Here is a 60,948-nt window from a genome sequence, read left to right on the forward strand (position 1 = left end):
CATAACCTCTTATCTTTCGTTGCTAATGAAATCCTTTCACCTACTTTAGCTCAGCTGTGAGGCCGTTTTTAGAAAGTTATGCTAGGCTATTTGTTGGGAGGCTTCTTAGCCTGTGATTTCAGTCACATCCTTCGTGACGTCACGTTTTGTTTTAAATAAAAGTTGAATGAAATGTTGCTACTTATTTATTTTCGCTTGGAACCCTTGTCAAAAAAATTGTTTAGCCATGCTAAAGACGTAGGCTGCAGATTTTGCAGGCAACACACACAAAAAACCCCAAAGTAACATTTGTACACAGTATTTATAAAGCTATTTACAAATGAAAACAAGTTAAAATTAAAATGCATTTTTATTTTTTTATTTCCAAGATGCAGTCGAACATTAATTTCTCTCAGTATTGTGCTGAGATTAGCCGCTGACAGATTGAAGAGTTCATTCATTTGAAATATTTAGTCTTAATCTGTTGTTGTATTTCTTAGATTTACTGCCTGCCAAGAATGGAGAGGAACCAACCCTACAGTTCCTATTGGAGGTGGTTGATATCCTCACTAACTATGTCAAGAAGACCTTTGACCGCTCCACCAAGGTGCTGGACTTCCACCACCCTCACCAGCTGCTGGAGGGGATGGAGGGCTTCAACCTGGAGCTGTCCGACCAGCCCGAGTCCCTGGAGCAGATCCTGGTGGACTGCAGGGACACACTCAAATATGGCGTCCGCACAGGTAGACCAGGACACCCCCCAGAAATATCAAAATATAAGAAAATAAATAATATCTGGGCTAAGAATTTTCATAACAGCTCCAATTATATTCAAAAATTAAAGATAAAATAATGTTTATTTTACTGTATCGTACGAGCATGACTGTGGACTGTCGTCCAAAATATGTCCATTTTATCTCTGTGAATGACTAGTGAGGTGAATGTGAATGAATCAAACATACCATTTAACAAGAAGCTGTTTGAGAGATAGCGAGCAGCCTATCGCCAGGACTCTCATTCATTGTCCCCTCGGTAATTCAGTTGACGTCCCCCGTCTCCCCCCCCTTGACTTATCATTAAAGGAAGTGTCGCCTGAGGGCACCCTAACACGGGCTGTTTCAAGCTGTTAAGACCGACAGTGCTCAAACTGTCCCTTGGGTTTTATATATCTCACTGTGGCAGCCGTGTCTACAACTCAACATTACTTATCATTCGGGGACATGTTTGTGCTTCCAAAAATGTGTGGAGAACTTGATGTGCTGCACGCAAACATGGAGGTGGAACGTCCTCCTTCTGTCAGCTTAACGTGACCACAATGACACCTCTATTTCTGCCCATTTGATCTTGTATTTTAGAAGCCAATGTGATTATTATTGTTATTATTATTCAACATCTACGTGTTGTTTTTATACATGACTGCATTTAGGCTCCAGGCCTATTGATGGCAACTGTGTGTGCAGGCACCTTCCAGTCTAAACGGCTGTCATCCGGCCTTGTTAGCGCTGCAGCTACGGCACAGCGAGCAGTGCTGCGTCAGATCCCCGAGGTTTGACCAGGGGATTTCAAGACGAAATGAATTTGAACGCTGACATGCCAACGTTAAATATGATCATTATTACTTGGCAGTTGTGGTGTGCCTTCATATTCACACGCTCAGAATGATTTTTAAAACACTTATAACATAAAGTCACAGAGTTCCATGAAATGTCACAAACTTAACACGCTGAAAACGGAAGAGGAGGAAAGAAAAAGACAAGGGGGCTTCTTATGGAGATGTGTGATCCTCTAGTTACCTGTCTGATGCACCTAAGAAGGGTTTGCATGGACCAGAAGTAGATTTCCAGTGAGGCTGAGGTCCTCCTACCAGCACCTCAGTGACATGTGGTGGCATCTCAGTGGCGTCTAGTGGCAAATAGCTGCATCTAGTGGCAGGAAGCCGAACTGGCTCCTGTTCAGACTTGTCAGTGTCTGTAAACCATGTTTTTGTAGTCAGTTGCGCATCAAGGATTTTAAAAATCAAATCTTTATCATAAACTGTCAGTACTATCAATCACGTACACACTCGTGTGACCAAACAAAATGACAAGCAGTAAACACCTGCCAACCATGTTTGACTTTTCTGTTTTTCCTTTGTACACAAATTCCACCTCAGAGGTCCCACTGAGGTGCCGGCAGACGTGCCGCTGAGGTGCCACTTGGAAGGTCCAGTCCTTCCGTCTCTTCTTTGCCTCCTATTAAAATGTGAATCACAGTCAAATGGGAAAAATAATTTAAAATCAAATCAGATTTTTGATCTTTAACACTGAATGGTGAGTTTTAAGACTCCTGCACTCCCTCCACTCGCTCTGCTTGTGTCCTCTCTCTCAGGCCACCCACGCTTCTTCAACCAGTTGTCCTCTGGTCTGGACATCATCGGTCTGGCCGGAGAGTGGCTCACCTCCACTGCTAACACCAACATGTAAGTCCCGCGCTGCCGTTGTGGCTCGCATGCTTGTTCATGACACAATTATCTACAAGCCATGACAGGACAATAGAGATTTCCTGTTTGTAGGCCACTGAATTGCCCCCAGTTGTGATCATGGAGCTGTTGGTGTCCCCTCAGCTCTCGGCTGTCCTGGTCTCAACAGCCTCTGAGGGCAGTTATATAAAGTGTTTGTTTGGTCCTGTAGACGCTGCATTGACTGGCGGGGGCTGCCGCTGTGGTGTACTGTATATTCCGGCCCGTCGAGCCTCAGGGGCGGTTAGATTGCATATTGATCTCAGGTCACAGTTACATGGCGGCCCAGTCTGATAGAGGGCATGAACCGCCGCAGCCTCACGTACAACCACAACACTCACTCACTCACCCGCACAAACTTGCTGTAAATGAGCTGTAACTCAGTGATAGTACCACTGGAACGTTATAATGATGTCACTGTGCAGTTTCATAGTAAAGAATGACTACACACATGCACACACACAGAGTTGCACATCATTGGGTGGAACCCAGCCCTCGTATTTACAGAGATGGAAGTGGCCTTTTAATAGAAATAAAAAAAAAACTGATTTTTTTTTCCTTTTCCTCGGTCGAAAACCAAGACAAAAGAATTGGAAAATTAAAAATAGGTTCATTTTTTTTGCTTGAAATATTTCCTTCAAGCAAGACTGATCAGCAGAATGGCTTCAGACTGTGTATTTCTCTTTTAAGAACTGGCTGATGACTGGCTGAAGCCGTTTAACTGTGAGAACAAGCAACTGCAGGACAAGGCCCTGAAATGCTGCCTTTTCACAGCAGCCATTTTGATTCGTCTCTGGTAAAAAGCAGGTGTTGTTAAAGTGGGTAATTATGGCCCAGTGCCATTCAGGTGGGCCAGGGCCTGGCATGCTGGCTCAGTTGAACAGCCGTGACACTAAAGAGAACAGGACCATAATTAATCTGATAATTACTCCTGTGTTCAGCCTGCGATGTGTCAAAATGGCTGCTGTGACGAGGGCCCGTGATGACGAGTGTTGACGTCTTTCTTTCGTTCTGCGAAGGCAGCAGGACCCGCACAAGAAAAAAGAAAAATACTGAGGAAGATAAACGATTGTCAAAGCACAAATTGAGCATTCAGCTTTCTTTGCATATTGTGGCTTGTATTTTCCTTTGCTGGCTCAGAAATAAAAGATCAATGTAAGGGTAATAAAGCCAGAGCTGAAGGGAAGTGGGGACTCTTAATGCATCCCATTTCTCAAAAGATTAGCTTATGAAACCATGACCTCTTTGGAAAAACTTTCCCGTCTCATCTCCTGGTTGGAAGAGTGCCCCGAGAGATGGGGCCATTGACTTTGCACACGCCTGTGCACACTTTCATAATGACACCAATAATGACACCACGCGCACGCGCGCACACACACACACACACACACACACACACACACACACACACACACACACACACACACACACACACACACACACACACACACACACTCACACCAGCTATGGCTGTCCCAGATACAGCAGCTAGGGTTTCCAGTCCATTGACTGCAAGCTCATTGTGAGCTGGTCTTAGCAGAGAGGCCAGCTGGGCCCCTCACTGACACACAATGTCCTCCGGCTGCACAGAAAAGCCTGTCACACAGAGGAAACTGGCTGCTGCAGCTCCCCACGGAGAGCTCATCCTGCCTCTATTGTCCCCGTGGAGACAGACATACTCAGTGGTGCTGTGAGGGGGCTGAGAGTTTGGGTCAGGGGGTTAGTCATACACACACACACACACACACACACACACACACACACACACACGTTCAAACACATGCAACATGGAGTGCCCTTGATGATGATAATAAGGGCATTTAGGGGCTGTCCCGGGAGACAGGCAGGTGACCGAGGGGTAATTTCCACCCTGAAAAGAGCAATGATTGGCTGTGATTGTGATAATGATCAGCATTATTGTCATTACAGTGTGAAATGACTCGTGGAGAGAAGGAGAATTTTAAAGAGGTGCACTGGTTTTGTCTGTGGTTGGAATAGATTTCCTGAGGAAAGAGAAAGTGAGACATCCAGGATATTTGATTTTCATGTGTCCCTTAATTCCAGTATATCAAAGAACCGAATATTTCTGGAAAGGGGCCAATCTGGAGCTGCAAGATTAGACTTTATTATAATTACATTCTTTGTTGTGCCTGATCATAACCCTGCTCTGGTTGAGGCCTGGCTGTCATAATCTGGTCTGCTGAATTAGCCACAAGCTAATGATTCAATCAAAGCCCTCGCCAGGGGTAATTACGCACAAAAATACTCCACCCCCCCACATCCTCCTGTTCATTTTCGATTTTTCCTCTATCTTTTTCCACTTCTCTTGGCCTGGACATCGCCCCCTCCTCTCTTTGTTGTCCTTGTCCTCGTCCCTCTGTATGTTTTGCACTGTCACCAGGACTGTTCTGCCATGCCGCCCAGCTAAAGCTACATCACCTCCATCTGTTGATGACACAGCCTCCTTGATCTGGTACTAGAATGTGCCTGTGCACCTGGATGCACCACAGCACCACCTAAAGCTGCTCTCCTCTCCCACATGTACCCACAGTGGGACTTGCACAAGCCTGTTTACAGTTGTACAGTCTATGTATACGTCTTATATGTATAAGTACATGTCCTCATGTCTTTGCAGTGTCTATGTACAGTTATGTCAGTATTAGTCCTACAGTAGGTGTAGTAGTGTAAATATGTGTCTATGTATATTTTTCTATTTATATGTGCACATCCTAAGGAGCAGCGTTGCATCTCATTGTACCTGGTATGATGACAAGAAAGGCATTCGATTCTATTCTATTCTATTCTCTTCTACTCTATTCTCCTCTATTCTCTTCTACTCTATTCTATTCTGTTCTCTTCTATTCTATTCTCTTCTACTCTATTCTATTCTATTATCTTCTCTTCTATTCCATTGTCGTAGAGCGTTGCTCCCCTCTTCCCAGCCTCTATCTGTCCTCCTCTCTGCCCAAACGACAAAAGGCTTCAGTCCTGGTTCTCATCCTGAGGAGTGCAGCAGCAGAATAAAGGAGATGTTTGTGATGGCGGTGGAGGAGTGCTGTTGTGTTGTTGTGTAACTGGCCTCATTAGACACAGCGTGTGTGTGTGTGTGTGTGTGTGTGTGTGTGTGTGTGTGTGTGGTGGCACCACGTCTATGTTTTTAAGCTTCTTTTGTTTCTTGTCTTTCCCTGATGTTTACTTCTCTTCATCTTTCATTTCTAAATGCTGGAACAAATCAGGGGTGCAGAAACTTTCTGACCTGGAGGGTCCAAACTCAGACTACGTGATGGGCCAGGAGCCAGTGGAGTTGTTCTAGAACCTTCTGTCTGTGTTCCACCATCTCTGGTGCCTATTGTTTTTTTAACTGATGTCCTGCCCAACTGTCACTCTGTTATGAAGGCATCATTGTGAGAGATCTTACATATTAGAAGAGCTTTTTTTTTAGAAAGACTTACATAATTCATGTCTGAGTTGTTTATTATGAGGCCCGTCTACAGCTGGCGTGCCCCTTTTGGCTCGACTTGGCGGGCCTGGATTAAATCCCCCAGGTTCTTCTTCCAGTTATCAATTTGTTGGTCAGTTTCGTCATGTGACGGCGACTCTTATCTTCCCCAAACACTCATTGAAGTTCCCTTAGCTGTCAACATCAGTGGCATTCAGACCTGCCTGGGAGACTGGCAGCCTTGACAGATAGCCATCACAGCTTTGTGTGCTTTAATTAAACCGCGCAGGGATTTTAGAAGCTATTTGAATATGAATGTTTGCTGCCTGACGCCTATCAGACACTTCTTTAATTAGCCCAGCCAGCACACGCTCCAGTTTGTGCTCCGTGGATAGAATCATAGTGGAGCTAATGAAAAACCAGTTGGTCTGTGTGTGTGTGTGTGTGTGTGTGTGTGTGTGTGTGTGTGTGTGTGTGTGTGTGTGTGTGTGTGTGAGAAACAAACTTGTTCTCTAAGCAACTCTTCATGGCGCAGCAAGGTTGACTGATGTTCCTGGCATGACTGACAGGTTCACCTACGAGATTGCGCCTGTGTTCGTGTTGATGGAGCAGCTGACTCTGAAGAAAATGAGGGAGATGATTGGCTGGCCGGGAGGCGAGGGAGACGGCCTCTTTTCACCAGGTCAGTCCAAAAACACGGTGTGCGCATGTGTGTTTGTAGTGTTTCATGTAACATATATACCCTGTATTAAAAGGGGTGGTGAATGTACAGTTGTTTGAACATCCCTGGGGTGCTGATGTGTGCGTGTGTGTTCTACAGGGGGCGCCATTTCCAACATGTACAGCGTGATGATCGCACGTTACAAGTATTTCCCTGAGGTCAAGACCAAGGGCATGTCTGCTGCTCCCCGTCTTGTCCTTTTCACATCTGAACACGTACGTGACGCACACACACATTCACACACACCACTTTAGATATGCTAATAAAGCAGGCGCTTCGCTTCATTGGCTGGATATTGAGGCTGCCGACTGACAGTGGTAATAATCTGTAGGTCCACTTGCATCAGGGCAAGGCAGTGACTTTTTTAATAGACTCCTTTAGCCTTTTTTTCTCCATCTACTTCAAGAGTTTGAGCGTTGACAGTGACAGCTATCACACCCCAAAGCGCCGTTCTGCTTTGATTCACTATATCTTAGACTAAGAGACCAACGCTGTGTCCCTGCAGAGCCACTACTCCATCAAGAAGGCTGGAGCCGCTCTGGGCTTTGGTACTGAGAACGTGATCCTGCTGAGCACGGATGAGAGGTACTGCAACTGTGTACCAGTCGTTGGCTAAGACATGTGAGTGGCGTAGTGCCCTGTAGCTCGTTGTGAGATGAGCATGTGCTGTGTGACTCCTGCAGGGGGAGGGTCATTCCTGCAGATCTGGAGGCCAAGATCATTGATGCTAAGCAGAAGGTAGCTGCTGTTCTCCCACCTTGATTATCTCTTTTTTCTTTCGTTGTGTTGTGACTGGTTCTAGTCAGAGCCTGGAAATCTGACGGTGTTGATTCTGCAGGGTTACGTGCCGCTGTTCGTCAACGCCACAGCCGGCTCAACAGTGTACGGAGCGTTCGACCCCATCAATGAGATCGCTGACGTCTGTGAGAAGTACAACTTGTGGCTCCATGTTGATGTGAGATTTTTGATGTGGTATTTTGGAAGTTCTAGTAGTAGAAATGTGAGCCTGCCTGACTTTGTAACGGTACCGTGTGGCCCCTCAGGGAGCGTGGGGTGGTGGACTGCTGATGTCCAGGAAGCACCGCCACAAGCTTAGTGGAGTTGAGAGGTAGGATGATTGAAACCGACGATTTCAAAAACGCTTGAATGGAACTTTTCCTGCTGTGTATTAAGATGTGGATTTACAGGAATATGAACACTTTGCAGGGCCAACTCTGTCACATGGAACCCCCACAAGATGATGGGCGTTCCTCTGCAGTGCTCCGCCATCCTGGTCAGAGAGAAGGTACAGTCAGCACAGCCGGTCTTCAGCCCCAGACCCCGCAGCCTGCGCACAGAGGACTATAGGAGTGTATTAACTCTGTGTGTGTGTGCGTGTGTGCGTGTGTGTGTGTGTGTGTGTGTGTGTGTGTGTGTGTGTGTGTGTGTGTGTGTGATTAGGGGATCCTGTCCGGCTGTAACTCCATGTGTGCCGGCTATCTGTTCCAACAAGACAAACAGTATGACGTCACCTATGACACGGGGGACAAAGCCATCCAGTGTGGCCGGCATGTGGACATCTTTAAGTTCTGGCTCATGTGGAAGGCCAAGGTAAGATAAGTACACATATATATTTATATATGTACAGTATAAATATAAGGAACCATGGGAAGCAACGTAGTACATATACTACAAATGCACCCAGATCAGAATATGATTTTTACTGTCACTGATTAAATTCTAACAAACAGAGTTAGATTTCACAACAGTTAAAGCCCAGACCAAAGCCAACAACAAATCATCTCAACAGCCGAATTTAATCATTGCTGAAATTCCAAAGAATTTTTGTGCTAACTGGAGAATGTAAGCCCCGCCCACTGCACGCTGCTGCTGGAGGAATGATGGAGCCTTGCTTGGGAAAAAAGTTCTATCAAGCCAGCAGCGTGTATATCAATCACAGCTTCAAACTGGGATGTGCGTACTACTGAGTACCACAACAGATGCGTGTACTACTGAGTACCACAACAGATGCGTGTACTACTGAGTACCACAACAGATGCGTGTACTACTGAGCATCACAACAGATGCGTGTACTACTGACTATCACAACAGATGCGTGTACTACTGAGTACCACAACAGATGCGTGTACTACTGAGTACCACAACAGATGCGTGTACTACTGAGTACCACAACAGATGCGTGTACTACTGAGTACCACAACAGATGCGTGTACTACTGAGCATCACAACAGATGTGTGTACTACTGACTATCACAACAGATGCGTGTACTACTGAGTACCACAACAGATGCGTGTACTACTGAGCATCACAACAGATGTGTGTACTACTGACTATCACAACAGATGTGTGTACTACTGACTATCACAACAGATGTGTGTACTACTGACTATCACAACAGATGTGTGTACTACTGAGTACCACAACAGATGTGTGTACTACTGACTATCACAACAGATGCGTGTACTACTGAGTACCACAACAGATGCGTGTACTACTGAGTACCACAACAGACGCGTGTACTACTGAGTACCACAACAGACGCGTGTACTACTGAGTACCACAACAGATGCGTGTACTACTGAGTACTACTGTTCAGTGTCCCACAGTGAATGTTTAACTTCATAAAAACAGTTTGTTTCGTATTAACAACATTAAATCATTTCTGGGCCACGCCCACCCTCAGTTTTCTGTCCACTAACAGATTGTGATGTCTCGTTACACCTCAACATCCACACAAGTACTTCGAAGTACAGGTTTTTAAGTATTTCTGCTGCTCTATACGTCCACTCGGCAACAGTTCAGAAACATTTGTTTTTTTATTCTGCTACACTGATCTGAAAGCTTTTGTTCAATTTATTTTTAAGATTTTAAGACAACTGAAACAGTGTTTTTGTGTTCAAAACCTCAGCAAACATAGATTTTTCCCTTTGCCTGGGCTTCATTTCTGTCAATGTTCCCAACTGCCTCTGTTAACAAGTTCCGTCTGGTGAGTTGCTGACAGGAGGAACAGCAGCTTTATGTACTCTTTGTTGAGCCGGTGCTGATTTGCTCCTGGCAGGGAACCATCGGCTTCGAGCAGCACATCGACAAGTGCTTGGATCTGTCGCAGTACCTGTACAACAAGATCAAGAACAGGGAGGGCTACGAGATGGTGTTCGACGGAGTGGTGAGTCCATGCTCCAATCACTGACCTCCATAAGATACTGAACATCTAGAGGCGTAGGACACTGCTGCAGCATCAGGGTCGGATTCATGAACCAGCACATGGAGGGTGACCCTGCATATTCAGGCTGGTAAAGTAAGGAACCATGAATAGACAATAAAGTCCCTTTGGCTCCATTTTAGATGGTCATTATATGTTAATGAGACAATAAAAGTGTTAAGAATACAATCACAACATATTTTCATTTGATTTCAGATTCATTTATATGTCGTTATTGAGTATTTATTAGCAGTTAACTCAGCTTTGTACAGCCAAACAAGAACAATGTCCTGATGTGTTTATTAATCCTTCATCATGCACTTCTTAGACAGGCTTCTAGTGGTCTTACTACCTATTAATTAACGCTTATTACAGGCACTTTCAGATAAATCATCCAAGTGAAACTTTATTAAAACATTAGAGGAAATGCTCATGCAGCACTACTGCATGGAGCTGTGTTTGATTGAGCTGTGGTGCCGGTGCCGGCTGGTGCTCAGGAACTGGACGTCAGGCTTGGCAGCAGGAGAGCCTCAGATGTCTGAGGGTGCTGACAAATGAGTCTTCAGTTACGTTGAGATGAAGTGGACATGTCCTTCGTACTTTCTCCACCTTTCTTCTGGCTCTCTTTTTTTGGTTGTAAAGTTTGTCAAGTGAATGTGTGTATTAACTGTGTGTGTGTGTGTGTGTGTGTGTGTGTGTGTGTGTGTGTGTGTGTGTCTGCAGCCCCAGCACACCAATGTTTGCTTCTGGTACGTCCCACCCAGCCTGAGAGGAATGCCAGACGGCGATGAGCGGCGGGAGAAACTCCACAGGGTAGGACACTGCTCCTCTATCAGCTCCACGTGCGTCCAGCGCTCTCCGTTACGATGAGTGACGCAGCAATCAGCTCTTAACCTCAGAATGAGTTTGCATCCTCAGCTCCCTCATGTCAAAGTCAGTGGGTTTTTGTGAAATGCCTTCGGTTCACACTCGCTTAAGATGTTTGAGGGTTTCTTCTGACGGAATAACAGAGGTTAGTGAAAACCACACAGGAGAGTAATGACATGTTTAGGTCTCTTAGAGAAGGCGGTTGCTACCGTGTGAACCTGAACCTCTGTTTGCCACGGGTCTATTTTTGGCAGTAATCCAGAGTAACAATCCCACTGGTTTGGGTTGAGATGCTGGCTTCCAAGTTGGCCTGTGAAAACACATCATTCCTCCAGCAGCCTTTGTCATCGTCATCATCATCATCATCATCATCATCATCATCATCATCACCTTCTCGTATGTTTACGTCACCAGGTGGCACCAAAGATCAAGGCCATGATGATGGAATCAGGGACCACCATGGTGGGCTACCAGCCTCAGGGTCAAAAAGTCAACTTCTTCCGTATGGTTGTCTCCAACCCAGCAGCCACCCAGTCTGACATCGACTTCCTCATCGATGAGATAGAGAGGCTGGGTCATGACCTGTAGACCCGTCAGCTGGCGCTGAGGTGAAACACTTGCGGTGCTGCAGACCGAGTCACGGAGGGACGCCGTCTCGGTCCAGCCGAGCTTCGCCTGCAGCATTCCGACTGTTTCCCCAAACCAGAGAGCCCAGAAGAGAGACTGGAAGATCCTTGTTCTGTCCCTGTCATTCCCCTCTAGACTCTCTAGATGTAGAAGTCCTCAAGTATCTGACAGCTGCAGGTACAACAAACATGCTCCAGTGTGTGTGCGCGCGTGTGGTGTGTGTGTGCCTGTGTGTGTGTGTGTGTGTGTGGTGTGTGTGCATGTGTGTGTGTGGTGTGTGAGTGTGCTGTGAAATTGTACAATGTTTGTGTTCAATCTCTTCTATTGTCTAGTTTTTCTTTCCATGTCTGTGTGCCTCTGCCTGAGTGTGTGTGTGTGTGTGTGTGTGTGTGTGTGCATGTGTGTGTGGTGTGTGTGTGTGTGTGTGTGTGTGTGGGTGTGCGTGGTCAAACACTGAAAGGGAGAAAAGCACAGATCAACAAGCATCGTGAGATGATTCGTCTGTATCATACATTTGTAACACTCAACTGAATCATCGGTGCTTTCAGCTGTACAGAGATTTAATCTCAGAGCACAGAAATATTTGTCCTGGACCCATGTCCAAGCTCCTGAGGGTGTGTGTGTGTGTGTGTGTGTGTGTGTGTGTGTGCAGGAGGCACACTGTGTGTACTGTCCTGTATTTTAGGGTAGTATTGTGTTAAAAATAAGCTTACTATGACTTAATGTGCACATCGTATGTACCACGTGTGTGAAGCTGAGAGGACATGATTGACCTCCAGCGACCGTCTGCAATATTTTCCCTCCTAGAAATGTAAAAAGAAGATTTAAAATGGCGTCCTGTGTCTGGGGCGCCTTCGGACTTGTAAAACGCTGGCTCGTTGTCTGTTTCATGCAATCACGTGATGTGTTTATAACATATTAACATTTGATGATATTTAAGAAAAAAATGTATCGCATTTCCAGTATATGCAGATTCAGGTATTTTATTGTACTGTCTTTATGTGTATTACATGGTAATACATTTGTATCAGAGGAACTTCAAGTTAATTTATAGTGATTTTGTCAGCCAAAGAAAGAGAAACCGCTGTCCTTCATACAGACCCTCTACTCGGTGATAGAAGTGTGACATGTCGCCCCCCCCTGACTGCCATGCAACTTCTCTGGTGTGTTTCTTCCTGTGACTGTGAGTCTCTGAATGTCTCAAGACGACTGGCCCTCAGCGAAGCCGCGCCGGTCTGTTATTTTAGCGAGAAGCACAAGGATGAGAGAATGTATCTGCTGTGGAGACGTGGAAGGAAGGATTGTCGCATCCATCTGAATTCTAATGCATTTATTGTAATATAGTATATTTATTGTAACACATATTACCTGTATTCTCAGTGTTGTGGGAGCTCAGTGAAATATCTGGTAGAAAGAGTTCCGTGTGTTTCACCCTCCTTCCCTCCATTGTAAATGGATGTGTACTGTGGCAGTATTAAATAAGAATTATGTTCTAGTATTCATGGTGACTAGGGACCATAGTGTTTTTGGCACAGTTGCAGCAAAGATACTGAAGGAGATGCGCTGACTGGTTGTGGCCAGGCTGATGGTGGTGAAACCGGCTGGAGGCGAATGTTTCCCAGGAGGCACTTTAACAGAATCATGCCATCAATGAAAAGATGTTTAATAAAGTCTATTGAAAGGAAAACCAGTTTCATGATATTTTCTGACGTAATCTAAGTAGCTGCACACGCACACACACACGCTCAAGATTGCCTCTGCCTAATCATCCCTGAGAGGGCTTTGTTTGGCCCCCAGCTGTGTGCGGGATTGGCTGTTCTCCATGCAGCGCGACACCTCCTCTTCCTCCTGTCGTCTTCCTCTCGATTCTCCTCTCATTCCCCTCGGACTGAACTCCGCTCTCTCCTTCTGACCCTCCACCTGCTTCTGTCTTCTTCTACCACGTCCTCTCTCGCTGCAGGTGCCAGCATGCATGTACATGAGCATCGCAGCATTCAGGCTCGTTGCCTGGGGAGGGGGGGGGGGGGGGGGGGCACGAGTTCCATCATGTTTCCACGGACCGACGCTGTGAGCGCAGGCGGCAGCAACCCTGTCACAGGGGGGCTTTGTTCCTCAGCGAGCGATGCTGGGGGCGCGGGACCAGCGCCCTCTGCTGGTGAGGCTCTGTCTGCGCAAGCCGCACAAGGATGATGCTGGTGTTGAAAACAACTCGTCGGACTGTGTAATGTTTGTTTGTTTGTTTTAAAAATAAAACAACAGTTATTTCCAAAAGACCAACTACACTGATGTCACATTTGCTCCTTGATTTTTTTAATCGAGTTCGATTTTTCTTTTTCTCCAAGAAATGTTTGGTGAAAGAAACGCAATGAAGAAAAGTCTCAAATTCCGTTTGTACGTTGTAGGAAGTCGTTCAGTTTCATGCGAGCCTCTGGGAGTATCAGGATATGTCATTTGAAATGTAAACATCTTTATTTTTCCTACATTTCAACAGCACTTAGAAGCGACAGCGACATACGAGAAGCTGAGCAATGACTAGTGAGGGGCTCGCTGCCTGCCTGCGGGTTAACTAAGTAATGGACGCGTACACAGAGAAAATAAAGTAAATGATGTGGGTAAGACTTAACCATCTCTGTTCCAGTGTTTATTTTGAATCCACATGTATCATTGACTCTTCCGGCTCTGGGTGCAACTAAATCTCACCTCCCTTTTATTATTTTATTCAAAACATGAAAACGACGACTCTGCTTTCGATTCCCAGCCAGGTTGTAAACTCTGTGTCTCTCTGAGTCACACATGTTTGCTCCGATTCACTGCAGCGACTCAGACCACGGCATCGTTGGTCCTGGGGGCCTGGGGGCCACACAGACTGGCAGCAGGTGGTCCAAAATGCCAGTCGCTCGAACAGAAGCTGCAGGAGGTTGTGCTGTAATGTGTGTTGTTTTTTTTAAACCCTCCAAATACAAAACAACCAATAAAATACGAAAGGTTTCATCGTTGCTCCTACACACTGGTGATCAGCGAGTATCTACCAGCAGACAGACGACAACAAGAACCTGGAAACTGACTGGAATCGAACTCCAACCTGGTTTTTGAGGAACTCCAAGCGCCATCCCTGAGCGGTGTCCCTCACGCTCGCGCACACTGGAAGCGCAGAGGGCGTTATTTCCTGCCACGTAACGGCGCATGCGCAACAGACAGCTAGTCATTTGACGACGTGTACCCGGTGTATACAAGCATTCAGGTATCACGTCGCCCCTCGGAAAACAACCCGCCATTAAAAAACCCTAAGCCTTAAAACAAGGAAACCATGGGAGGCTCGCAGAGTGTGGAGATACCGGGAGGAGGCTCCGAGGGGTACCACGTCCTCCGGGTGAGGTTTCAGCAAACGCAGCCTGCTGTTAGCTAGCTGTTAGCCTTTAGCTTAGCTTCGGTTGAGGGGCGCAGGACTCCTTAGCTCTGAGCACTGAGGAGAGGAAGGGATGGCAAGTCGGGCCTGTGCCTGACGATACCGGAACCCAGCTGCTGTGTTCCCCGAGTCGGTGGCGGTGTCACCGGGTGCCTCTGGTCGTAGCTTCGGGTCTAGCATGCTGGTGAAGAAGGGACATGGCTTCTGCAGAAGCATCAGAGTGGCTAGCTGAGCTGCGCAATGTTAACTGCCCTGACTGACACCTGCCGAGCTGGTTCCTCAAACATGATCAGTATCCAACATCTCTCGGTAACCTTTGGGTCGAAGTGACGCTGCCTGCCTGGCGACGTGAGGGCGGCTGAAGCTAACTATCCTCGACGAACGTTCGAAGTAGTAGCTGAATAGGAATATAGTGAAATACAGCGGGTTACCTCTACGTGACATATAAAGTAGTGGCTAGCAGGAGAGTAAATGGACGGTGGCGATCTACCAAGCAGGTTGAATGTACGTCAGATGATACTGTAATGTTGTGGAATTCACGTCACAAATGGTAGTTTGGTATTGGAAGGAGGCTGAAGACGTACATTTCCGGTGTGTTGGCCCCTTCAGGTTCTACTGGTTTGAACTCCCAATTAGCATTAAAGGTGGAGGAGTTCCTCCGTCCAGCTCAGGTTACCTCTCACTGTCACGCAGGTTCAGGAGAACTCACCTGGCCATCGAGCAGGACTGGAGCCGTTCTTCGACTTCATCGTCTCCATCAATAACACCAGACTGGTAAGTGAAGAGGTCAGTAACACCCGCTCGCTGTTTGTTGGACAGGATGCTTGCATGAAAAGTGTTCTCATTATGTTCTCATTATGTGTCCTGAGCTCCCAGAGATCTTATTTGTTGGCTCCTGCATTGCCTTTTGTGACCCTGGAATGCAGAGAGAGCCACCTACGTATATTTAGCTTGAAGCTAACGGAGACTGATGGCTAACAACAGCAACAGAATTAAATCAAAACTGCCCAGGACCATCAGTTTTTAAGGAGTCGAGGTCGTCGTCCATGTAATCCTCCTCCTCGCCGTATGCTCAGTTATTCTCAAACGCTTTCAGCTAAAAACGAACGATAAGGGACTGCAAGAGAAGAGACCTTAAAAATGCTAAATAAATGTGGCTGCTCTTCCTGCACTCATGAGTCACACAGCAGGGATGCAGGGGGGCAGGTCCATGAGCACCAACCACCTGTTGGTGAGTACTGGAAACCAACCCAGGCTCAGGAGGTGGACCAGGCGGTCCATCTACCTCAGGGTTGGTGGCTCGGGTCCACGGCTCTGTGTGTCCGTGTCACGGGCCGGCCAGCTGTACGTGATTGGCTGAGGGTTGTTAAGCTCTTCCTCCCTCTGCTCGTCTTCATCTTCCTCCCAGAACAAGGACAACGACACCTTGAAGGACCTGCTGAAAGCCAGTGTGGAGAAGCCGGTGAAGATGCTGGTTTACTCCTCAAAGACCCTGGAGCTGCGCGAGTCCACGGTCACGCCCAGCAACCTGTGGGGCGGTCAAGGCCTGCTGGGTGTCTCCATCCGTTTCTGCAGCTTTGAGGGAGCCAATGAGAATGTTTGGCATGTTCTGGTGAGTAACGGCTAATCCACTGTGCCGGCGCTCCGACTGTGAGGACGTGTGTGATGCGTTTCTTTCTCTGAAACAGGAGGTGGAGCCCAACTCCCCTGCAGCCCTTGCTGGCTTGCGGCCGCACACTGATTACATCATTGGTGCTGATACTGTCATGAACGAGGTGATTGATCAGCACTTTGGTCCGGCGCGGCGTGTGGTGTACCGCCTGATGATGACTGTCTCCTCTCTGTGTGACTCGCTCCACAGTCCGAGGACCTCTTCTCTCTCATAGAGAGCCATGAGGGGAAGGGCCTGAAGCTCTACGTCTACAACACAGACACCGACAACTGCAGGGAGGTGGTCATCACGCCCAACAGTGCCTGGGGAGGGGAGGGCAGGTAGGTGCGCTTCCCTTCAGATGAATTCAGGTTCACACAGAGCAGGAGACACCACCTGAATCAGAGGCTACGAAGTCAATGTGCATCATCATCCTCATCACGCTTGTGTCTGGTTGCCTCGGTGATGATAAACAGAAAGCTGCTGTAGTGGCAAAGACGCTAGACAAAAGAGGAGGAATAGATAAAGTACGTATGATGGAGGTGAGGAAACCCAGAGGCTCGTGTAGTCAGGAACGTTGCTGCTAGCACACACGCGTGTCCAAGCTGCATCATTCCATGTGCTAAGTCTGTCAGCTGATGAGTCGTTGCAGCAGTCACGTGACACGAGTCACGTTGCAACATCATAACCACGACCACCTTCACGGCAGGAACACCAGGCTTGGGTTTGTGTCCTCTGACAGCCCAGAATCACTCAGTGAGCGCTGGGTTTCACAGGAGAGGCGACTTTTAGAATCCTGACTTTGTGCTTCACTCCCTGATGAAGACTTAAGATGCAGCAGTTTCAAACATGGCGAACTGCAGCTGAAACAGTTGAACGATGAATGAGACACCTTGGAGCCACCACTTCGGTCTTCTTCCAGACTGCGATGTGAAATGTGCTCCTGGTAGCGTCGGTGTGTTTCAGAGGCGTCAGATGATGGAATGAACGTGGTGAACACTCGTTCCTGAGCTGTGCTCCTCCTCGTTTTTGGGGGTTCCAGCTGCAGTGAAGCTCCGTTCCCAACATCGGCCTTTCACCTCAGGTCTGACGACCCTGCAGTAGATGCGGGTTCTCAGCTCTGGCTCTGATTGGTTGGGGCTCTCCCATCAATATTATTCACGGAGGCGGTGGAAGCTCTGCTGCGCCACTCAGTTGTTGGTTGACGTGTCGTCCGCGTGTTGAATCTCTGGCCGTGTATCAGCCTGACCTCCTGTGTGTTTCGCCCGTCACAGCCTGGGATGTGGGATCGGCTACGGATACCTCCACAGGATCCCCACCCGGCCTTTTGAGGAGGGGAAGAAGATCAGCTTCCCTGGAAGCTCTCCCAGTGAGCCCATCAGCCCCCTGAAGGACGGCTTCACTGAGGTCTGCACACCACGTCCCAAACCAGCAGAAACCTTTTGAATGTTGGAATGCGGCAAGGACAAATTTGCTTCTGTCTTGGTTAGACATTTTAGATGAACTGTTCCTCTCAACTCCCCCAGGTCCAGCTGTCAGCAGTGACCCCTCCCCTGACAGCACCGGTTCTCCCCTCTGGCCTAGAAGAGTCATTATCCAGCCTGTCAATCAGCACCGCCCCGCCCACCATGCCCAGTGAGCTGCAGACGGGTCTGTTCCCTCCACACTCTCGGCTCATTCTCATACCTGTCCTGCTCGCTAACATGTCATCTGCTCCTCCTCCCCAACAGGTCTGCCCACCGTTCCTCTGCTCCCCTCTGCTGCCAGCCCCTCCCTCAGCCCCCTCACTCCACTCAACCCTGCCGCCGCCAGCTTCAACCCCGCCACCACGCTACCAGGTGAGATTCTTCTCAGCGTTGATCAGAATGTCTGTCATCCTGCTGCTCAAACACGGCCCGGCGGCTCCATCCGCCTGCATTTCTGAGGGCGTTGCCTCACTCAGTGTGGAAACCCGAGGAGTGCTTTGTCATGGCTTCACCTATCATAACCACTCTCTGTCCATAGTAGCACATAACAATCTTCAGGCCTGGGTGAGTGAACATGTCCTCTTGTGTCTGCTCGCAGGTTTGATGCCCCTCCCGGCCGGCCTACCGCCGCTGCCTAATCTCCCCAACCTCAAGCTGCCTCTCCCAGACCTCAGTGCCATGTCACTAGCAGGCACCAGCACCCTACCGGCAGCAGGACCCACAGGTACGGACCTCCCCCTCCCTGGTGCCAGGAGGGGGGCCTGACAAGCTCATGTTCCTGCAGCTCGTCGTCTGCTGTGTTTCTACTCAGGAAGATTCGGTCAACGCGTCCACTCGTGCACGATGTGGAGCAGAGCAACAGTTAACAGTTAGTTGGTGTTTAAGCATGGAGGCTGAAACTGATGCGGCGACTACTGAGCCAGTCAGAAATGTTCATAGAACTCCCCCCATAAAGAAAATACTTCCTTTTAAGGAATGAAAGTCCAACCTCCTGAGACAGAAGCGTTTGAAGGACAAAACAATGTCCCAGAATGCTTTTGCATATGGACGTGTGTGACAGATAGGAAGCGGTGGACACGTCTTCAGGTGCATTTTTGTACTGCTTGTTGACCTCAGCGACCCCAACACGATGTGTGTGAGTCTGCTGAATCCTCTACACGTGTCGAAGGTGACAGGCTGAGGAGCGGCTGGTTGGTGCAGATGCCAGCTGCTGTTTGAAACATCTGGAGTGGCAACAAGGAGAGGAGAGGCCTGAGTTCACTCATTTGATGCTGGGGTGTCGGAGATCCTGAGGAAATCTGGTCCCTCGTGCTCTGTCCTGTTGACATGCTGGTGTTCAGCATCAGGAGACGGTGTGATTGAGGCCTAGCAGGAGGGCTTCACTGTGATGTGGCTCTGATGATCACAGCAGGGAATGAGCCTGATGCTGGTTTGTCTCTGAAGTTGAGCTCAAATGTGTTGGGTTCTCTCTCTCTCGTTCTCTCGCTCACTCACTCTCTCGCTCTTGCCCTCTCTCTTTCTGCAGGCGTCCCACCTCTGACTGCTCTCCCTCCCCTGAACCTACCAGGTCTCGGCCAGTTTCCCCCGCTGACCACCATGCTGCCCTCCCAGCTGCCTCCTCTCTTGCCTCAGGGCGTGGCCCCCATCCTGCCCACCACCACCAACCCCACCCCTCTGGCCTCTGTCACTGTCTCAGCGGCGCCAGCGACCGAGTCTGTTGACAACGTCACAGCCCCCACAGATCCCGCCTCCACGAACACCACGGAAGTGCCGGCGCCCACAGAAGCAACCCCCACATCGTCGTAACCTGGGAACCAATAATCCACCTACCGTCATACCAAAACACAATCCTGCCCCCGAATCTGTCTGTTTTTTCTATTTATTTGGCCGAGGGAGCGCCAGCTGTGGCACGTGGCGAGCCCTGCAGCTGGCTGAGCCTCTAGCGAGGAGGCTGGTGTGCATCCAGCTGTCCTGTCTGGGTTTCCTCCTTTACTCTGTTTCACCCTACTTTTATTAAATGAATGTGGCTGGAAGATACACCGACTTACTGAAGTACTTAAATGATGAATCCTACATGAATGAAGTAAAGCTCCTCCTGCAGATTCAGCCCACAGTTTGGTTCTAACCAACCCTCGTTTGTTAGTTGACCCCAGACCAATAATTAGTTTGATTAACATGCATTAATCATTTCGTGTCCTACCAGTGAAGCTGCATTATTTTGCACCACCTTTTGTGTTTTGAATGATTAGTGTCCTTTTTAGTTTGTACCCCAGTATATCAGACTCTCCCAGTCAGAGGGGACAGAAACATCCAGGAGCTACTGAGTCGTGTGTGTGGTTGTGTGTGTGTGTGCGTGTGTGTGTGTTTGCTGTCAGGTGACACCCGGGTTCAGGTACCTTCTGGTATGGCTGAAGTCAAAATGGTTGGCAGAGTTGCAGCAAAGCAGTACAGCCACCAGATGTCACTGTAAGGACATCTTTGGTGCACAGTGCAAGCAATAAAGCCAAATTAATTTTACATATTTAAATAGTGTCTTGTAATTTATTTGCATCTCATACACGTAAGATGGCGTTTTCATGGAAGACATCTGGTGGCAGGAGAGTGCCGGATGCTTCTGCAGGCCACCACACAGACTCTCAGGAAAATGAGGTCAGCAAATGCAGTCAATAGTTGCCTTTTATCTGGAACCTGCTTGGCCCCTCCTACTCCGGTGCCTGGGTGCTAATTCAGCCACAAGCAGTCATGAACGGGCTGTTGCACATTGGTGTCAGCTGAGTGAAGCCTGATCATAGCTGGATTCCACATGGAGGAGCCCCTGAATGCTGCACTGGTGCTCAGTGCTCAGTTCATGTGTCCACTAGGTGGCACTAGAGAACATTTAAATCTGTACATCCGGTGAGGACACTCATTTTTCATGTAAATCAAATGTTCATCGGTTTTACCTCCTGTAACCACTAGGTGGTGCTTTGACTTGCCACCAGCCTGTAGACGTCTGGAGGCCTCAAATCATTATCTGCACCAACTTTAGAGGGGATCCTCAGGGATGGTCACCGGGTCCTACTGGCAGCTCCCGGGGAGGGTGTGGCTCCCAGTAATGTTCAGGCTGCTGGACACAGAACCCTGGGGCCTCCCCGTACGGACACACCTCCTTTCTCAGCTGGGAGGCTGAATCTGGCACCCGAACCCAGTGCGGTTGCAACTGTGGGTGTGGCCATTGAAGAGCCCAAACCATTGTTAAGGGCATGTGACCCCACAGTGGTGCGGCCCATCTGTAGCACCCTCCACACCAACAGGTGGAAGCTTTTCAAGACATGGTGCCAATTACATTACCAGGAACCAACTAGTTGCCCAGTACTGGTTATCCTTAGCTTTTTGCAGTCATGCTTTGATGGGGGTCTTGCAGCTTCTACCATCAAAGCATACATAGCAGCAACATCCACGATGCATAACAGGCTGCCTGGCGTGACAGTGGGATCCCACTCCGCTTCCTTAGAGGCGTTAAGCGACTGAGGCCCCCTCAACAGAGGCCAGTACCCTCATGGGACTTGGCCCTGGTACTGAGGGCAATATCTCAGCCCCCATTCAAACCTCTTGGTGGGACAGAACTTAAATGGCTGTCCCTGAAAACAGCTTTTCTGTTAGCTAACCGGGTGAATGAGTTGCATGCTGTCTGTCAGCCAAGACTGCCTGCAGTGGGTCCTGATGGGATGGGTGTAACCTTATGGCCTAACCCTTCTTTTCTGCCTAAAATCATCCCCTTGGCTTATGTAAACCAACCACTCAGTCTGGCAGCCTTCCAACTCCTACCTCAGGAGGCTAAGCAGGGGCAGAGTGATAGCCTGCTGTGTCCAGTCTGAGCACTGAGGACTTGGTGTCCAAAGTACCGCTGGATTCCAGCAGTCAGACTCACTGTTTGTCTGTCACACAGGACACGAGGGCCATACTTTATCCAGGCAATGACAGTTCGTGGAGGCTATCAGTTATGCTTACACTGCCAGTGGCCCCCCTTCCTGTCCAGGGCCACTGGACTCAGGGGACAGCTACATCACGGCAGTCCTACGGGGAGTCCCCCTGCAGTATCTTGTGCTTGCATATCTGTGCTGCTGCATCATGGCTATCAACTTACACATTTGCAAGACTTTACAGGGTCGATGTGCCACGCAAAATCTGCTTGCCACAGCCACTTTAGCAAGCCACTCAGAACATTCAAAGGGCGATCGAGTGTTCCTTGTGACCCTGTTGGTAGCAGTCATCCAGGTGCTGGAAGCACCGCCTCTGGCGGTCATCCCAGATTCATAGAACCGTGGTTACACACGTAACCCTCAGTCTATCGCTGACCTGTAGTTGGAGCGAGTGTAACTACGCTAAGTTTGGTGTTTGGTGAAGAAACACAGGTCACGCCACAGGAAATAAGACTTGTAAGGCAATCTTTATTGCATATGAAGGACATGGTCTAGCACTGCACCCCCCACCGCTAATATGGTGTGACATGTAGCTTACTAATGGCTGCACTTACATCGGTCTACACGCCATGAACACAAGGTTGCACTTCATGCTAGCACCTGTTTTCTACTGTTGCCGAGTAGAAGCGAGGGAAGCAGAACTGGACAAGAGGGGGCGTGTTTGTTTTATGCACCACTGCATCCCGGTGGATTACACCTGATCAAAACAGTTTCATTGCACTTAATTGTTTGCTTTGATGCAGCAGCAGCGAGGAGCCGAGGAGCTGCTGCCTGCAGCCCAGTTCGCCTGCTGTCCAACAGCTTTCACACTGACAATTAAGACTTCTTCTTAAAGCAGGTTAACACACACACACACACACACACTCACACACACACACACACTCACACACACATATCTGACTTATCACCCAACAACCTTCGTCTTCCCTGCCACGGCGTCTACCCAGGTTGCCTGTTTTCTAAAAGGCTTCAATGTTCCGACAATATACAGGTGAGTGTTTTATTTACAGGATGACGACATTTTTGATAAATCCACTTGATTTCTAGCTGCAGTGAATTACACTGCAACACACACACGCGCGCGCGCGCACACGGACACACACGCGCACACGGACACACACGCGCACACACACACAGCTGACCTGGAGCGTGCCCACTTCTACAGGTGGGAACACACCACACAGCACACAGGGACTTTGCTCCACATCTGCTGCACCTGACATGAAAGTAAACAAAAAGGGACAATGATGTTGGTGCAGGACCATTTCAGGGCCCTGCAGCATTCCTCTTCACACGCTGGAGGTGTGTGTGTGTGTGTGTGTGTGTGTGTGTGTGTGAGGGGTGGAAAACCAGTCACAATACCAACTAAAAGCAACATTTATAGCAGCGAACTGAGGACAGCCGTCGGGGGGACAGGAAGAGAGACGCAGGGAAGCCTCGTTATTGATGGTGGGGAACGTCTGAAATGTTTTCTAGACTTGAGTCCCTGGAAACAATCGTGGAGTGTTTGCGTGCGGTACGGCCGAGTCAGCTCGGTCCGGCTCGCTTCAGGCAGGAGGACGACGTGGCGCGTGAACACTCCTTGTATCTGATCAGCAGAGGTGGGTTAAGACTCAGACCCCCAGCAGTACCTGAGCTGCTGACGTCTAAACCAACCCACTTGTACTTGACGCCAGATGAATCTGATCTGGACTGGAAGTGCAAACTGACCCCAGAATTTTTATCTGGATTTTTGTTTTTTTTTGTCAAGTCCCATCCAGGTTAGAACGTCCCATGAACCAGTCCATGATGAGAGCAGAGGGACGACACGGGAATTCAACACTTTCCGCCTCATCAGCTGACTTTACCACAGCTGTTGCCCTCTGATGAACGCTGCCGTCATCAGAGGCAACAAACCCGCCGGGCTTCCTGGTGAGGCGCGTTCTGGTGCAGAGCAGAGGTGGGCTTGGACAAATACCTGTAGTCCGTGAACACACCCACGAGTGCCAACCCCCGTCAGTCCAGCTCAGGGGTTCACTCGTCTCTCTGGTGTCCGTTTCATTCTGCTCAGCGCCAGAGGATCCATCCATCAATGTCTCAGGTACGAAAACTTAGATCCACATCCATCAAAAAGCCTGCCTCAGGATTGGCCAGAGCGTCTTGCCAGTCAGTAGGTGGGGAGAGACGAGACGGAGGGCTGCAGCGAGCCGGACGAGTTGGAGCGTCTCATGTGAGGGAGGAGGTACGAGTCGGAGCACAGCTGGTGAACGTCGAAGCGGTCCTCCTTCCGGTAGGCCAGGCAGCGGCGGATGAACGCCTGCACAGCAGAATAGGAATTCACTGTTACCTCTGTCAGGCTTCATGGAAACATTACTGAGCGCGTGCGTGTGTGCATGCTACCTTGGCCTCGGTGCTGGCCTGGGGCTTAGCGGGGAACTGGACCTCGGTAGCTTTGAGGATGGTGTTCTCCTGGAGAATGTCCTGCTGGGACTGGTTGTGACCGAACGGCTGACGAAACACAAGCAGAGCTCTGATGGTTTCTGTGCTGCTTGGAGTCGCACTGAAGACCGACTTCACCACCATTATTGAGTAAAACGTGACTTTTCCCTCTTATAAGTTGGATGGAATATTTTAAAAAATAAATCCTGGATCATAACCAAAATGTAGAATGAGAACTGTGTCATTTGAAAAGCAGAACTGCACAAATGTTTTCGTAGTTTCAATCACGCTTGACCTCTGAATATTATACCACAATGATCACATGATGACGTTTCACCAAATCATGGTCGGCATCAGCTGGTCGCAGAGATTTTAGTCATTTGGGAGCACAACGCCCTCCACTATCACTCCTGTAGAGGTCAGTCCTCCATCACTCTACTGAAGGAGGAGGAGGAGGAGGAGACCTCCATCCTCCCAGTGAGGTGCAAGCTGATTGATACTGATAGATAGATAGATAGAGAGAGAGAGAGAGAGAGAGAGAGAGAGAGAGAGAGAGAGAGAGAGAGAGAGAGAGAGAGAGAGAGAGAGAGAGAGAGAGAGAGAGAGAGAGAGAGAGAGAGAGAGAGAGAGAGAGAGAGAGAGAGAATCTTCCTTCATCACAGGAGCACAACAGACGAGCAGAACTCCAGGTCAGAATTCCTGTCATCGTTAGTAAAGGACGTTTCCTGCTTCGTTCTTCTCTCTCAGTATTTTGTGGTTGTACTTTTACCAACAAGAGCAGCAGCAGAATCAACCCTCATCTCAACGGAGAACTAATGGTTCCCAGTACATCATCCCACCCTTTCCAGGATTCTAAAAATATTTTTATCTGTCCGAGAGAATTATGACCTTCCTCAATCATTGACTCTTCATTGGGTCCTGCCAGGTGTGGGGGCGGGGCTTTACCTTGCGGCCGTAGAGGCACTGGAAGAAGATCACGCCCACAGACCAGACATCCACCTTGTTGGAAATCTTGGGCGGCTCCTTCCCCACCACGAAACACTCAGGAGGGAGGTACCTGGAACACACACACACGTGCCACTCAAGTCATACAGTAATACACAAATGGTGTGTGCTAAACCTGCGGTGTGTGTGTGTGTGTGTGTGTGTGTGTAGAGGGGTGCTGAGACTTTACCAGTAGGTGCCGGCTCCCTGTGAGGTCAGGTCCATCCCATCCACCCCATAGTTGTCGTCATCCATGATCTTCGACAGGCCGAAGTCGGTGATCTTGATTTCTCCACATGCAGTTCCATCCACCAATAAGATGTTACCTGTTCACCGGGCAGACAGGGAGACCCAGGTTCACAGCCGAGCGGGGGTCACATGACATGATCATGACAACTGACCATCAGTCCATCGGTTTGGTCTGTCCAGCTCATGACAGGAGATATCAGCTGATACCACCTGCCATTCATCCAGAGCTGAAAGATAGCGGGCTTCCTCTGGGATGAACAACCGAAAGGTTTTGTCAAATGGCAAAATGACAATGGCTGTCAATCAACTTGAAAATGAATCTAATTGATGATCCCGTTTTAGAAATTAATTCATCTTAATTCGCCACATGGCTGTGACAAGCAGTCAAAACATTACAAAGCAAATATTTTGGTAAATGCAGGAGTAACGCTCAGTGGTGGGAAGCTCGTTTTCTGCCATTACAGCTGTGCATTTAGAAGCTGGAGCCTCACATGAGGTCAAAGGTCAAGGGGGCCGGTAACGTTCTACTGTGCTCCTGCTGCTGTGCGAACACACAAATAACTCCTGGTTACCCCCAGTAAAACAGCGTGAACGCGCATCTCGTTTAGATGTAACATGTGACTCAACCTCTGAGTTCAGGGTCAGGGGTGGTCAGTGATTCCTACGTCAGTGGAGGCAACACGAGGCCTTCAAGGTCCAAAAGTCCAACATGTATTTATGCTGTTGATCTGACCCCAAAGACCAAGATGTGGTTTTTAATTTATCATGGTGGGTTTTCTACAATTCACTGATGGTGAATGCGTCGTTGACATTTCTGTCTTTTTAGAATGGACAGTTGTAATAGTGGGAGGGGCCAATCCTGGATTGTTCCAGCTGTTCCTTGTTCCAGCTGTGGAACAAGCTATGCGTAGACTGTTCCCTATCACATTATTGTTCTTGTTTTTGCTTACCTGTCCTGCCTGTACAGCACTTTGTTTCATAAAAAGGTTGTTACTTGTGTTCCTGTTGTTGGGTTCATGTCTCCTCCAGGGCTGCACTGACCTGGTTTGAGGTCGTAGTGGATGATGGGAGGTTTGATCTCGTTGAGGTAGCGCAGGGCGCTGACTATCTGCATGACGATGGAGCGCGCCTCCTTCTCTGTCATCAGCTTGTTTTGCTTCAGGTAGAAGTCCAGGTCGTTGCCCTCGCAGAACTCCAGCACCGTACAGAACCTGACAGGACACGGAACACAGACAACAGATGGAGAACACGTCACTCAAAGCTCCCTGATGTTCTCCAGTCCTCAGAACCAGAGTTCTTAGAGTGGCAGTGTGTATTTAGTGGCATCTCACACCCGAGTCTGGAGTCACACACTTTGATATATTGTTCTTACATTTGCTCTTTCTCACTCTGATAACACACACTGGGATGTTTGTCTAGGCGGCGCCGCCCTCCGACCTGCAGCCCTCAGGCAGATCTACCGGCCTCATGAGGGCTGAAATCTGACTCACGTAGAAACACTGATAAACTCAGCGCCGTATGACACAAACAACCTCAGGACCTATTGACCTGGCAGAGGTCGGAGGTGACTCACGTGTCGGTGTCCAGGGAGAAATAGTCGTACAGCTTGACTATTCTGGGATGGTCCAGCTGCTTGTGTATCCGGTACTCCCTGCATGCATGCCTGGAAGGAAGCAGATGTTAATGTGGCGTGTGTGTTTGTTTCCAACTTGAGAAATGTGTGTGTGTGACTGTGTGTGTGTGTGTGTGTGTGTCTGAGAGTGTGTAGACATACTTGTGGTAGTTCTCTTTTTTCTCCTCTCGCCAGTTCTTGTTGAGCTGGTGGATTTTCACGGCGGCGTAGCGCTGCTCAAACAGGTCAAAAGCCTGCATGTGACAAAGACAACACACTCGCACGTGAACAGGCTTCAGGATAGAGAGAGAGAGCGCCAGCGTGCTGCCATCGCGACGTTACCTTATAGACTTCGCTGAAGCCGCCTCTGCCCAGCAGGTGCAGCAGCAGGTACCGTTCGTTCAGCGTAGGGTGGTCTTTGAACCTGCGCAGGAGCAACAGAGGTGTTACCAGGTAAGAGTCGTCATCACCTGTGACCTTGAGCTGCCATTCAGGCCCCACTGGATTCCCACATCAACACATTCCTTCGACCCTGTCTAACAACTGCTGTGCTACTGCCACGAACTTCTTATTCAGCTCCTACACCAACATTTGATTAACATGATTCATCCCTCCCACAGCCTGAAAAGGAACAAGCCGACTTTTTAGGAAATGCACTCAGTCAATCCTCCCCAGAGACAAAGAGGAAGATAGATTCGCTTCTCTCGTCCGTGACAGCTGAGTACCACAACCCGCTAGTTAGCTTAGCACAATGAAGTGGATGGGAAGTGTTAGCCCAACACAGTCAAAAGTCATCAAAGCTCAGGTTTCAGGGTGCTGGATCCTCCTCATCCTCTCGTGGTCTGAGAGGATGGAGTGAGCGTTTTACACCACTCTCGCTTGATTAGTGCGGGGATGGAGCGTTTTGGAGAAATGTGCTTTTGATAACTTTTCACCGAGGTATGCTATGACTTCCCAACTACCGTCTTTTGTTATGCTACGCAAACTAGCATTCAGCTAGTGTCTGAGGATGTCAGCTCCCTCGTGCAGCAAAGGGTACAGTAAGGCTCCATCTTCCTCTCCATCGTCTGGCTCTGGAGAGGAAGGACAACTCGAGTACTGCTGGAGGGTTCCAGTAACCCTACTGGAGATGTTTCCTAATCAGCAGCCTTACGCTGAGCTGTCCTCGTTATTGATCCTCTTCAGCTCTCTGATATGAAGGTTCCTCACTCGCTCCAACCGCTCCAGCTCCGCTTGGATTTCAGCCTCCTCCTGCAAAGTCACCACATGATCGGAAAGTAACGTTCATCTTTGTGACGAAATAATTCCTGACCGATATTTAGAAGGTGAAGCCATGAGCATCGGTGCATTTCTGTGTTCAGGGCGGACTTTCATCCATCTGACCACATCACGGGCTGAATATGATCACATGAGCAGGTTTTGAGCTACTGACCTTCTTCAGATGTCCGAGGCGGAGCTTGAAGATTTCCTCCTGCTCGTGGTACTCAGCCAGGGTCAGTCTGCAGGCAAATACAATGAAACCCACACGATTTATTCTTTGTGACTGATGTAAGACTGGAGATGAGACCAGGAAGATCTGATAGGATGCGTCTGATTGGACAGCCTCCGCATGCTCAGTCACCGTCAGGGTGTGTCTCTGTCAGCGTACTCACAGCTGGGGTAAGGAGGGCTTCAGGAAGGGGTCCGAGTCGTTGCCATTGACCACCTTGGTTTTTCTCTGCTTGGGCTCGGAGGTGGAGGCCACAGAGAGGGAGGGAGAGGCCGGGTTCGGAGGCTTCCTCTTGGCCAGCAGCTTCCTCTGTCGCTCGATGTCCTCCCTCTGCTGGTTGATGCCCTCCTGCTGCCTGCGTGCAGTCGTGCAGGAAGGAAAAGGTCGGTCTGTCACGTTCATTTCTCCTCACGCTGCAACAGTAATGAACTTTATCACACAGACGCCTCTCTCACTTGATCAGGTTCTGGAATGCGTATCCGTCTGTCCACTGCTCTGTGTAGGACGCGCCGTGTCGGACGGTGGTGAAGTGGCCGAGGCGGAGACGGTCCTGCATGCTCTTCTCGCGGCAGGACTGCTTCTCCTGGGTGCTCTGAGCATCAAAGCAGACAGACAGAGGTGATGAGCAGTGTGTTGAACTAGCAGCAGACGAGGTCAAAGACCATGTCCCACTGCTGGATTCACCTCATCCCTCTACCTGGGTCCCAGCGCTTCTTTCTATCAGTCAACAAACTAAAGCCCAGATTCGCTAAGGAACTGCTGTGAGGTGGAGAGACATGAAAGGCTCTACCAACAGCAGAGCCCCTGATGATGGTGAGAGAATCCCACAGCTCCAGCTCGATACTCGTAATCACGCTAACCATCTAACCGGGAGCTTCACACTCAGAACACATGATGGCAGCGCAGACTGAAGAGGCAGCAACCACAGAGGACAGCCATTTGGAACATTCGTTTGTAAGTGCATGTTGAGAGCTGAGACTGACGGATTCACGTGTTGATAACCCACAACTGTGATTAGTTAGAGCCGGGCTGCCACCGGTGACTGTGTTTAACTTCCTTAATTCACCTGTAAACAACAGCAGGCTGTTGTGTCTACATGGCAGCTGCAGGTTGTGTACAGGGACCAGATCCACCCTGGAGACTGGGACTCAGACAGGTGTGCATGGAGATGTGCATGCAGGAACTTCAGAGACTAAATTATTATTTGCCCTTTCATTTACGGCCTCTTTATAAGATTTTAAAACCCTGAAAGGTCTGCATACTTTGGCTCCCTTCATGTGCCACTCATTGGTGCATCCACAAGTGGCGTTTCAAGTCTGGTGCTCTTCACACTCCCGTTGTTAAGCTGTCCCGTCATCGTCTGGTCCAGCGCCTGCCTTAAATGGGTTTTTGGAGCGTTTAACTAGTGTTTTCTATCATGATGTTTAGAACCTCACTTTGGGGAAAAGACAAGGGGAGGATCAGCTCGTGAAGACCGTCCTCCACACGGTGCCTCCTGGGAGCAGCACCTATGACGTGTCGGTGAAGACTCTGTCATTCAGGTCATAGTTTCTCTCGAGTGCTGAGTCCAAGTCTTCAAGGAAACTGAACCAGTCCAGTTGACGACAACCCAGCACTTAAGAGGAGCTGTGAGGGCCACTGATCTTGACATTTCTCTACAGCGTTAAAAAGCCACCTCAGTAATCACACTGCACTTGTCATCAAAACACTATACTATTTTTTGGACCCTGCAGGGGTATTTTCCATAAATACATATGCAATCAGGTCAAAAGTACCACCTCCACCAGCGCTGACCAATTGCTCCTCATGCAAATCCAAATACTCCTTTCTAACACTAAAACGAGTAAATCTGGTCCCGAGCACTCCAGAGGTTCACCCCCTCTGTCAGTAACTGTAGCATCAACTGATCCCACTAAGACTCAGCACCTCTGCGGAGGCCTAAAACTCCCGCCGGCTGGTGGAGAGGATCACCAGCCCTGCAGGAGGCGCCTCAGCGGGCCACAGCAGGGCCACGGCACCGAGGAGTCCTGCGTGTCCTGCGAGGACACAACTGAAACACTCCACATCTTCTAGGGTACAGTTTCTCCTGGGAGAAGAAGCAAGAGTGTGAAGACGGGAACCTTCTCTATGAGCAGCTTCTTGCTCATGGTGATGCACTTGTTGAGCCGCTCCTTGTACTTCTCCAGGAGTTTCTGCTGCTCATCAATCTGTCTCCGCAGGTCACAGTTAGCCTGTGGAGGAAAGAGAGAGGAGACATTTGGTTTCATAACACACATTCCTAGCGCATCCCAGCACGCACTCCTGATAGACATGGACCTACCCTGAGAAGGTCGTCTATCCGCCCCTCTTTCTTTTCCAGGTCCAGGCTCTTGTTGCTCTCCAGAGCAGCCAGTTTCAGTCCCGTTAACTCAGTCTAAGACAGCCAGAGGAGTATTAATAGAGATCCATAGATACTGCAGCCATCTGTACGCCAGAGGAGTGGGTTTCCTGTGAGTAATCCTACCTGCACACATTTGCTGGAGGAGGCTTTGAGATTGTGTTCCCCAAAACACAGACTGGTGGGGGAGGAGCTGTTCTGCCGGATCTATAGACACACAGGTGGAGTTAGACCTCGTTCTAACAGACACCCACATTCACCTCCAGCTGATCCAGGTGACAGACGTCCAGCGGCCGGACACTTACGATGGAGCCTGGGGCCGAGTGGGAGTTCTGGGGTGAGCGGCGAGCTGACGGGAGGCCTCGAACAGGACTGGAGCCGTTCCCACCCTGGAACTTCACACAGACAAAATCCCAGACATGAGATTCTCGTTGACAACAGCACTTGTGAGTTTCACCGTCATACTCACGTCGAAGTAGTCGCTGATCTTGGGCCCACGCGTGGACGTCTTCCCTGCATGCAAAATGTAACAAAACGTTATATGCTGACTGTGACACACACACACACACACACACACACACGCTTAAATAGCCCCGATGCTTCCTACCTTGACTGCTCTCTGAATAGGTGTCAGCTTTCCTCTTCCTCCCTCTGGAGCTCTCCGAGTGCTTCTTCTCTGGGGTCTGTAAATCAATACGGGATAGAAAAGGAGAGGGGAAAAAAACAAAACAAAAGGCGTGAGTCCCCTGTGTTTTAGCTAACAAAGCTCCAGTGGTGGTGTTCAGCAGGAAAGAGAGAGTACATACTGAGTAGGCAGGGGAGCTCCCTCTTTTCAAATCAGAGTTCTAGGAAGAGAAGCGAGGGAGAGGTGGAGGTAGTGGGAGAGACAGAGAGACGAGTGGAAGCTAGAAACAAGCCAGGCTATAGAACCAACTCTGACGGTGCCAGCATTTGGAGGGAACTAATCAAACGCTCGAAGGGCGATTCGTGTGTGTGTGAGTGTTTTACCTCGGACTCCTTGTCGCTGGACGAGCCCAGACTCCCATAGCTGTGGTTGGACGACTCGTTGGCCAGACCCTACACACGTGATTACACACAAGCACAATTAACCTGCTACGCTTTGGAAGTGAACTCTCACTGTGCTTATTCTGCCTGATGTTCGCGTGAAGCTGCTGAGTTCCACCCGGCGGCCTCAAATCTGGCGCTGCCCTCGAAGCAGCAGGGCTCCCTGACTTCTTGACACATTAATTACCGTTAGCCAACACTTAAGGAAGCATTGCTAACAGCTACCAATGAGCCGTTACTGTAAACCCTGGGACTTCAGCGCGTTGGAGTGAGGTAACATGCAGTGAAACCAAGCCTGCTGCCACGTCTGATAGGAATCCAGTTCTTAGGCGTGTCTTTTGGCCTCCTTCCACGCCATAACACCTCCAGGTGATCCCTTAAAGAACCTGGAGCCTCGCTGACACAGCAGCATGCAGGATCTTCCGTCTGAGACGTTCAGGTTCATCATCTTTGCTTGACACAAACGGCTGAGATGACCGTTAGAGAGGGGAGCTCTCCTCCGCTCCGGTAGCGGAGAACATGATCCCCGGATTAAATGTTCAGTTATGATGTGATTTTCTAAACGTCATTTCAAATTCAAGGTCTTTATGGATTAATTACGACTCGCTCCAGACGCGTCTAGGCCAACAAAACTCTGCTGGTTTGGATGTTCATGAGGTCGTGAATCTCATTGTTGATGGGAAGTGAAAGGCGTCATTAGAAGCTGGCGTCGATTCGCCGCCATCTTCACCTGCGTCCCACTGTGAGACGGTGCTGCTGAACTCTCCGCTACAGCCCAGCACAGCTTTGTTTCTTCAGCAGAATAATTTCCTCATCATCAAATTCAGCGGCGGTACAAGGTCCGTGTCTCGCTAGGTCTATCTACACACACTCTTTGTTTGTGTTGCAGCACCGCCGTTACCTTAGCGCCGCCACTCATGCTCCCGGTGCTGCCTCCTGTGTTGCCACTGACAGCTCCGGTGAACCTGGCCTCCAGCAGCTCCTGTCTCCTGGGGTCCAGACTGTGCAGCTCCTCCATGGGGCCTGAGACACAGATAGCAGCAGACCAGCGTTAGCTTCACTAGTGACAAATGGATCCTGTGACCACATGACCAGGAGGGGACGCTACACGAACACGGGGGGGGGGGTGTGTAAGTGATTTGAGGCTAAAAGTAGAAACATGGAATCGCCTCAACTGGATAGAAGGTGTCTCTTTAAAAGATGCTAAGATGGGAGACGGTGTTGTTGGGGCGGGTCGAGGCTGAGCATGTCAGCACTGAAACCTTCATGCATTATCTCATGAACAGATACGCAACTGTGGCTTCTCAAGCACTGCACCAGTTGAGATGGAGGTGCAGGTTCGGCCTCGGTACCAAACTGCACCTTCACTGACAAAGACCAAACCCCAGCGACAGTTCCTACTTCTGTCAAACCAAATATGGGCCCCTGACACACCATGGTGACGACAAGTCGAAAGACTGTCCAGTGTCATGAAGGCAACACACCATGAGAGTGTGATTACACCACAGAAGGTTACGCTTGTCAAGGAGCGATAGAGACAAGGCTGACTGTAACACCGGTGCTGCGGCGAGTGAGGCCGGTCAGATTAATGTCAGCAGCCTGCAGAAGCACCCGGCGAAACATCCACTACGATTCACAGCTGACAACTGCATGGACTCAAACCCCTCAGTAATGTTAGCTGGTGGTACTGGCGGCAGGCCTGCTGCCAGGGTCACGGAGCAGGAGGACTACAACACCCAGACACCTTCACCAAGTGACCGCACGGCCACCTAACCAGGCTGCTGTGACATTTGTTTTTGGAGCCTGCTGGTATTTGCAGTTATACTCATGTTAGCAGAACGGACGTGAAATTTAGAGGTTTAAACCCTTTGAAACGTACAAACAACACTGCTGGTGAGACATCCCTGCACACGTGACCCACACCTGAGCCACGGGGACTTCCTGTTTCTCTTCTGCTTCACCCAGAAACAGACTTGGAGCTTCCAAACGTGCCAGCATCAACAATCAAACTTTTTAAATGATAACTTTACTTCAAAACCCTGCAGAAGCCCCCAACATGAGATCACTAGGAACCTCACAGCTTCAGATCTGAAGCACCATGTACCCCCCCCCCCCCCCCCACACACACACACACTCTAGCTGTTCAGGGAGAGCTGTGTGTGTGTGTGTGACGTTTCCGAGCTGTCATCTGTACATGGCTCCTGGCACAGGGACGAGTCCTAAAAGGCGTAATGGCCGTTATGAGAGCCTCTCCGCTACGATCCGCAGCCCCACGGGGCTCTGGGGAGGTTATCTAAGGACAGAGGAACAAGGGATTTGGGAAAGAATTCATCTATGAATTATGTCGAATATATTTAGAAATGCCAGCCGTCATATGGCTCTTATCATGCTGACGGTAAACAATTCTGAGAGCAGCGCTGTAGCAGCACGGTTCTACCGCGTCTGCTCAGCCTGGACATTTAACATCCGCTCATCGTCGTCTAACTCTCAGGCCAGCATGATGACAACACCGCGGACCCCGAGCGTCCCTCCAGAGGCAGCCCAGCCGCGTAGGGCCCCGAGGTCCCGGCAGCAGCCGCAGCAGCAGCGCCGCGATGCCTCAGTGGATGTTCGACACCCCGCTAACGTCACAGGCTGTCGGCGGGTGACGAGCGATGCTAACTGGTGCAAAAACAGCGCAAACGGAGCTGCCGCTGACACACAACGAGTGCAACTGGAACCTGGCAGTTACGTAAACAACAACAAGCTAGCAGCGCCTTTGTGCGGACGCGATAGCTCGCTGCTGCTCGGGCTGCCGTCAACTCGACTGACAGCTGACGTTTGGCTTCCAATTCACGGCATCAGCCGCCTCGACATCCATCTTCACTCCTACGAGCTCGACGTGGCTGAAATGTCCCCCGCTAACAGAGACCCGGAGGGCAGCGGGACTCGTCGGTGCACCGGGCGAGCTGATGTACCTTCCTTGCTCTTCGCGGTCGCCGTTATGTGCTGTTGAGAAATCGTTGGGGACGAGGAGTGCTGCGACCAAGATGGCGTCGCCTCCAAACTTCCACCACCACTTCCACTGTTACTTTGGATACTCATGAAGCCACTTTACCGCCGAGAGGAGCCAGCCTGCACTCTGCCGTTCGCGGAAATCCCAAACTTGCGTCCATCGTGTCACACCTGCTGAAGCCGAGCCGGCGGGGATCGGGGGTTCGCGCGGGTCGGGGCGCTACACGCCTCGCATGTTGTTATCCGCGCGAGTCCCGCGGAGGAGCGGCTTCTTCAGATCCTCGCGGAGACGGAGACGGTGTAACCTTTGCATGATGACCGCACCACCGCGCGCCTGTCAGCATCCAGCTCGCGAGCGGAGCTTTGATTCTGGTCGGCGAGACTATCGCGAGGCCGGCGCGCACCGAGCTGCGCGAGAGGTTGGGGGTGGGGGGGTGGATGCATGACACCGAAATAGACACTGATCTGAGATCGTTTCTCTCTTCTCCGAACTGGCTGTGTGTGCACCGGAGGCACCGGGAGCCGTCGACCTGAGAGCAGCCGAGAAAAACAACAAACACCCGAAAAAAAAATGGCCGAAAGTTCTTGTCTGAAGGAAAGCAGGATCCGGCACGCGCTCCACATGGACGCGCACATATGCAATATGCATACACACACACATATATGTGTGTGTGTGTGTGTGTGTATATATATATATATATATATATATATATATATATATATATATATATATATATATATATATATATATATATACACACACACACACACATATGTGTATATATATACATACATATATGTATACACACATATATATACATACATACATATATGTATATACACATATATGTACACATATGTATAAATTAACATTTCCATAATCTTCTCAAATAACCATTATAGATGATAACCATTTTCTCCTCATAAATGAAATTTATTGCTGTGAAACGTACCAGTGATTGAGAGTTTATGGTGGAACAGTGAGAGCACTGTGTGTGTGTGTGTGTGTGTGTGAGAGGGGAGGGGGTGCGTGTGTGTGTGTGTGAGTGTGTGTGTGCGCGTGCGCGCTGTGGTCTTGATGTGCTGTTTTTCAGTCTTTCGGGGAGGGGAGTGCAGGTGGGAAGATAGTGATGTGGTCTGGGCTATAAGGTCTTTTGTTCCAAATTTGGTGCAGTGCATCAAAATGCCTTTGCCGACTTGTAGGGCGGCGTACACAAACACACCCACAGACTCAAGTGTGTGGCCTACATCCCATTCTCACACACTCATTTTCCTTTTATTTTGATTGAAACGTGCATCTTTGGAAGACAAAGCAGCAGTGGGGAGCCAGAGTCTGAGGTGATGTGATATTTGCTCGGAGACGTTTGTGTGCGGCGGCTGGGGTCTTCTCGCTGTCAGGCATCACTCACTCTCTCACCGTATCAGGAAAATGACGGCGGCACAAACCATCATACTGCACCACTCATGCACCTGCCCATGGTAACCTGATTTTTTTTTGGTCACATGGTTTCCATGGTAACGGGGCAATAGTCTTGACAAGCAATGAGGAGGATTGTACAAACAGTCTACTATGTTACAACACTGTACCACACACACACACACACACTTGCAAATGCAGAGTTCGTGAGGTCACTTCAGGTATGAAACTGGAGTTCAAGCAGCAGAGTCAACATTCCAGCAGCATCAGATGTCTGCTGGGTGTGTGTGTGTGTGTGTGTGTGTGTGTGTGTGGGGGGGGGCACATGTTGGAGCCCTCAGTGTTAAAGACACACAAGTGTGTCCGTAACATTTAATGTCTGCTCAGCTCAGGATAAAAATCCAGGTGAGGAAACCCTTGCAGTTACACAGGGTGAGTGAGCTGTGAGCTCAAGCAGGTTCCAGAGCAAACACGCGGCCCCCCGCTGACACCCGGCACACTTTACAGTTGAATTCACCCAAAAATCCAACAATGTTTTGTACTACAGTTTTGTCAACTGTGTGAGTCAAAGGGTTTTCAGTGCAGTGCCTCCAGAACGGCGTGGGTCCGTTACAGGTGTCATTTGTGCTGAGTCAATGTCTGACCAAATCAAACACAATAAAATTTATATTGGATAACAAGATACTACACGTATGAAAACACAGTATGAAGATGGGAAGGTAATACAAACTTTCATATTCATTGGTGGAGGTGTAAATTTACCTCTGCACAGTGAAGCTCTGGTTTTAAGAGCGTTTGCACAAGCGTGATTTGTGACATCACAAATGTCTGGAAACTGATTAGCAGACACGAGTGTGGAGCGGGAATGTGAGACCTCCAGTGAGAGGAGCGAGTTCAACGAGGGAGGACTCCGATGTGCAGAGGGCAGAGAGCTCCAGCAGCATCGTAGAACATCTAACCTTTATCGGACCGCCGTGCGCGGCCTGTGGCCCCATCACACATCCTGACAACACATCAGAGGCTTCGATACGCTACGAGTGTTGCTGCAGCTTTTACAGTGTCGTCACATTCACCCGTTCACACGCACGCGGTGGAGCTGCTATGCAAGGCGCCACCCTGCTCATCAGGAGCAATCAGGGGCTCGGTATCTCGCTCAATAACACTTGCACATGGTCACCTGAGGAATGTGGGATTAAACCGCGACCCTTCGGTTGCTAGACAGCCACTCAACCTCTGAGCCATGCTGCCCAGAGGAAGGCAGGAGGTCTGGGATGATTTAGGAGCAGTGTTCTGTGGATGGTTTTTAATGCACCTACAACGGGGAGGACAAATAAAACAGGGAGACCTGAACGTGGAATGGAACTCAGCGCCAGCAGGATCAGGGTGCAGTAGGTGAACATCAGTTTAATCATCACGTGACACAAAAACTGGACAGTGAGGGAACGTGACAGGTCAAGAGTGACAAATGACTCGAGCTTGGACATCGAAGTGCAACGTTTTACAATTAAAGTGTAAAGTATCGACTAGCTCCTTCTTGTTATAAATTAAGGATAAACTTGCACACGTGGATGTGAGGACATCAGGAGTCTTTTCTCATGAAAAGACGGTTTCTTGAGCGGAAGGCTTGCCTCTGGCTCTCATACATGCTGACGTAGGATCTGAGGAGGTCCTCCATGGTGTGAGCCTGACAAAAGACGCAGCAGAAGCTTGAAACACGCACATCTGTTGGTGCTCATGGATTATTCCTTCAGGTATGGCCACTCACCTGTGAGGTGTCACAGACAAAGGTGTTGCCCCTCACCAAAGCGCCAATGGTCATCTGGAAGACGGAGCCTTTGCTGGAGTAGTCAGTGATGCGGCTGAACTGGTGCATGACCAGCACCTCCTGAAAGGATCACATCCAGAACTGGTTTATTACCAACAAAGAACAAATAAATCCACGCAGCGAAGTGAATGAATACATTCACTAGGTTCGTCTGTCACCGTATGACACATGAGCATTCTGAGGTTGATGGCGAAGGTACGAGAGCGCCGCAGGGATGACGGAATTTTACAGTCAAATTTGCATCATCAGGAGTTCCCTCTGGATCTAAAAGGGGTCCAAAGTGTCCCAGTGGTGCAGGGAACCTGCTGTCATCGCTCTTCTTTTATCCCCATTGATAAAAGCGGCACCGTGGCCTAAATCAAGTACAAGTGAAACTTTCAGTTCTGGTTCAGACCACTGCACTACCGCAACACCAAAAACATTACACAACCTCACCGCTAGGAGGCACTATAACCAAGTTCCTCGTGTTTTGACTTGTTCCTCTCATGTTCAGTGCTGTAAGTTTAAAACTTGAGGTCAGCTGAGTCCCGTCAGATAGGCCACGCCCATCCGGAAACAGGATGTGTTGTGTTTCTGGGCAAAAGTTGGGCTGGTTGGTTCGAAGAGTGGCCCAAACTTGGCGGAACTCCAACTCAACAGCTTTGCCACATTTGGTGCCAATCAATCACTGGGTGGCGCTGTTGCTCAACACTGCCCAATATTAAGTACTTTTTCCTCTAAGAGTATTTTTCCACTTTATACGTATAATGCGAAAACACTGTAGATGAAAAATTATTAAAAGAACATTTATAACCCCCCAAAAATGCAAAAGTTATTAACGAAACGATGTCGTGTTGCACATCTCGTGAAAAAAATGTGTCCATTTACATTAAACCAGATGAGGTAGCTTCTCACGCCCTAACGAGTCGGAGCAAAGGTCTGACTAGCATCACGCCCGAGTTACGACTCGCTCGTACCTGCTCGTGACAATCAGCTCTGTGGCAGAAAAAGTTACATGTTTGCACACTCAGCAAAAATGATCAACCTGTGTTGCTTTTGAGGCATAAATGCAATCAGTAGAAGTAGGGAGCTAACATTGTGCTATCAACGCGCTACACCAAGGACGCGTGACTTCAATGTCCGTCGTTTGTCTGCTGCTTTTCTGCTTTAGCCGCTGGTCAACAACTTCTGTTTCTAAGACGCATAAAAGTTTTTACATTCCCGTGTGTGGTGGTTACTGATGGACTTCATTCCATAAAACAAGTTCATCACAAAATTCATTTCAGGCATTTAACCAACCAAAAACTGAGAGGCCCGTGGTTGCACGTACCTTGGTCTTGGGGTCTATCAGGCTCACCCCTTGCTTGCTGATGGCAATCAACACGATGCTTGGGTAGCTGGATTCACATGTTTGCTGCAAGGTAGGAAGCAATCAATGATTTGCACTTTTGCAAAGACGAGAGATGTCCCTTGAATTGCTGCCTGTTAACTTACTTTGACTTCAAAGAAGGCGCAGCCAAAAGTGGGCCAGCTGGCGATGGCTCGCAGGAAGGCGATCTTGGCCTCCTGCACTGTGAGGCCACTCTGCTTGTTGTAGGCGGAGATGATGTGCTGCAAGTAGAACCAAACACACAAATATGGCAGCGGGTATGAGAGAGAGTCAAGTTCCAAACGTGCTCTGCCTCTCAGCTGCCCCGTACCTTCTTCCACTCTTCAGGGGTCATGATCTTCATCTGGTCCGCAGGAACCAGCTCCTTCAACATCTTGGGGATCATGACAAACTGCGACCTGTCTGAATCCACCTCAGATCTGAAGAGCAGCCCCCCCAGCTTGATCATGTCCTCCTTGGTGCAGTTGTGGTATCCTCGCAGGTATTTGGGCAGCTCCTGTGTGGAGGGAAATCAGATGAATCGTACGACTCCCCACGTTGAAGACGAGCAGCAGAATACAGCATTTTTGGTTGGACACCTGTGGGAAGTGGAAGGTGAGATCAGCGACCGGGTCCTTCCCCGGGGTCACGTTGAACCACAGCTTCCTCTTAAAGATCACCAAGTAGGGTGTGTTGGCTGGGATGCCTGGTGAGCAATAAAATCCTCAGAAATATCCAGAAGTACACAAATACAGAGCTGATGGCGTCACAGTGTGATGCATTACCTTCTCTCACTTTTTTTGCTTTCTTAGGAACATCTGAAGTCTCCCTTAAACTGTCAAAGAAATATTTCTGCTCATCCAAACTTATCACCTGGATTAAAAAAAGGGAGTGTCATTCTCATGGCTCAGGATACTCCAGTAATTCAGTGTGATGTGAGAGACTACAACACATGAATCATCAGTCCTGGGGGAGACAGATTCTTGGTGTGTGTGTGTGTGTGTGTGTGTGTGTGTGTGTGTGTGTGTGTGTGTGTGTGTGTGTGTGTGTACACATCTGCAGGAGTATCGCTGCACCTTATTTGGTGTTTTCAGATAGAGGCCATAACCATCGGCTGAGCTGAGTGAGAGCTGAGAGGCGATGCTGCGGCACAGATCTTTGATGGTAGTCGTTGAAGTCACCTCGAATATCTGAAAACAGCAAACACAAACCTGAGATCCTGCAGTCTCTTAGACAAATGTAGAACCTCATTTTTAGAGTTTGCTGTGCTTCTGTTTTCCTCTCAGAAACTCCATGGATACCAGTTACGACCGAGTAACTGGTGAAAGTGAGTAAAGGCCCACAAAGCAATGCCGGTCTACGTCATCAACTGAGTTAAAACAGAGCAGAGAGCGTGAGAGTGCCAACTCAAGGTTGAGGGAGGAGTTGTCTTACATCGTCCGTGTCATTGGGGAAGTGGACTTTATGGAAGATCTGGGTGCTGTTCTGCTGGATGGCGTCCACCTCTACAAGATGGGGTGGATACTTCCTGGGCTCCTTGCTGAGCACACAAAACAACCACGTCAATGTGATGCAGATAAATATTCACAGACACCTCATTAAGCCGAGCTGATACTTTCAACTAGCAATTGGGGGGGGGGGGGGGGGGTCCTTAATAAGAACGACTTCATTAAATAAACTAGAAAACACTGATTCCACTGCAAAGGCTAAATTTTGGTCCCTGGGATCTTCACGCTGGGCCCGGACTGAAGCTACGCTTGGTGACATGCAATTCGTAGTGTGTGGCTGCTCTGGAGAGCCAGAGGGAGGTGCAACCTGGTGATAACTACATTTTACATGAAGGAGCACAATAATGCTACGCTGTGGTGCAAATACAACTTCCTGTGTCCAGTAGGTGGCACTAGTGAACACATACTATACTGTATGTTGCTCTAGATCAGATGAAGACGGTGAAGTGTCACTTGATGTAAATCAAATACGGTTTGTTCCATCAGGCCTACTTCCTATAACCACTAGGTGACGCTGCGACTGGAACATCGGCTGGTCGATGGCTTCTGTGAGGTTTGGAGAAGATCTGACCATGTGGAGTCCATTTACAACTGCTTCTTGTTCTGTGGTGAAAAATCTAATTTGCTCACCTTTCCACAGTAAAGCCGGTTAGGTTTTGATGCTGATGCCGTCACCTTGTCTTACATGACCTGGTGTTTTTTTTAATCTCCATTCTGACCTGCGCATGGCCTTCAGCCTCTGCAGACATCCAGCAGCTAGCGGGTCTCTGGGCCGTGATTCCAGGAAACGCTGTGTGTGCTTCATCAAACTTGGACTGGGCGGAAACAAGCCTGAACACAGCCACATCAGCTGCCACCCACGCTCCATGCTCAACCTGAGAAGGAGGCGCCGCAAAAACTTGTTAAAGTAAGAAGCTAAACACACACACACACACACACACACACACACACACACACACACACACACACAGCATCCACGGGGAGCTACCTGTTGCTGTTGCTGGTCATCTGTCTCATAATCTGGCAGTAGATCTCATCCTGCAGAGCTCCATGTTGGGTGGGCGGCCCGAAGATCTGGTTGGTCATCTCTATGGGACTGCGAGCGTGTTTGATGGGGTAGTCGCCCATGTACTTTAGAATGGGTAGCAGACAAGGTTAAGGACTCACGCGGACTGTGGGCAGTGTCAAATGTACACAACAACCTTAGAGAAATACTCTCATTGTCCGTCCTGCCCAGAGTGAGACAGGAGGATGATCCTCTCCCCTCTGTGCTGCTGGTTAGCTTGGCCCAATGAATGGTAGTGGATGGACATGTTAGCTTAGCTCCATCAAAAGTCAAAGATCATGAATCTTAGCTATTTGATGACTTTTGACAAAAGTATGCAAGCACAGCCCACCCACTACTGTTCATTGTGCTCAGTGGAGTCAATCTGGCTCTGGGCAAGATGGCTAACAGAACTATTCATGACATGTTCCTCTAACGCCATTCCCCCTAAGTTTGTCTACAAACTGGATGAGTGAACCAAGAAAAACTCCCCACAGAAAGAAGAGGAGAGCACAGCTGGAACATCTCTCTGATCAGATGCCTCCTCTGTGCCCTCACGTGCAGCAGGATATCAGTGAAGGCGTTGCAGGCGAGGTAGCTGAGGTCGGAGTTGCGGACCAGGCTCCTCATCAGCGGCTGTTTGAGTGTCTCTTTGGAACAAGACCATAGCCTGTCCTTAGCTGCAGGCCTTGGACAGGGAGGAGACAACGCAGGCAGGTTACAGAAACACGTCTGCCGAGTCCTTTTCTTTCAAGTGCTTAAAACCAGCTAACATGTACGGAGCCCTGGATCTGCCACAGAGAGAGATTCTTTTTTGCATATTTTTCTGTTCAAGTTTCCAAAAGTGAAGCAGCCACCACAACCAGATCAAGCATCGAACACACCAGATGAATATCAACGAAAGTGATCCTCACCTGAAGTTCTCGAGAGCAAACTCTTTTAAAGAGATGGGAGCTACTGATTCTTCTCTGTGTGGGGCGTTTTGCGTGACCGAAGGTTTCCTTTGTCCTGGATTGAGCAGCTCCTGATTGGATAAGAAGCAGTTTATCAGTGACATCACAAGGGGGACTCCTACGAACCATCAGATCTACAATAAAGCTAAAACCTCACCGACCGTCCTCACCCTGCTACACTGTCGACCGGTGCCTCTTGATTCCTGTGTTTACTGATATTTCTATTCTGCTGAAATGTCACATTCAGAGGATGTTTGTCACCCTGAATCTTTGTCTCTACATGTCACCTGACTGAATGTGTGACATACCAGCATGTCATCAGTAGGCCTGCTGAGAGTCGGCAAAAACTGCAGCATGTCCGTATAGACAGCCCCGGTGCTGTGAGTCCGCTGGTTTGTCGCTTTGATGCAGCTCCCGTCAGCGGAATATTCTCCATCATTCCCAACCACCAGCAGATCCCCTCGTTTACACACCAGGAACGAGGGGTCATCTATAGGAGAAGCAGCAGAACAGCGTGTATGTACGTTGTTCGGCGCAGTAACTGGCATGTTTGTATACAAGTATTACATTCCTGCCTGTGTGAGGTACCTGAGGCACTGTCAGCTCCTACCTGGTTTACTGGCGTCCTGCTGGGCCAGAGCAAACACTGAGCGCTCCCTCAGTCCGTTGAGGTTGCTCTCTATGAGGGCAACCATGTCATCATCTTCCCCACTCCTCAGCACAAACTCCCCTCGAACAGTGAGTAAACTCACGACTCGGGCTCCGAAGGGGCCGTCCCTTAATGAGTGATTTTATGAGTGTGAAATCTGATGCTAAAGTGATAACGGCAACAGAAAAGGAAGACGTGATGCTGACCTCGCCATTTGGACTTCCTTAACCTCCATGTACGGAAGCTCAAGGAGTTTCTTGTCACGTCCATCCATGAAGTAGATGCCACTCCAGTTCACAGCCACAACAAACCTGCTTTTGGGTAGCGGAGGTCCTGTGGGCGGACACGGGGAGATCAACACCTCAGAGCCATAATATATATATATATATATATATATATATATATATATATATATATATATATATATGTGTGTGTGTGTGTGTGTGTGTGTGTGTGTGTGTGTGTGTGTGTGTGTGTAGCCTGAAGCTAATGAAGACCAACTACTGACAACATGAAACGGTCCAAAATATACATTAAAATCCCTTCAAGACCTCATCCTCAATAATCCTCATCACCGCTACACGGCTGTATAATCTTCTTCTTCTTTTTTTCTCTGTGCTTCTTAATCTTAATCCAAGAACATTAAGGTTCAAACAAGCGGTTCCATACATTTGTGAACATCCAGCATCCAAAGTTGTTTTTTTTTGCTTATTAAGGACTCACAAGTAGGAGTCTTGTTTTCCCTCCTGCATTATTTCTTTCTGACTCCAGAATTCCAAATTTGCCAGCTAAGTTTTTTTTAGCCTGAAGCTCACAGTGAGTGCCTGCTAACAGCAATGCCATTTTCATCCATATCATCGTCATCATCATCATCTGTTTACAGCCTCTCCACAGCATCATTCATGTACATCTTCTTTATCCAGCTGCAGGCTCAGTGGCTGAGTGCTAACGTGAACGTGTGAGTGAGTGTGAACGAGCGAGGGCAAGTTGGTTCCCCTGGATGCTCCAGCTGCTCACAGCCGCTCGCACTCCTTCACAGTTTAGAAAACAAGCGTCCGCCACTACAGGCTAAGTACTTGAGGGAAAGTCGACTCAGGCCTGCAAAATACGGCGTGCTGACTGACCTGACGTCATCGTGACTTCAAAGAACTTGGAGAAATGGAGGGGCCATTTCTTTTGAGCGCTGTCAACAAGTTCTTCTTTGATGCTCTCTTTGCTCTTGCTGCCGTTGGCCCAGGGACCCTGTAAGACCAGTGAGCAGGGAGAGCCGTCCCACACGCGCTCACACGGGACATAATGCTTGTCTGTTCAGTAAAGACACAGAAGCTCCGTACCTGTGTGTGTGCCGAGCTGATGAGCTGCACCCATTTGGCCATGGACTTGTTCTCAATAAGCGGGGTAGCGATGCACTCCTCCACCACCTTCTGCACCTTCTCCTTGTTGTAAGCGGAGCCAAACTGGATGTAATAGTGCTTTGCTGCCAGCAGGGCGTATTCATCCTCCTGAGAAATGCAGGTAAAGCACAAGATGTTTTTTTTCTTATTAGAGAGAAGAAGCCTTTGCTGTCACACGTACAGCTGAATGTGGCCCCTGCACCAGGCGGGGTGACCAGGGCCCCTGGAGCAAACCCACGATCAGTGCTTATCTTGGATTAATTTTCAAGATGTGACGTAATCAAAGCACCAGTGATTTGATATCTACAGTTCCACCTTTTCCATCAGTCCCTCTCTTGCCACCACAAAGGCAGGTTACTGGTGGGTGGTTTAGCCGGCCGTGACTGACCAGGATAGTAAACAGGCCACTAGAAGGAGGAGTTTTTGGTGCCGGTGGGACATCACCTTCATCATCATCATTTCCAAGATGACACATGACTAGTAAGTTGTGCTCAGAGCATCACCTTCTCACTGATGTACTCTCCAGACTTGATGCCCTTTATGAGCTGCTGGTAGATCAGGTCTGTGCTGATGCCGTCCACTGAGCAGTCATGCCAGGGTGTGAACAGCTCTTTGCGGAGCGAGAGCCTCCAAGAGGCGTCCCTCTCCTCCTTGCCTTGCCTCCTCATCTCCTGCTCACACTGAGACACCGCATCCAACACGTGCGTCCCACAGCTGCCCAAGGACCACATCTGCAGGCACAAACACTTCATTCAGGTGATGTTCGGAGGGTCACTCTCTCCTTCTCTAGATGCAGCAACGCTCACTTTATCATGGAGGCTAATGTAGAGGGAGAATCCATATGTGTCTTGAAGATGGATCCTGTCGGCCACAGCTTGGCAGACTTCAGCAGAGGTGGAGGCCGAGTCCAGCTGCACACTCACGGTCCTGCCGTCCATCACAGTCACCGACGCGTCTATGGGCTCCTTGGATTTGACAGCCTGTCATTGAGGCACAGGAAGACGAATCAAATCAGGGCGTAACTCAGCCTCTCCATGAATTAGAGCTACAAAACAGAGTCGTGATGACTCCAGAGAACCACTGACGGCCTGCAGATCTGATATTAAGAGCCCATCACAAGTGGCAGCTTTAATAGCCGATGTGCACACATCAGCACAGCCTGAGATCCGATCGCTGTGGGGCCAGGACGCATGTGCCCAGGACATCAACCAAAACAAGAGGCTCATGGGTGTAAATGGACAGCTTTCATCTCTGGAGAGTAGAGTGACATACTTGCGTGTGCTGCTTGCTATCAATAGAAACATGCTGAGTAAAAACGTTGTGATCGGAGGGAAGTGAGGTGAGACGCGTGGAGAAACGGGCATTTCACCTGAAGCTCTATCCAACACGGCAGCTCTTTTCTCTCTCCGTTGGTGAGAACACGCTGCAGTCGCTCGCTACAATATGGTCCGAAACCTCTGGGCCCCCTGCAGACAAAGTTCTCCAAGTACTGTGGATCAGAGCAGAGGATCCACAAATGTCATGAAGTTGCTCATGAAAGGGTTTTTACTTTGCTAGAAAGAAGCTGGCGTCACATGAACATTCATTTCCCTTTACAACCCAGGTGTTCCTCTGGAGGTGTGATTGGATGGATGATTACTGATCAAATCAGATGACAACGAGAGATTCTGAAGACTCAGTTTAGATTGATATCTTTCAAAAAAAGCTCAATTTATTTTAAATAAGAGAAAAAATACATCCTTTTAAATCAAAGAGAGTGACACCAGAAGCCTTTTCTAGTTTTATTTGAATTATTTCTCAGAGGTTTCAGCATATTTTGTCTAACAGCACATTTTTTGAAGAGAGGCTTTTGTTTTGAAAATGATTTACTGTTATTCACACCTCTTTCCTCCTTAAAATACAAACAAACAGCGGGATCGAAGGGAAAACGTGGCAAACGGACCTTCATGAGGAGGTCGGTAGGGGGGAAGATGCCCAGACAGATGGAGAGGAGGGTCCATCCCTGCATCCGGCTGCTTGTGTTCCTGTTGTTGATGAGCTGCTTGCAGATCTGACAGTAAATCTCATCCCTACACACACACACACACACACACACACACACACACACACACACACACACACACACACACACACACACACACACACACACAGAGTATCAGACCAGCAGCACCAATGTTCAGTGCTTCAAATGATCTTGAAAGATTTCCGTATGAAAAAGGAAAAACTGCAGAACAATAAAAAGCTTATGCTTATGTTATATTATGCTGCCTCCAACATAAAAGCATTCATATAAAGTTTTAAAGTTCAGCCTAGCCAGGATTTTAAGCTGTTTTATTTTGCCTCCGTGCTGGTTGGAGCAGCACAGAGAAACAGAATCCAGTGAGAGGAGCAGATTGAAAGCATCATGTCAGCCGATCACGTGAGCTAAATCGATTTACAGGATTGACAGAAAGTGAAACACAAGGAAGGTGCGGTTTAGCCTGAAGGTGGAAGGCCAGCAGACAGTGGCGGGGTGGCCATTGGGACTACCGGGAGTTTTCCCAGTGGCCAGGCCCCTTGGTGGCCTGCCTGGCTGGCGAGGAAAAAAAATAATTTTTTTTTCCTTCCCCCTCAAGCCAGGCAGGCCAGCTAGCGACAGAAAGCGCAGATAAAACAAAGGTGTCAATTCTATCTCGGCCATTCATTCAATCAATTTGCTCAGTCAGTGGTGCTGCTGCAGGCTCCAGTTTGTGTAGCGCGAGCGAGCGGCACTGACCAATAATGATAGAGAAATTAATGAAGTAATTATGACACCTTTGTTTTTATGTAGTAATGAGAATGTATTGCTAATCACGCTGCCATTTTGGTGGCGGTGCGTGCATTCGTGCCAAAGTGGCCTGCTGGTATGAATTCCTCCTGGTCAGATTTGGAGTCCCACCCCGGCCCAGCCAGCAGATGCAGGTGATCTTGTGGATCACGCGTCCTTGAGCATCTCCAGTGTTGACCAACCTCATCAGGTATCTGTGTGAGATCAGGTTTACCTGATGCCTCGTCTCGATAGAGCGTATCCAACAATGATGTGCAGTTTTTCCAGGGATGAAAGCGGCCGGTCCAGCGTTGGACCCTCTCCGATCAAAATGTCCCCGTCCTCTGAAACATCCTCTGGCTGGTTGCCGTGGAAACAACGACACCAGTTAGCAAACCACGTCTGTAATAAACCAGCACGTGTGTGAGGAACATCTGACCTCCTCCAGAATAGCAGACGCTCTTCTGGTTCCCTGCTTTTTCTTGTTCTTCCTCAGTATTTTCTGCAGAGGGAAGATGCAGCGCTCGTTAAACCGTGCATTAATATGTCTACTCTTACCTCTTACCTCCTGTGTGATGAGGTTTAGACTCGTCAGCTTTTCTCGTTTGTTCTGATTAAGAATAAATAGGACACGAGTTCTGGCAGTGAAAAAACCAAACAATTGCTTATTTTACTCCAAACATATAAATATACTTAGAAGCTCTCAGGACTGACAACCCCGTGCCATCTACTTCAGCCCTGAATAATGACTGGCAGCACTCTGAGGCTTCCTCCCGTGTGTTTACCTGGTCGAGCCCCACCAGGTTGCTCAGCCTCCTTCCCTGCCGGTGAGGTGGAGGACGGGACAGGGTGGAGGCCTGGGAGATGGAGTCTGGAGACTTCGGCTCTGGTATGTCCCCCATGAAGCGCATGATAATCCACCACACAGTCAGACATGCCTGGATGAGACGAGAAGTGAGCAAAACATAGAAGTCCGTGGTGGCGAGGGTGAGAGCGCGCCGCTCACCAAAGTGTCCCCCTCGTCGTCATGGGACAGCAGAGGCTGCCTGAGTCTCTGTGTGATGTGTGTGTGGCTGGCGTTGCCCTGGAAGTGAAGGATGCTGAAATTGTAAAAGGAAAACTCTTCGCGCCCGTCATCAAAGTCGTCGTCTTCCTCCTCCTCCTCCTTCTGCTCCTCCTCCTCCAGTGACGGGGTCGGGGTCGCTGTGACGGAGACTGGAGGGCTGGGCTCCTCCTCTGCCGTGTCCTGTGGCTTCTGAACAGCGTCAAACACACTTATTCAGACTACAGCTGAAGTCAGCAAATGCGTCACAAAATGCAAGAGGCGTATCAAATGCGGTAGTTTACCAAAGTGAAAGTGAGTTTTCTGCAGCATGTGACCTCATTTAAATGTCAACAGACTGTTATCATCAACGTCAGCGACCTCACCTCTCCCAGCAGGTCCAGTCCAGTGACTGGCTGCCACTCCTGTACTTTAAGACCATGAGAACTTACTTGGCTCCTGATCCGCACAGCTAAGCGCCTGGCCAGGAAGCCTCTGGTGTAGGCCTGCATCAGCACCACCCCGCTGCGGCTCCGCGGCCCCGCCCGCTCGCCCTGCACCTGCAGCACCATGTCTACATTCAGACTTCACGCAGTCATGAAGAGGTCTTTCATATTTGACTTGACACTGTTCATCGCTGGGATTTTGGAGCAGAACATAATCAGAAAAACATAAAAAGAGATGCATGAAACCCTTCAGGTCTGACGGTCCTGAAGAACGCGTGGTTGCTTCCTCCCTGAGCGCCCAACAACACAAGAGTGGCTCGGAGATAAAGACCCTCAGTCTTTCCTTCAAGAGGAAGCTGCTTTGGAAGTTAAGATGGCCGATGCAACATAACTTTAATTTCATTATCTTTGATGATGATTATTATTTCATCACCCCTCAAGCGTCCCCCTGATAGATTCTGTGTGGCTCTTGTGCAGACACAAACTTGACAAAGCTCCTACATTTGGAATATCCGTGGATGTCAGAGCTATGAAAGGTGGCGATGTTTGTTTGATATCACCTGCTGTCACAAGATAAAGACTTAAAAAAAAATTTAATAACTTTAAAATGCATTTGACACATACTAAATATTTCACACTGTACTGATGAAGTATTTGTGTGTCATTATGACATTTAAATGAATTTTATCACATGACCTGTCATAATTATCCACCAACCTCCTTGTCATCTGATTCAGATTCCTCTTGGAAACCATTTCTCTCCTCCTCCGGCTCCAGCTCCTCGCCCGACTCCGGCTCCAGCTCCTCGCCAAACTCCGGCTCCTCGCCCGACTCCGGCTCCTCGCCCGCTTGCTGCGACTGCTGGAAGACAAGTAAATCAACATTATTCTCCTGATTTCTTACTTGCTTCACAGTTCAACAGCATTTTTTCACCTACATTTCACACGGGGCCTTTTATTTTACAGAAGTGCGGGAAGAGTCAGGTTCATCTCCTCACATGAGAGTCAGGACAGTCAGCTGATGAAAATAACTGCCTACATACATTTGTCATTACATATCAAACTGATCGCATGTGTCAACTGTGGCTGTGACAAGCATTTAAAAATGTGTCAATTTCAAGAGATTTTTAGATGCCAGAAGAAATGAATAGATTCACTTTTGAGGTCACAACTTCCACCGCTGGTAGGCCACGCTGGCAGTGACTGTCAGAGAACATGAGCCAAGGGAGGGATAAAATCTCTGATTGGTTCTTTGCTGTAATGTAATAAACATATACCCCCCATGATTTATGACTCATTCATCAAACTGAATGGAACTGTTATCAAATTATTATAGATAGATTTCATATATATATATATATATATATATATATATATATATATATATAAAAAATAGAATTACTAATTTCATTGAAATAGACATTCTGAAGGTGCAAGAGACAACAATTTGAAGAAAACGATTCATTTCTAGAAAAAGATGCATCCACAGAGGGTCATCACCAGTTCAGCAGCTCCATGCTGGTCTGAGCTGGAGGACCAGAAGGGGTTAGCTTAGCTGTCACCTTAGCGTGGCTGAGGTGACAGCTAAGCTAACGTTTCTATCAAACGATGGCGATAGCTAAAGTTAGCAACTATAGCCTCTGACAGTTGTTGTTGTTGGTGTGTGACATCATCACCATGAAGACGGGATCAACCACGTGACTTGTCTGTCTTATTACCGCTATTCCACCTCTGACCACATGTGGTTAGTTGAGTCAACCTGGTAACCAGGAGACTAGATTAGTGCAGCAGGAGGGAGGGAGACACCTGCTGGCCAGGAGGTGGAGGTGTTGGTCATTGCTCCTTTCAAATGTCTCCTATTATGTCATCTCAAGGATCCATGTCAGTAACTTTAGTATACAACATGGTCACATGACCTGGAGCAAAATTAACCACCAACCTTGTTGTCATCTGATTCTAATTCTGGTTCTCGCGCCTCCACAGCCGTTACGTAGCTGACATCATACGGAGGCAGTGTCTCCTCCTCCAGGTCCGGGTCTCTGATTGGCTCGGGCTCTTCGTCCTCTTGCTGCAGTTGGTTGACGACCTCCTCCAGTTTCTGCTGAAGCTCCATGACGATGTGCTCGGGGTTCTCCTTCTCCTGCTGTGTGAGGAAGGCCTGCGATGAAGAACAAAAACAATGCAGATGTGTGAATGAACCAACATTATTCTCCTGTTGCTCAAGTGCTCAAAGATCTTGAGAACTGACATCGCTCCTCATCTGCTGAGCCGACCGTCTGGCCAGGAGTCCTCGGGTGTACGCCTGCAGCAGTGTGGCCGCCTCCCTCTGCCTCTTCCAGCCCTTCCTGGCCTGGTAGCCTCGCAACTGCAGCCCATCAACATTTAATCATCAGTTCAGTGACTTCTTTCATACTCATGTGTAGCAAAGGCTTAACTGAACCAGTTTAGCTGGCAGACAATGTATAAAGGAGTGACGTCTGTCCAGGACTCACCTGCGTCTGTAAGGTGAGTGCTGCTGCTCGCTGCCTGCGAAACTGGAGCTGCAGCTTCTGACCGCGGATCTTTGCTGTGAGCCGCTCAAAGCCTTGGAGGAGCTAGTCGAGGAAGAGTGGAAACAAAGCTCAAGGTCGCTAGGTCTTAAGGTACATGTTCTCTGTCCAGGCTGTGCAGGACAGTGTCAAAGGTCAAAGAGCATTATGTCAGCTACAAGCTCTGAAGACCAACATTCATGAGCCTCAGACCTTTCTTCTCAGTTCCCTCTCCCTGTGACCTCTCCAGTGCTTCTGCAGCACCACCGCTGCCCTGCGCTTCTTCAGAAAAGATACTCTGCAAAGAGAGGCAGAGCAATGAGTACAGGAGGAGGACGGATGGATACGGACAGTGTTGACAATCCTGCTGTGATACCTGTCCTTGTGTCCCAGCATGACCCTCTGGATCACAACAGCCTTCCTGCTGAGCTCTTGCTCCCTCTGCCGCTCCAGGACAGTGTCGTTGGCATCCTGGACAACAGTGACAGTAGTGCAGGAAATCCTTGCAAATTTAGTAAAAAGTAACAGCGGCAACATAATAGCACAGTACAACACTGTTTCAGGAATGCTGCTTATGACAGGTTACTATGATACGGTTGTACGTTTTCAGCACCTTCAGGAAGATCTTGGTCCTGCCTATTTTCCACTCGTCGGCTCCTGAGATCACACTCTTGCAGATGGACGCACAACAAGCAGCAGCTGGTTCCTGGAGGGAGTATTCATTTGAAAACAAGGCTAACAGGGAAAAACACGCTCACAGCAGCTACAAGAGCAAATGAAGCTCTACACGAGTTAGTTTGGACGAGTTAACAGCATCAATCATTACACATTACCGCATATCAGAAAACAAGTTAAGTTTGCACTCGACCGTCTGCCTCTTCTCCTCCACTGCAGCGGGTGGAATGGACAGATCTGCACCCTCAAGGGTTGTCATTTCCGCCATCTTGTCCATCACACAAACTTCACCAATGTGGTAAAGAATGTAGCTCAAGGGTGCACCCGCAGGAAAAGGCGAGTTTTAATTATTTGTTTCTATCAGCTGGTGATGCTGGTGGTTGAGGAACTGATGAAAGCAGTAATCGCAAATGAGCCTTCAGTGATTTGTTGCTACGTGTCATATATGATAATATATCATAATATATATGATAATATATCATAATATATATGATAATATATCATAATGTATATTATAATATATCATAATATATATTATAATATATCATAATATATATTATAATGTATCATAATATATATTATCGTAAAGACACAAGACACGACAAACCTTTTTGGGGTCACAGACTGTCGTCTGCAGAAGCACCCTGTAGCGCTTCAGGAATTCCTCAAATGTGTGGCGAATGGGATATCCCAGCTTGCGGATGCGGATGGTGTCCAACATGCCTGAGTACCTCAGCTGACGCATGCAGAGCTCCCGGTCGAAGACCTGCAGCACAGCAGGTGGAAACTGTTATGAGTCTTCCAAGAAAGGAAGCGGAAAGGAAAAACCAACATGACCTCTAAGAACTGTTTTATAAGTATTTTGTATCATTAGAGATTGTAAAAAGTTCCCATCCAAGTGCAAGTGACAGTGATGGGAAGATAAATGTAACTTTTTAAAAGGAGGTGGAGAGTCAGTGAGTTTACATAACGAGAAGTGTCATTCAGTCAGCGGGCAGATGGACGGGGTCAAAGTCAGATCTGATCACACATCAGTTCATCCAAACGGAAAAGTGAGTGCAGATTAACACCAGGATAACATGTTGTTGGGAAACTACAAGATTCTGAGACGCGCGCACACACACACACACAAACACACACACACACACGCACACGTATGATCTCAGACTGAGATTGAGCTTGTGAGCTTGATTGTCTGCGTCAAGTGGAGCAGGAATGAGTCCTAAATCACAAAAATAAATTGAATGGTGGCTTGCAAGAATCTAAAGGAGCCTACAAAGGCTATGGAGGTCACTAAAGGTCACAGGGGGAAAGCAGAAGAAGCCTGAAGCTTAACGGTGGTGATGTTGAAATCGTGTGGCCTTATTGTAGTTTCTTTATTGGCTGACGTTACCTTTGTACTGCTAACCTTTGCTATTAGGTGTCAGGTGATCTTGGTGTTAAGTCTAATAAGCTTTTGTTTGCCGCACAGTTTTTATTCCGCAATCATAAATTCTGACGTGAAAAACTCATTGGCTTTCAGTGGAGGGAACTCATCGTGCTAACTTCCTGTTGGACTCCAAGAATACATCATCCCTGCAGAACTCCACTGAGCTTGTGTAGGTCACCTCAGACTGCTTGTCATTGTTAGGTTTGAAGCAGCGGATGAAGTAGGGCTGGCAGGCCGACAGAGCCCTCATGAGCGCGTCCAGAGACTGACGGAACTGGCCGCTCAGCGTCGGCGCTTGTTTCCTGTTGTCAGTTTGGGCCTGTGTGGGATCAGGAGGTCCAGTCAGCAACACAGGGACAACTTGGACTGTCTCAACGTGAAAGTTAGACTCTCATACCCGTAAAGAACTCTTTGGAGTTAAGATGACCTTCTTGTTGTTAGCCATCTTCACTCCGTTAACTGACAGCTCTGCCTCAAAAATCTGGCGGACCAGCTTATTGGTGGACGTTTCCAACATCTTGAATATGTCAGTGCTCACAGCATCACGGTTCTTCTCCAGGAACCCTGTAGGAAAAGAGGACAGCGAGTTGATCTCAGAGCACTACATGCAAGTTGGACTTCCTGTGACGTGTCTGTCGTACCTCTGGAGTCATAATAAACCACGCCTGCAAAGTGGCGAATGGCAAAGTCTGTGTCATGTTCACTCTTGGACGAGACGTAGGTCTTGTTGTCACGATGCTGCTGGTTCATCTTGTTCAGCATGGTGAGGTCAGAGCCCTGTCACACCACAACAATTTAAAAGGCAAAACTAAAGGGTGACACTTTAAAATAAGGATACATTCATAACAGTGACATGTTCGTGTTAGTGACGCCGACTGTCCATCATCTCCAGAGCCAGACCGGCAGCTAGAGACCCTTCCCTCATCTCTGGTGCATTACGGAGCACCAGACCTCCACCAGAAAGTGACTGCTAGTTAGCTTAGCTGCAACGTATGCTAGCCGTGGGGCAGCAGATCAAGGCATCTCAAAAATACACTTTCCTCTGAAACGCTCTTTGTCTACATTCATGGAACAAGAGTTGTGTTTCATATTTATTTTGAAAAACTGTAGAGTTGAGGAGCCATTGTTGTTTGATCAGGTAGATACGCAGAACTGCTGGACTGCCGCTGCCTCCCGTCCCATGCTGCTTTCAGAGCCTGCAGTTCCTCGTCTGTGTGTATTCTGCTTCAAATAGATGAGGATCAGGGTGCTGGTGTGTCCAGCAGAAATCCTCCTCATCCTCTCTGATTATAGCAGCAGTTGTGCTTCTATTTGCCAACGAACATTTGCTTTTGTTGGCTGAAGTTATGATGGAGCTTTTGAGGTTCTGCGTCATATCACTGCGCCTAGTCAGGAAAGTAGCTCCAGCTAATGTATCTTTACTGTACAAGTTCTTTTCGTGCAGGCAAAGACTGTTTTGAAGAAAAGTGTATTTGACTTTGGAGACGTCTTCCTCGACTGCCCCACCGCTAGCAGCTAGGCTAACTAGCTGTCAGCCCTGGGGGGGTGGATGATGCTTACTCAGCAGCATTCTTACGCCACTGAGCATTAATCAACCATTTCTCATGCGCCTTTATCGTTACCCAATATTCATAAATGGATGAACTGGACCCCACCTTTGGGAAATGGCTCTCCTCATCTATCAGCGCCAGCAGGTTACAGGGTTTCCCCGCCAGCAGGTCCAGGATGTTCTGGTTGTCACTGAAGTTGATGTCCTTCCATACGATGTCTTCCTTCTGGTACTCCTTCTGCTCCAGCTTGAAGATGTGGCCCACGAAGAACTGCTGCAGCTTCTCATTGGCAAAGTTGATGCACAGCTGCTCAAAGCTGCACGGTGACGCGACACGTTAGTGATGTGAACCGTCATGCAGGACGTGCAGTGACGGAGATTCAGCCAGACCTGTTCACGTGGAAGTTCTCGAAGCCAAATATATCAAGCAGGCCGATGGAGAGGAAGGAGTTAGGGTTGCTGGCCAGCTTCTTATAGATGACGCTGTTGATTTTACCAGCGATCCACATGAACAGCTTGTTGTAGATCGCCTGAGAGGGGAAACGCACATCAGCGCGAGCTAGACTCTCAAAACCACCGCAGACTGGACCATCAACCTCTGACACACTGGTTTCACTGTAAATCCACCACAGCTGTCCGCTGCATCGGTAACTCGGTTAAGATTCAAGTTACCAATCCCCTCGTGGTGTAACAGTTGGACTGGACTCCTTATATGGAACCAGGAAATAAAGAAGATAGTGATTTACCATCAGTGGCTCAGACTCACCTTGACGAAGGCGTCTCGACAGGCAGAGGCCTGATCAGAGCTCAGAGGTTTGGTCACCCGCTCAGTGTGGGTCATAAAGGAACGATGAGTCAAACTGTTCGCCATAGCCGACTTCTCAACCTGCGCGCGCACACGCACACACGCACACACGCACACACACACACACAAACACACACACACACAGAGGATTCCTGTCCACCTGTGCTGACTCTGTGTCTGCTGTTGGTTCTGGTGTAAACACCTACCTGGAGCAGCGACGCTGCGATGCTGAAGTGCTCTGATTTACTGACATCGCTGGTTTCCAGGTTGTTGAGTGTGTTTGCTGATGGAAAAACGACAGGTGCTGTGACAACAGTTCATTCTCTCCTCATGCCTCCTCAAAGGTAGCAACTCGCAAATGTTAACATCATCACGGAAACAGAGTCAAAAATGAAGACCCACAACACCTGAACAGCAGATGAAGGAAGGGAGTCACAGTGGAGGACCTCAGAAGATTCGGCCTCAAGGAATTTTCAAGAGATTTCACTTTTATTTATTGAATGATCTATTTACTGTTTCATATTCCTGTGTAGGAATGCACAGGCGTGTGTGTACAGCTGTGTTCACAAAAGCGTGTGTGTTCTATCATACCGACCGCACTAATTTTGTTATTATTAATCTTAGCTAAATTATCAGTATCACTATTAATATTCTACACTTTTCAAAATTATTAGCATTCCTTTTCTCTCACTATAAAATACTTTAATATTGTAGCAGTGTGTTCTTACAGTCCTCCAATAAATTATAAAAAAGAGGACCTGAAAACATGTTGGGGGTCAAAGGTCAGTTTGACAGCAACAAACCATGCAGGCATATAATCTCAATGCAGTATTTCTAATTAAATTGTGGTACTGTTACCTTTATTAGAGTAAGAATACTTCTCATACTCCAAATTACAGGACTTACAATTGGCTCGTGTGTGTACCTCCTACCTGCCCATTCATGCTCTTCCTGCAGTGAATCATGACTCATCTCCTCTCTGAGCTCCTTCAGGCTAGGCTGTGTTTTCAGGTGCAGGTGTGACAGTCCACTCACCCTCAAAGCAGACGTTCCCCAGGTGCAAGATGGCTGCCAGCAGCTTGAGGATGTCATCACACTCCTGGTCTGAGAAGGTCAGGATCTTCATGCCAGCACAAATTCGGTTGAAGTCTTCAACATCGCTCCTGCCTTCACATGTGATACAGTCGCCCTACATCACACACACACACACACACACACACACACACACACACACACACACACACACACACACACACACACACACACACACACACACACACACACACACACACATTAGACCTGAACACAAAATGTGTCTGTTAGACAGCCTCCTCCTACACGTGAGCCCGTCACTATTGCGATACCTTCGTAAGGAATTTGTACTCCTCTGCATCTCTGAGGCTCAAACTCTTCTTCTTCTCCTCTGTAATTCCCGCCAGCATGCAGTAAAATATGTGGTAGTTTCGCTCCTCCTTGGCCTGGAGGAAGAATAAACAGTCTTTTTACACAAAAACAAATAACTGGCAAGGGACTAAAACGTCCAGCAGGAGATGAGCACAGACAGTGTAAAGGTGTTTGACTCAGATTGTAGGTTTTACATCTCAGATTAGGACTGAGAGGAAGAGAAAGCGTCAGCAGTGATAGTGGCGCTTTACTGCAGCCCCGCCCTGTGGACCGATAAGGAGGTTTGTTTAGCGAGTGTCGCCTCACCTGGTGGCACACGCGAGACTTCTCCAGAAGATACTGCTCCACACGTGCGCCTTCAATCACTCCGTGCTCGTTGAAGAAGATCTCCAAATACTTCCCGAAGCGACTGGAGTTGTCATTGCGGATTGTTTTAGCGTTTCCAAACGCTGCAGAGGAGAGAGCGCGTTGAGTCTTTCATCTTTTACTCAACAGCAGGCAACTCTTACTGATGGGTTCTTTCCTGAGGATCAAGACGTGTTGCAGTACCTTCTAGTATTGGGTTTGACTCCAGGATCTGCTGCTCAACCTGCTGCTCAGAGAGCTCGCCGCTGACTGCTGCCAGGTACTGCAGGATCAGCTTGGTGCTCTCCGTCTTCCCGGCTCCAGACTCCCCGCTGACAGGGACAGAACTCCATGAGTGGCGCAGGTCTAACTGAGGGATCGATTAACAAGCCAGCGTGACTGGAGTTATTCCAACCTGATGATGCAGCACTGGTTGCTGAGATGGCGTTTCATGTTGAAGTAGCAGGATTCAGCGATGGCGAAGATGTGAGGAGGGAGTTCCCCGAGCTTTCGTCCGTGGTACAACCGCACCTAGAGGACAACAGCGTTTCAAGAGCAGCGCCGCAGTGATCGACCAGTTCCTGCTGAGGATGGTGAAGATGTTCAAACTCACCTGGTCGGCGGAGTATATGGGGAACACCTGGTACGGGTTGACGGCCACCAGCACTGAGCCTGTGTACGTCTGACAGAAGCAGAACCACACATTCAGGACCGCCTGGCTGCCATCAGCTCGTCTGATAATGGCTGATCAGGGTTTCATCATTTAATCGTTCTTGTTTTGTTTGAAAAGAGTCCAAACACAAGAAGAAGCAAGTCCCTGCCGCTGGATGGGACAACTTCTCAGTCACAACATTCATTCTCACGACCAGCAACACAACCAACAACTGAACAACTGACAACAGCAACACAAACTCAACACAACACATGAGCAGGTCACGTGTTTACGTTCAGCATGGCGGTGAATGCAGTTGTGTTTGTGCTGCACACGTCCACCGTTACTTTGGAGGATTATTTTCCATCCATCGTCGTCTTCTGCTTATTCCTTACTAATAAGGGTCGCGGGGGGTGGAGCCTATCCCAGCATCTACAGGCGAGAGGCGTGGTTCACCCTGGACAGGTCACCAGTCCATCGCAGGGCCAACATAGAGAGACGAACAACCATTCACACTCACATTCATACCTACGGTCAATTTAGAGTATCAATCAGCCTCGTCCCTAAATTGATGTCTTTGGACTGTGGGAGGAACCTGGAGTACCAGAGAGAACCCACACAGGAACAGGGAGAACATGGAGACTCCACACAGAAAGATCCCACGCCCGAGCCGGGACTCGAACCCGGAACCTTCTTGCTGTGAGGCCACAGTGCTGACCACTGCACCACCGTGCAGCCCAAAGACTATTTTACAGTTTAGAAAACTTTCGAAATGATAAAAAGTCAAAACCATCTGGAGGAGGAGCTTCAGAAGAATTTGACCAGGAACTAAAAGTTGTTTACCTCCAGTAAGAGAATGAGAATGAGAGAAGCAGCAGATCTCTGCATACCAGCAAGGCAAATCTGACATCATCAATATTTAAGGTCATTTTGTCCTTTCGTTCGGTCCGTCGTCATTCTGGACCAACGAGTCCAACTCACATAGATGATTCCTTGTCTGTGGCGCAGCAGCAGGTTCCGGAGGAGGCCGGCCTCCGTCATGTCTCCCAGTTTGATCATGTCCTCCACCCCCTCTATGGATGTGGGGTGCATGATCCTCAGGGAGGCCTCCTGCTCCTGGGCCAGACTCTGCTCCTGGATCACGACAAACAGGGACTTCACTCTAACTTCTGCTTTGTAGCCGAGGCCTGACATGAACAGAGGTGTATCATTCAACACTTCATCAACATACAACGTTTGTTTTTTTCAAATTTCGGAGCCACAAGATACAAGTTACACCTCATGGCCACAACAAGGAGCCTCCATGAACAGCTTAAATCTCACGAACGCAAAAGTTGAGGGAACAATTTGTCACCTCAATCTAGTTAACAGCCTCCCTCAACAACCAAGAATGGATTCTTCCCTCTCGCTGTGATTCTTTTATCATACATTATCAATATATTTTCATAATATCAGCATTTTCTTTTCTTTTTTTGCCATTTATGACAGAAAATGAAGGTCTTTAAGTTTAGGACTGAGGAATGGATACAATCGCTTGGTTCATTTCATCAAATTCAAGAAAATATCTCTCTTTGCTACGTTTTCCCTCCATCACACCGTCAGGAAAGTTGGAAAAATCAAATGAACTTTCCCTCCAATATCATGGATCGCATCGCGCATTCGCCAAGCTCCTGATGGCCATCAGGTCAGAACCCGCAGCTTTACCTTCCCCTCATCGTCCACCAGCAAGCGCTGACCAGCTGGTGTGACTTTGACCCTGGCTCCGATGGGGACCCCGATGCTGGAGTCCACCCACACCCACTCCCCCTGAAAACACAGCGCAGTAACACACATGAAACCGTCCACTTGTGCCATCGGTGAACCTCACTGCTGTTTGTCCAGCTCACCTTTCTCAGCATCACCAGCCTGGAACGTTCCAAGTTCCTACATCAAGAAATCCACACGACCAGATTCAGAGATGAATACACTGAACGACAGATGTCATTTTTTCCCCCAGCAGAATCAAGTTTTTCATTTCTACTGACTTGTAGAGTCAGGGGACAAACACACGACACAATGAGAGAGGTGACCTCTGACCTGTTGAGTCCGATGCCAGCGTTTCTGGTGAGGATATGTAGAATACCAGGAATGTGAGACGAGAGATG

General features: G+C 48.7%; 4 protein-coding genes across 16 annotated transcripts in view; 2 read left to right on the forward strand and 2 right to left on the reverse strand.

Annotated features, from left to right (window-relative positions):
- Nucleotides 1–13,037, forward strand: part of LOC147261109 (glutamate decarboxylase 1-like) — a 17,891-nt gene extending 4,854 nt beyond the window's left edge. For all 8 annotated transcript variants that reach the window (XM_086202984.1, XM_086202988.1, XM_086202983.1 and 5 more), the window contains 13 exons: nt 480–722; nt 2,347–2,437; nt 6,485–6,597; nt 6,736–6,851; nt 7,142–7,221; nt 7,320–7,374; nt 7,475–7,591; nt 7,680–7,744; nt 7,843–7,921; nt 8,077–8,226; nt 9,696–9,803; nt 10,563–10,652; nt 11,121–13,037. In XM_086202984.1, coding sequence (XP_086059110.1) covers nt 480–722; nt 2,347–2,437; nt 6,485–6,597; nt 6,736–6,851; nt 7,142–7,221; nt 7,320–7,374; nt 7,475–7,591; nt 7,680–7,744; nt 7,843–7,921; nt 8,077–8,226; nt 9,696–9,803; nt 10,563–10,652; nt 11,121–11,294 — 1,481 coding nt within the window. In that variant the 3' untranslated portion in view covers nt 11,295–13,037. The remainder of the gene's footprint in view (nt 1–479; nt 723–2,346; nt 2,438–6,484; nt 6,598–6,735; nt 6,852–7,141; nt 7,222–7,319; nt 7,375–7,474; nt 7,592–7,679; nt 7,745–7,842; nt 7,922–8,076; nt 8,227–9,695; nt 9,804–10,562; nt 10,653–11,120) is intronic.
- Nucleotides 13,038–14,515: 1,478 nt separating this feature from the next.
- LOC147261110 (Golgi reassembly-stacking protein 2-like) lies at nt 14,516–20,355 on the forward strand. Of its 3 annotated transcripts, none has more exons than XM_086202992.1 (10): nt 14,516–14,703; nt 15,433–15,525; nt 16,148–16,351; nt 16,428–16,514; nt 16,601–16,731; nt 17,665–17,797; nt 17,917–18,025; nt 18,121–18,228; nt 18,455–18,580; nt 19,382–20,355. In XM_086202992.1, exons 1-10 carry the CDS (start codon nt 14,641–14,643, stop codon nt 19,660–19,662), a joined length of 1,335 nt encoding a protein of 444 aa, XP_086059118.1. In that variant the 5' UTR covers nt 14,516–14,640; the 3' UTR covers nt 19,663–20,355. The 3 variants fall into 3 exon arrangements, with proteins under 3 accessions (XP_086059118.1, XP_086059116.1, XP_086059117.1); XM_086202990.1 differs by having other exon boundaries at nt 14,518–14,703; nt 17,917–18,040; nt 19,382–20,353; XM_086202991.1 differs by having other exon boundaries at nt 14,518–14,703; nt 15,433–15,513; nt 17,917–18,040; nt 19,382–20,350.
- Nucleotides 20,356–22,266: 1,911 nt separating this feature from the next.
- On the reverse strand, nt 22,267–35,533 carry LOC147261111 (serine/threonine-protein kinase tousled-like 1-B). 4 transcript variants are annotated; one of them, XM_086202993.1, is made up of 22 exons: nt 34,970–35,533; nt 32,914–33,035; nt 31,956–32,024; nt 31,754–31,792; nt 31,555–31,630; nt 31,417–31,460; nt 31,253–31,342; nt 31,074–31,154; nt 30,891–30,983; nt 30,691–30,801; nt 29,026–29,162; nt 28,734–28,925; nt 28,514–28,580; nt 28,235–28,332; nt 27,424–27,505; nt 27,244–27,335; nt 27,043–27,132; nt 26,511–26,680; nt 25,411–25,546; nt 25,182–25,293; nt 24,198–24,305; nt 22,267–24,114 (listed from the first exon to the last, which is right to left on the reverse strand). In XM_086202993.1, exons 1-22 carry the CDS (start codon nt 35,094–35,096, stop codon nt 23,965–23,967), a joined length of 2,286 nt encoding a protein of 761 aa, XP_086059119.1. In that variant the 5' UTR covers nt 35,097–35,533; the 3' UTR covers nt 22,267–23,964. The 4 variants fall into 4 exon arrangements, with proteins under 4 accessions (XP_086059119.1, XP_086059122.1, XP_086059121.1 ...); XM_086202996.1 differs by having other exon boundaries at nt 35,178–35,531; XM_086202995.1 differs by having other exon boundaries at nt 35,110–35,530.
- Nucleotides 35,534–37,811: 2,278 nt separating this feature from the next.
- On the reverse strand, nt 37,812–60,702 carry LOC147261112 (unconventional myosin-VIIb-like). The gene is made up of 51 exons (XM_086204852.1): nt 60,691–60,702; nt 60,509–60,610; nt 59,786–59,938; nt 58,766–58,834; nt 58,568–58,683; nt 58,357–58,484; nt 58,114–58,256; nt 57,768–57,881; nt 57,439–57,592; nt 56,610–56,686; nt 56,365–56,484; nt 55,989–56,128; nt 55,705–55,915; nt 54,691–54,826; nt 54,447–54,613; nt 54,228–54,368; nt 53,228–53,386; nt 52,559–52,651; nt 52,322–52,416; nt 52,159–52,243; nt 51,910–52,011; nt 51,666–51,782; nt 51,357–51,575; nt 50,136–50,279; nt 49,425–49,532; nt 48,937–49,185; nt 48,716–48,868; nt 48,370–48,432; nt 48,166–48,290; nt 47,088–47,214; nt 46,515–46,634; nt 45,952–46,125; nt 45,649–45,876; nt 45,086–45,253; nt 44,876–44,993; nt 43,958–44,084; nt 43,713–43,879; nt 43,411–43,592; nt 43,064–43,173; nt 42,722–42,837; nt 42,093–42,246; nt 41,824–41,979; nt 41,031–41,136; nt 40,673–40,786; nt 40,382–40,469; nt 40,196–40,302; nt 39,928–40,113; nt 39,722–39,838; nt 39,558–39,641; nt 38,189–38,308; nt 37,812–38,107 (listed from the first exon to the last, which is right to left on the reverse strand). The coding sequence occupies exons 1-51, from the start codon at nt 60,700–60,702 to the stop codon at nt 38,003–38,005; spliced, it is 6,669 nt and encodes a 2,222-aa protein (XP_086060978.1). The 3' UTR covers nt 37,812–38,002.
- Nucleotides 60,703–60,948: the final 246 nt, after the last annotated feature.

This window comes from Aulostomus chinensis, chromosome 5 (genome assembly GCF_037954235.1).
Source record: "Aulostomus chinensis isolate RoL2024-O1b breed Wild chromosome 5, RoL_Achi_v1.0, whole genome shotgun sequence".
NCBI lineage: Eukaryota > Metazoa > Chordata > Actinopteri > Syngnathiformes > Aulostomidae > Aulostomus > Aulostomus chinensis.

Excerpts from the sequence above, each read along its gene's own strand:
- LOC147261110 (XM_086202990.1), top strand. The coding sequence starts at position 14,641 with ATGGGAGGCTCGCAGAGTGTGGAGATACCGGGAGGAGGCTCCGAGGGG. Across the intron at positions 14,704-15,432 it reads AGGGGTACCACGTCCTCCGG|GTTCAGGAGAACTCACCTGG; the intron begins GTGAGGTTTCAG and ends ACTGTCACGCAG. Across the intron at positions 15,526-16,147 it reads CCAGACTGGTAAGTGAAGAG|AACAAGGACAACGACACCTT; the intron begins GTCAGTAACACC and ends TCTTCCTCCCAG.
- LOC147261111 (XM_086202993.1), bottom strand. The coding sequence starts at position 35,096 with ATGAGTATCCAAAGTAACAGTGGAAGTGGTGGTGGAAGTTTGGAGGCG. Across the intron at positions 30,984-31,073 it reads CCTCCAGCAAATGTGTGCAG|ACTGAGTTAACGGGACTGAA; the intron begins GTAGGATTACTC and ends TGGCTGTCTTAG. Across the intron at positions 27,133-27,243 it reads AAAAAAGAGAACTACCACAA|GCATGCATGCAGGGAGTACC; the intron begins GTATGTCTACAC and ends GCTTCCTTCCAG.
- LOC147261112 (XM_086204852.1), bottom strand. Across the intron at positions 54,369-54,446 it reads CTCCAAAGAGTTCTTTACGG|GCCCAAACTGACAACAGGAA; the intron begins GTATGAGAGTCT and ends GATCCCACACAG. Across the intron at positions 53,387-54,227 it reads ACAATGACAAGCAGTCTGAG|GTCTTCGACCGGGAGCTCTG; the intron begins GTGACCTACACA and ends GCTGTGCTGCAG.